A 71,916-nucleotide genomic window follows, 5' to 3' on the forward strand; every position below is an offset into this window, starting at 1 on the left:
CTAACTAAAGGTTGTAATTCTGCTTTAGGCAGTCCCTCAGGAGTGCAGTCAAGTAATTTGTGAATAATACTTTCCACTATTCACACAGAGAGACACTTCAGGGCAGGATGAAAATCTGCCGGAAAGGACCTTCTAGAGGGTGATCCCGGAGCTCATCGCCTCTTCCAGAAGTTGGACATATGAACACTTCCGGGAGAAGAGTCAAGGACCCTGTGAGCAAGCACACCTGAGGCTCTGAATCCAATCTGAGTTTAAATCTCGGTGGGACCTTCGCACGCAATTAATATGCTCTTTTATTCAGGCCGCACAAAATTTAAGTGTTTAAAAACACACTTGTGCCCCCCAAATAGTGAATTGGACCTAATTTCCAATACTGTGTCACCCTTTCCCCGCTGCCCCAACTCTGTCACGGTTTAGGGGACAAAAGGATTTTGGACCGGGAAGAAGTTTGGGCTGTAGCTCCAAGGTCCCAGGAGCGAATTTCCACTCTCTTCCTGCTCCCGGTGGTCTCCCCTCGCTCTGTTCTGGAGCCAGAGTCCTAGAAACCCGGTTCTCAGAATGACGTGGTCCAGAAGGAATTTTCGGAAATTTCAGGGTTTCAGGACTCTTGCTACCCAAGTCCGTTGAGTCCCCCGGACCCTGTGCAGGCTCTGTCTTTGAGCCTTGGGTTTCTCAGGGGTGAAATGTAGAGACTGCGTCCATTAAATCCTAGACCCTGAGATTACTTTCACAGTAAGTACATAGACTATTGACTAGCTCTCCAAAGAAAATTATAATGATGTATGTAGCAAAGAAGACAAAACAGTGCCCAGCTAGCTCAGTCAGTAGAGTGTGAGACTCTTCATCTCAGAGTCGTGGGTTCGGGCCCCATATTAACCTACCGTGGAGTGGATTCTGACTCATAGCAACCATCTAGGACAGAGTAGAACTGCCCCATAGAGTTTCTAAGGAAAGCCTGTGGATTCGAACTGCCGACCTTTTTTTTAAAAAAAAAAAAAAATTTATTGTACTTTAAGTGAAGGTGTACAAACCAAGTCAATCTCTCACATATAAACTTATATACACCTTACTGCATATTCCCACTTACTCTCCCCCTAATGAGTCAGCCTGCTCCCTCCTTCCAGTCTCTCCTTTGGTGACCGTTTTACCAGTTTCTAACCCCCTCTACCCACGCATCTCCCCTCCAGACAGGAGATGCCAACATAGTCTCAAGTGTCCACCTGATGCAAGTAGCTCACTCCTCATAAGCATCTCTCTCCAACCCATTGTCCAGTCCAATTCATGTCTGATGAGTTGTCTTTGGGAATGGTTCCTGTCCTGGGCCAACAGAAGGTTTGGGGACCATGACCATCGGGATTCTTCTAGTCTTAGTCAGACCATTAAGTCCAGTCTTTTTATGAGAATTTGGGGTCTGCATCCCACAGTTCTCCTGGTCCTCCAGGGGTTCTGTGTTGTGTTCCCTGTCAGGGCAGTCATCAGTTGTGCCCAGGCACCATCTAGTTCTTCTGGTCTCAGGATGAGGTAGTCTCTAGTTCATGTGGCCCTTTCTGTCTCTTGGGCTCATAATTACCTTGTGACCTTGGTGTTCTTCATTCTCCTTTGATCCAGATGGGCTGAGATTCATTGATGCATCTTGGATGGCTGCTTGCTAGCGTTTAAGACCCCAGTGAACTGCCGATTCCGACTCATAGTGACCCTACAGGACAGGGTAGAACTGTACCATATAGTTTCCAAGAAACCAGTGGTGGATTAAAATTGCCGACCTTTTGTCTACAAGATGAGGTCTTAAGCACAGCGCCACCAGGGTTCCACCAACAGGATGAAACCAAAAATCAACCCATTGTGGTCAAGTCGAATTTCACTCATAATGACTCCAGTAATTACAGCTTCTAAGTTGCCGTTGTTGTTTTTAACTTTGGCAAGTTATTCCAGGAATTGTTTCCAAATCTGTTTTGGAAGAAGTACAACCAGAATGCTCCTTAGAAGCGAGGATGGCTAGACTTGTCTCACTTACTTTGGACATGTTATAAGGAGGGACCAGTCCCTGGAGAAGGAGGGACGGACCAGTCCCTGGAGAAGGAGGGACCGACCAGTCCCTGGAGAAAAACATCATGCTTGGTAGAGTGTCAGCAAAACACAGGAAGACCTTCAACGAGATGGATTGACACAGTGGCTGCAACAATGAGCTCAAATATAGCCAGGATTCTAAGGATGGTGCAGGACAGGGCAGTGTTTCCTTCTGTTGTACACAGGGTCACCAGGAGTCAGAACTGCCTTCATGGCACCTAACAACAGCAACAACATATTTTCAACACGCCAGAAAAAAAAATATTTTTGTGTGTGCTGAAAATACACATAACAAAATATACACCAACTCAACAATTTCTTTATGTATAATTCAGTGACACTGATTTCGTTCTTCAAGTTGTGCAACCCTTCTTACTACCCCTTTAGAAACAATTCAGTTTGAAATGATTTATCCTCAAAATAAAAAGTGATTCCCCTAGAGCAAGAGAAGTTGGAAGCGTGTATAGACCTGCCTTGAGACCATCTCTCACTTGCCTCCCTACCTTCCCTGGGAGGCAGTCATGGGACAGTTTCTCATCCCCTTCCAGGTTCCCAGGAGATATGAGGAACCTGTCTGGTCTGTTCACCCTCAGGCTATAGCTGCTGACCATAAAACTGCTTAGCTGAGGTCTAAAATTGGCTCGTCAGCAACAGGTATCCCACAACTTTGTTGCAGTCAGCAGGTCCCTTTGTTTCTGTATCTTCCTTTTTGGTGTATGGGATGAGAACCCAGGCACTTCTGGCTACTATTCCTTTTGTTGTTTATGTAAGTAATAAACTGCCTGAATCTAAAAGTGACTGGTTATATCTTTACTAACTGTGTGTGCTTGACAAATTTATTTTTGATTTTTTTTCCATACAAATTCTTAAAATTTTATGTAGTGAAACATATAAATCTTTCCCCTAAGGCTTCTGAGTTTTATGTCAGGCTTAGAAAGTCTTTTCAAGTATTTTGCCAGTTTGTTTTCTTTTGACTTTTGTAGGGGGATGGCTCTGCCTACAAGACTCTGAAATTTTCACTGGAGGTAGTTTTGAAGGAAGAATGGTGTATTTATTCTTCTGCTAATGAGTTGACTGGAGAAACAATTAGCTCCCAGATACTCTGTGGCACATCCCCTGAGGTTCTCTGAAGGCTCTACCTGCTGAGGATTGAGGGAGTTTCCTGGGACCTCCAGCTCAAGATTACTGGACTCTAAGAGGGGAATGCAGTCACCAAACATAGTGCGACATTCCAGCACTAGCAACAGTGAAGATTCATTACCACCCCTATGCCTGATGGGGCAAGGGGAGAGAGCTATTTCTGGAACCTGGAAAAAGTTGTAGCTATGTCCATCCCCCAAAATAAAGACTCAGTTACAATCTCTCCTCTAGTTGCCACAGAAAATAAGAGTAAAATTCCATTATTTAAAGTCCTACTCTGATCAAAAATTAAACTTAAAAGTCTTCCCTTTCCAGTTTTTATTTGCCTCTGGAACAACCATGAAAGTCCCACTCTGGGAGAATGGGTGAGTTCTGGGTTCTTCAGCAGCTGCATCCTGGGCTTTCTGTCACGGGATCGTTGGGAACAGGGTTACCTTTGTCAACATCTGTACAGTCAGGTCAATGTAAACTCAGATCTCTCCTGGGAACCACTTTTCCAGAATCCCAGGAGTTAGGAGAAGACAGAAGAACATGAGAGCCAGCCCCTCATCCACAAAATTCAGAGTGATGTGTGAAACCAACAGCAATAACATTCGCCAAGCAAAAGGGATGGGTTTGCCCTGCTATCAAAATGCCAGCTACAGTGTCACCCAGAAAACAGCATTCTCTCAGAATGTGGGGATGTGACTAGGTACAGCTTCTTTGGAGGGAAAAATTAGGCAGGAATTAGTAAAATTAGAAACGCACAAATACTTTGATCAGGCAAGCCCACTTCCAAGAATCTATTTTAGAGAAATACTTGCACATGAGATTAAAAATATTTGCATAAACTGTCCTCTGAAGAATTATTTATGACAATAAACATTAGAACCAATGTCACGTCCACCAGTTGAGAAATGCGTAAATATACAATGCTCCATCTCTACTGTGAAAGGATTGTAGTTGTTTAAAAGGGCGGGTAGATAAAGGCAGTGGTGATGATGATGCCACTGAAAACAATCATAATAGCTGAGGTCAGGGAGCATTTATTCAGCGCTCAAATGCTTTACGTGCCTTTCTCATTCAAATTTAGTTTAACCCATGAGGGAAGTATTCCCACGTGCTCCTTTTTATACACGAAAAAATACAGACGCAAAAAATTCCATAACTTGTTCGAAGTCCCACCTTGGCAAAACCAAGATTTCCTCACAAAGCTTGCGGCTGCGCCACTGATCAGAGTGGGGTTTTCTTATTCTCCATTCTCGGGACTTTTCAGGTTTCCGTGTGTGCAGTTGTAAAACCCCAGCCTTGGGAAGTGAAAGAATCCGTGCAGTGGCTCTGGAATAAGTAAACTCCGAAGTCCCGGGCAGGGGTCTCGTTGAAAATACATACTTCGCAGAAAAATTCCTTCTTTTATCACTTTTATGGTACTTGAATCTTCTCGCAGCCTAATTTAGGATTTAATTCAAAGCGGACAGAGGTCCACAGGGCTCTGAAGAAAAAGCCCTTAACAGGCTAAAGCTGCTTTTAAGCAGCTGCAAAGAGCCTAAAGTAAACATATCGTCCCTGGGTGGGCTCGAACCACCAACCTTTCGGTTAACAGCCGAACGCGCTAACCGATTGCGCCACAGAGACACAGCGAATTCGCTTTTCAAATTTATTATCTGTTGTCAGAAATTGTCCTTTAACCTCAGCCTGGTGATACCTTCACATCTTTCTGGCTGTCCGACCCCGCGCTCTCCGAAGACTGGGAGTACAACAGACACTTAGGCCGAGAATCATGCGGTTGGACACGTTCGGACGTTGATACCGAGAACCTGAGCGAGCTGGCGGACTCCGACACTATTGACCTCGCGCAGTGGGAGAGGCACAGTCGCTGCTCACCACCCGCAGGGGAGGAAGCGCCACAAACTGCCGCCCAGCGGGGCTAGGCGTTCAGAGGCCGCCGACATCAGCCCAAGCCTCCCGGCCCGCGTCCACAGCGTCCCCTCCCCACCCCCGCCACGCCCCGCTGAATGTCCCGGGCCTTTCCGAGGAATGGTGACGAAAGTGATCAACCACGTGTGGTGCCAAGTCCATTATTGTCAGGGGCAACAGGTACTGATACGGAATTATGAAGAACGGAGCGTCAGAGTAAGCTTCATACCAGCCTAAAGCGAGCAAAGCTGATTGTTTACGAAGACGAGGATGGTACACAATTGTAGCTTTAATTTCAAATAGAGCTGCAAATCCGCTATAGCTTTGTTCCTCTTTGCGGGCTCCTTGCAAACTTGCATTCCAGTGGTCCCCCCACACTCCCTTTGGCTGGATTAAAAACTTAACTAAAGCTGTGTTTATTAATAGGCATGTTCCTTTGGCTTTCGGTTTCTATTTCCCACACAGCCTCCAGAGAGGAAATGAAGAGCTCGCGGGGCTGAGGCTCCGGACCACGCAGTCAGGAAGGAGAGGAAGGGAAACAGCAGGTTATCTTGGGGCCCCGGGAACTTTCACTTGTGCTTAAAGAACTGGGAGAAAAGCACCCATGATCGTCTCGGAACGCTTGCTAATTCCAGTAGCAGGACTAGGAGAGTGCATCCCTGGAAAGCCTCGGTGACACCTCATGGAATAGGTTGTAAGAGCCCCTTAGATCCTGGTGGTCCCATGAACATCGGGAGTTCCGCCTGGAGGAAAAGGACTCAGGTGGACGCCATTCTCAGAGGCCCAAGGGAGGGTGGAGTCGCTCCCACAGTCAGATGCCGCCTCTGCGCAGCAGTTTCCATCCACTTCCCGGCTCCCCTCTTGTGTTCAGAAGCAGGACGTTTCTGGGGCCTGGACCCTGACTTGGTGAGATCAGCCCTGGGACCGAGAAAATCCATTCAACTCTCTGCAAACTTCACTTTCCTCAGGAAGGCGCCCAGGTTGAGTTCGGCATTTGCCTGCGGAGGTATCTTACATTTGGACCACTGAACTCACGTAGGCCACAGCTTTTCGTTACCCTGCCAGTTGGTTCCGTACTGCGCACGACTTCTAATTTCAGTGTCTCGAGTCTCAGCCAGAGTTTAGTGCGTTTTATTTGGTTTTCTTTGGATCCGGCTATGGCTACTCCTGGAACCGTGGGAATCCCCGCGATGGCCACGAAGGGTCCTGTGGTCCTTTTTGTTAGAATTCTGCTGCTAGGAACTGCTGCTCTTTCTGTTTGGCCGGTGAAGATGAATGATGTCTGGTAGTTTCAATTTCCCTCAGACTGGACGGACTTAAGATTTCTTATTTTGGACCACCCCAATTCTAGAGCTATTTTGGGTCGATGGCCCTTCCTATGCTTTGGGGGTTGGTGCTATCTCATCTCTCCCATCAGACCATGGAAGCCTCTCAAAGATTGCTGGATTTGAGAGGAATTGGCCTCTTTTGTCATTCTCAATGTTCTATTTTATGTATTAATAGCCATTATTCCAAGAAGGGTGTACAAACTTCAACACATCCCCAGAGGGGGTCCCATAGAAGAAAAGTTAGCCTGTATGGGACAGAAGATTAAGTGGGACCAGGCCTCAGCCTCCCCTGTTCCTAAATGGGGATGGAGAAGATTATAGAGAGGGAGATTCAGAGGGAAGAGGGACTGGGAGGACAAACAGAAAAGTTGAGGAAGTTCCCAGGACATATCTATTCACTGGCCCCAGTTAAGGCAGCTTGTCTCTCTGGGCCTCTCCTTCCCACCTTTGCACCTCACAGCAGCCTCTCATCCCTCCACCTGTCTCCTGATTCTGGGAATGCAATCATTTTCTACTCTTCCTGCCCAGGCTAGGCCCTGTCCTCTCTAACAGGACCACTGTTGGGCCCTTACAGGTCTCCTTTTGCCAGTCCTCTCTTTTGTGGTCCCAGGAGAGTCAGAAGTATTGAATAATCCCCAGAGAACAAGATATTCAGCCTAGGTGTTGTGAGGCCATCATGCTGAAAGTGAATCAGCAGTCCCAGGTCATTTTTTGCTGTACTTGTTAAGAAAATATAAAGAAATTCCTTGGTCCAGGTTATTTGTAAATGTAGAAAATGATGTTCAAATTATTTTAAAATCAGTAACACATGTGATTAAATCCTCATTTGCCAGGGCACTGAGGGAATCAATAAACCATGTGGGAAAAGCCCCCGTTTTAAAGGTGGTCTGCTGAAGCCTGTGCACCCTTCTGCTCACCTGCAGCTATCACATGGTAGCTGCTCCTAGATTAGTCTTCTTACTTTAAACAACCATAAAAATGGACAAAATATGTGAAGCACCGGTTTACAGATATTGAACTGAAGCAGTGCAAGACTGTGATCCCTGAGAGAGACTTTGGGAGAATTCCTGATGGTGGTACAGCAAGCTGAAATCCCAGCAGAGTGTGGTGTTCACGTGAGGAGGTAGAGATCAGAGTTAGGAGAGATTAGAGCACTGGAGGGGAGACAACCCTTTAGGGGCCAGTTTTCAGAAGTCCATATGGGAGTTCTCTGCAGGTCATTTGCTGAGTGTGGGCTGCTCATAGCGACTGTATGTGTGGTTTGTTTTTTTTTTTTTTGGAGGGGCATGTGCTCATGTGCTGGAAGATACTACCCAAGGCTTGCCAGAGGACAGATGCTACAATATAGAGAACAGAACAGAGGTCCTAGAGGTCAGTACTAGGCAATGCTGAAATTCAAGCTTTGTTAACAACTCTTTACTACTCTGAGCATCCAGCTGAGCCTCTCTCCAGAAAGGCTGTGCTGTAACAGCAGGACCCATACCCTAATGTGAGGCCTGCTCTTGACAGTCCCTAATAAAGCTGCAAACCAAGTCCTCCTAAGAGCTGCAAGGGAGACAGTTTGGAGGTTGAGTTCCAGCAAGTCAAGGGTTTTGGTAAACACCTTGAACTTTTCATAGATTCACCTTAAAGCCAAAATCCAGTCCTACATAAATTCAAGGTAATCAGCCAGTAATCAAAATGCATGCTGATGTTGTGTGCTGTGAAATCAATTCCAAATTATCCTGAACCTATATCACAGAGTAGAACGGCTCCATAGAGTTTCCTGGAACAAAAATTGATATTCTAGAGAAAGATATCAGAATATACTACAATGTATCATTCAAAGCATCCAATAAACAAAAAGTACTAGACACGCAAAGAGACATGTGACCCATATTCAAGGGAAAAATAAATCAATAAAAACCAACTCCCAACTCCAAGATGTCCTACAAGTTAGATTTAGCAAAATTCAAAGCAGCTATTACACACACACACACACACACACACACACACACACACTCAGAAAACATGATGTCAATGAGTGATCTGACAGACAGTCTCAACAGAGCCGTGAAAACCATCAAAAGGAATCAAATGGAAATTCTGGGACTGCCCAACAGACTCATAAACAAAGTGGTGTAGGAACAGGAATGCAAATTATCCATGGGCTCAGTGACATGGGCTTCCACACCAAGGCTAACGCGGTCACAGCCACTACTGAGTGCCCAGACAGCCACGAGCAGAGAACAACTCTGAGCCCCTGATATGACACTAGTCCCCAGAGGAGGTATGGGCTGTCAGCTGCCATATGATGGCAGGTTGAGCACATAGGACCTGTGATGGTTAATGTTATTTGTTGACTTGATCAGGCTATAATTCTCAGTGGTTTGGCGGAGGTTGACTGGGCTGATTACTTTTCCATAAGGTAATATATGTAATCTCCTCCATGATGTGATCTCATGTGATCAGCCAAACAGTCCTAAGTGGAGTTTTCTCAGGGGTATGGCCTGCATCCAGTATATACGGACATTTTGGCAGAGCTTATCTCCCACTGCCAAACTAGCTGATATCAGGAGGTGGTCTTTCTAGCATGGCCAGCACCCACCTGAGTCACTTTATTAGTGTAAACCTTCAGGTGTGGTCTGGATGCCTATAAAAAACAAAGGCACCTCAATAAATCAGCGAATTCCAATGGTTTAGAGTTATCACAAGAGTCCTGGTGGCACTTGGGTTAAGCGCTGGGCTGCTAACCCAAAGGTTAGAGGTTGGAACCCACCACCCTCTCCTCGGAAGGAAGATGTGGCAATCTGCACCTGTAAAGATTTACAACCTTGGAAACCCTATTGGGCAGTTATACTATGTGCTAAAATGTCAGTTTGAGTTGGAATCAACTTGAGGGCAATGGGTTTGGTGGTTTTTGTTTTGTTTTTTTTGTTGTTGTTCTTGTTAGACTACTCTCTTAGAATCCAAGGACAAAGACCTAATTGTATAGATGAAGTTAAATTCTGTACCCCACAATAAACCCATTGCCATCGAGTCGATTCCAACTCATAGTGACCCTAGAGGACGGAGTAGAGCTGCCCCATGGAGTTTCCAAGGAGCACCTGGTGGATTTGAACTGCTGACTTCTTGGTTAGAAGCCATAGCACTTAACCCCTACACCACCAGGGTTTCCGTACCCCAGACTATATTAAAAAAAAAACTAAAAAATCATAAACTATATATGGAGTAATTGGAATGTAATGGACATGGACAAGCTCTCAGAAAACAGACTGTGACTGTATAAAGTGTCAGAGCCCTGTCTTGTAGGCTCAACACCATGTGGTCGATTTTGAGTCACAGAAGATGAGGTTAGTCTGGTTTGTCTGCGTGTGTAAATGTCAAACATGGTTAATTGCTTTTTATTGTAAATCTAAGAAATATATATTTATTGTAAGAAAAACTTACCAAATAAAGGAGTGTATAAAGGAGAAAATGACAGTTCTCCTGCCTCTGGAACTCACTCCCCAGATAAACCACTGCTGACACCCCTTTACATATTACACATAGGAAGCTGTGGTGGCTTTGGAGTATAATAGGTGCTTTTTGGCCTAGGGACCCAGGAAGTCCCAAGTCCTGTCCTGACAATCGTCTGCCCTCCCTGGGAAATAAGAAATGGGTGAAGGCAAAGAAGAGGAAAATAACTCTATTTGCAGAAATTTCAACTTGGGACAGGAAACTCTGGTAAATGAGGAGGAGTAAAGGATTTATGACAGAGGCTTCAAGAGTTGTGCCATTGCCCTAAACCCAAAGTGGATTTTACCTCATTTCCTGAGATGAGAATGAAATGATAGAAGTCAATAAAAGGAGAGGGACAGAGAGAAAGCAAGATCAGTCAGTCAACTCACACAGGTTAACGGTACTCAAGTCCAGCCTGATTGTAATTAGTCTGTGGAAACTATGGCTGCTAAAAGAGTATTTACACGCCTCTTGACGCTCTAGTGGTTAGGATTTGTGCTCTCACCTCCTCAACCTGGGTTCGATTACCGGTTAAGGAAAGACTTTCTTTTTGGAGGCCTGGTGGTGTAGTGGTTAAGAATTCAGCTGCTAACCAAAAGGTCAGCAATTTTAATCCACCAGTCGCTCCTTGGAAATGCTATGGGACGGTTCTACTCTGTCCTATATGGTCGCTATGAGTCAGAATCGACTCAACGGCAACGGGGCTTGAGTTTTTTTGTTTGTTTTTATTGAGATGCTCATATGAGTCGGAATCAGCTCGACGACACTGGGTTCGGATTTGGTTTTTTATCGAAATACCCACAGATATGAGTAGGAATCGACTGGATGGCAATGGGACTGGGGTTTGGGATTCAGCTGTAGCTACAAACTTCTGTGGTGGTTCCATGGTGTAATGGTGGGCACTCCCGACTCTGAGTCTAGTGATCCAAGTCTCAGTGGGAACTTAGTTGTAACTCAAATTAAGGATTTTTTTTTTTTTTTTAACTCTGTAAATAGTGAATTAAACTTGTTAACCCCTTTCCGCGCTTCGCGGAACCAAAGCTGTTCCAGATCCCCGGGCCCTTTTGCTCCCTGTGGCCTTTTGCTCCTCGCAGCCCTGTCCCCTCATGGTTTCCTCTCTTCCTCAGGAACTGAGATTCCAGACACCCTCAGAAAATACCTGAGGAAGCAGGAGAGAAACAGAGAGGAGACTAGGATAGGAAAGGGAGAAGGGAGGGAATGGAAGGCAGAGGAACTGGGCGTTCACAGCAGCGGTTCCAGTTGCTGGCTTTGGACCACCGCAGCTCCTCACTCAGGAGCGCTCCCATCCTTTCCTGGCCCACCCAGAGAACACGGTTCCACCGAGAAACCTCAAAACTGCTTGCCTGGCATTTATTCTTGAAACGTTTCCTTGCACTGTGTGGAGTGGTGAGGTAGATTAAGTTGGTGGTTAGTAAGTGGAAGCCAAGTAAAGCCCCGTGTTGGCTCCCTTGGTGTTGACTAGCAGGTGGTGCACCCACTCACCCAAAACGCACGCAATTTTTCCCCTTGCAGGTTGTCTGCAGGACCTGGAGTGGAAAATCAAGGCATAACAATGTTTCCTTAGAGTTAAAGAGAAATAGCCAGATAATTGGTTATATGGGTTGAAAGCGGTTATCTCTGGCGAACAGGAAATGTAGAAAGGGATCAGGGGACTACCGTTTTTCAGAACAAACTTTTGGGCAAATATTACTTTGATAAAAGTGTATACTAAGTAAAAATAATTTCCTTGGTATATAGAATGTTTTTAAAGTTCATCCTTTTTTTATTGAATTGCAATTTTGATGTAGCCGTATGCATCATTCTTTAAAGATTGTGGGGTTTTTCATGTAGAAATGTCTTCCCAAATACGATTATAAAAATTTTATTGGGGGCAATTTTGAAGCAAACATCGAATCATTATTTCACTTTTAATGAGCTGAAGGGATGGGCTAGTAAACTTCCAGATCCTCACAAGTATAACTATTCTGCAGCTTATGCCCTGAAGCGTCAACTGAGAGAAGTGAACATGATTGAGTGCTAAACAGTCCTGAGACCAAGGAAATCTGTTAAACTCTCTGCAAACTCACATTCCTCATCAGCAACATGCCAAAGGTTGCCTTCGGTGTTGGCTCAGATATAACTGGGCAATCTTCCATGCTAGGGAGAAGAGAAGCTCTCAGCTCTTACTCATCAAGTTAGCTCAGTCCATAGGCCATACAGCTCCTCATTTTAAGGTCCTACATATTGCCTAGTTTTCTTTGGATCTCACCTTGATCAAACTCTTTGGTATCCTCTTTGATATCCAGAGGTTCCTGGGGCTGTACAGATACATCCCTATGCACTTTCTCCACAGACGCCACAAGGAGGGGCCAGGGCCCTTCCCCTTGGAACTGTTGTTATCTTTCTGCCACTCCAGCTCCTCTGTTTCAGGCATTCCAATTACATAGAGATTATATCACCTGATATTTTGTCACAGGTCAATAATGCTCTGTTCTTTTCATTTTTAGTTCTTTTTTCTCTCTGGGTTTCATTTTAGGTAATTTATATTGATACGTCTCCTACACTGTGTCAACTGCTGTTGAAATCATTCATCGTATTTACCATCTCTAGGTATTCTACTGGAGTTTTTTTTGTCTTTCATTTCTCTTCTCATCAAACTCATGCTTTCCTTCATCCTCCTGAACATACAAACCAAACCCATTGCTATCGAGTCAATTCTGACTCATGGTGACTCTATAGGACAGAGTAGAACTGCCCCATAGGGTTTCCAAGGATCACCTAATGGATTCCAGCTGTCCACCTTTTGGTTAGCAGCCACACCTCTTAACCACTGCGCCATCAGAGCTCCCCTGAACATATAAAGTATGTTTATAAATGCTGTTTTAATATTTTGTCTACTGATTTTATCACCTATGTCATTTCTGGGTCTGTTTCTAATTGATTGCTTTTTCTCATGGTTGTTGATTATATTTTCCTGCTTCTTTGCATACCTAATAAAATTTTTAAAATAATTTTTATTGTGCTTTAAGTGAAAGTTTACAAATCAATTCAGTCTCTCACAGAAAAACTACATACACCCTGCTACATCTCCCAATTACTCTCCCCCTAATGAGATGGTCTGCTGTCTTCCTCCACTCTCTCTTTTCCTGTCCATTTTGCAAGCTTCTAATTTTTTTTTTTTTAACCCCCTCTACCCTCTCATCTCCCCTCCAGGCAGGAGATGCCAACATAGTCTCAAGTGTCCACCTGATCCAAGAAGCTCACTCCTCACCAGCATCCCTCTCCAACCCATTGTCCACTCCATTCCATGTCTGAAGAGTTGGCTTCGGGAATGGTTCTTGTCCTGGGTCAACAGAAGGTCTGGGGGCCATGAGCATCGGGGTCCTTCTAGTCTCAGTCACACCATTAAGTCTGGTCTTTTTATGAGAATTTAGGGTCTGCATCCTACTGCTGTCCTGCTCCCTCAGGGGTTCTCTGCTGTTGTTGTGGGACACAACAGTCATCAGTTATAGCCTGGCACCATCTAGTTCTTCTGGTCTCAGGATAATGTAGTCTCTGGTTCATGTGGCCCTTTTTGTCTCTTGGGCTCATAATTACCTTGTGTCCTTGGTGTTCTTCATTCTCCTTTGGTCCAGGTGGGTTGAGACCAATTGATGCATCTTAGATGGCTGCTTACTAGTGTTTAAGACCCCAGATGCTACTCTTCAAAGTAGGATGCAGAATGTTTTCTTAATAGATTTTATTATGCCAATTGACTTAGATATCCCCTGAAAACATGGTCCCCAGACCCCTGCCCTTACTACACTGGCCTTTGAAGCCTTCAGTTTGTTCAGGAAACTTCTTTGCTTTTGGTTTAGTCCAGTTGTGCTGACCTCCCCTGTATTGTGTGTTGTCTTTCCCTTCACCTAAAGTAGTTCTTATCTACTATCTAATTAGTGAATACCCCTCTCCTACCCTCCTCTCTTGACCACAAAAGAATGTTTTCTTCTCAGTTTAAACTATTTCTCAAGTTCTTATAATAGTGGTCTTATACAATATTTGTCCTTTTGCATCTGACTAATTTCACTCAGCATAATGCCTTCCAGGTTCCTCCATGTTATGAAATGTTTCACAGATTTGTCACTGTTCTTTATCGATGTGTAGTATTCCATTGTGTGAATATACCATAATTTATTTATCCATTCATCTGTTGATGGGCACCTTGGTTACTTCCATCTTTTTGCTATTGTAAAGAGTGCGGCAATAAATATGGGTGTGCAAATATCCTTTTGTGTAAAGGCTCTTATTTCTCTAGGGTATATTCCAAGGAGTGGGATTGCTGGATCGTATGGTAGTTCTATTTCTAGCTTTTTAAGGAAGCACCAAATTGATTTCCAAAGTGGTTGTACAATTTTACATTCCTACCAGCAGTGTATAAGTGTTCCAATCTCTCCACAGCCTCATTGTAGCTTTGATTTGCATTTCTCTAATGGCTAATGATTGAGAGCATTTCCTCTTGTATCTGTTAGCCGCCTGAATGTCTTCTTTAGTGAAGTGCCTGTTCATATCTTTTGCCCATTTTTTAATTGGGTTATTTGACTTTTTGTAGTTGCATTTTTGCACTATCATGTAGATTTTAGAGATCAGGTGCTGATCGGAAATGTCATAGCTAAAAACTTTTTCCCAGTCTGTAGGTAGTCTTTTTACTCTTTTGGTGAAGTCTTTGGATGAGCATAGGTGTTTGGTTTTTAGGAGCTCCCAGTTATCTAGTTTTTCCTCTAAATTCTTAATGATGTTTTGTGTACTGTTTATGCCATGTATTAGGGCTCCTTACGTTGTCCCTATTTTTTCTTCCATGATCTTTATCGTTTTAGATTTTATGTTTAGGTCTTTGATCCACTTGGAGTTAGTTTTTGTGCATGGAGTGAGGTATGGGTCTTGTTTCATTTTTTTGCAGCTGGATATCCAGTTATGCCAGCACCATTTGTTAAAAAGACTGTCTTTTCCCCATTTAACTGTTTTGGGGCCTTTGTCAAATATCAGCTGCTGATATGTGGATGGATTTATGTCTGGATTCTCAATTCTGTTCCATTGGTCAGTGTATCTGTTGTTATACCAGTACCAGGCTGTTTTGACGACTGTGGTGATATAAGAGGTTCTAAAATCAGGCAAAGTAAGGCCTCCCACTTTGTTCTTCTTTTTCAGTAATGTCTTATCTGGGGCCTCTTTCCCTCCCATATGAAGTTGGTGATTTTTTTCTCCATCTCATTAAAGAATGTCACTGGGATTTGGATTGGAATTGCATTAAATGTATAGATCGCTTTTGGTAGAATAGACGTTTGTATGATGTTAAGTCTTCCTATCCATGAGCAAGGTATGTTCTTCCACTTACATAAGTCTCTTTTGGTTTCCTGAAGAAGTGTACTGTAGTTTTCTTTGTACACATCTCTGGTAAGATTTATTCCTAAGTGTTTTAACTTCTAGGGGGCTACTGTAAATGGCATCGATTTGGTGATTTCATCTTCAATGTTCTTTTTTGTTGGTGTAGAGGCACCCAACTGATTTTTTTGTGTGTTTATCTTGTATCCCGATACTCTGCTGGACTCTTCTATTAGTTTCAGTAGTTTTCTTGAGGATTCCTCAGGGTTTTCTGTATATAAGATCATATCATCTGCAAATAGAGATACTTTTACTCCTTCCTTGCCAATCTGGATGCCCTTTATTTCTTCATCTAGCCTAATTGCTCTGGCTAGGACCTCCAACACAATGTCAATAAAAGCGGTGATAAAGGGCATTCTTGTCTGGCTCCCCGTCTCAATGGGAATGCTTTCAGGCTCTCTCCATCAGGGTGATGTTGGCTGTTGGCTTTGTATAAATGCCCTTTATTATGTTGAGGAATTTTCCTTCTATTCCTATTTTGCTGAGAGTTTTTTAATCATGAATGGGTGTTGAACTTTGTCAAATGTCTTTTCTGCATCCATTGATAAAATCATGTGATTCTTGTCTTTTGTTTTATTTATGTGGTGGATTACATTAATTGTTTTTCTAGTGTTGAACCACCCCTGCATACCTGGTATGAATCCCACTTGGTCATGGTGAATTGTTTTTTTGATATTTGTTGAATTCTATTGGCTAGAATTTTGTTGATTTTTGCATCTATGCTCATGAGGGATATAGGTCTATAATTTTCTTTTATTGTGGTATCTTTGCCTGGTTTTGGTATCAGGGATATGACGGCTTCCTGGAATGGGTTTGGTAGTATTCTGTCCTTTTCTATGCTTTGAAATACCTTTAGTAGTAGTGGTATTAACTCTTCTCTGAAAGTTTGGTAGAACTCTGCAGGGAAGCCGTCTGGACCAGGCCTTTTTTTTTGCTGGGGGTTTTTTGATTACCTTTCCAATCTCTTCTTTTGTTACAGGTCTATTTAGTTGTTCTACCTCTGTTTGTGTTCGTTTAGGTAGGTAGTGTGTTTCTAGAAATTCATCCATTTCTTCTAGGTTTTCAAATTTATTAGAATACAATTTCTCATAGCAATCTGATATGATTCTTTTAATTTCAGTTCGGTCTGTTGTAATATTGCCCATCTCATTTCTTATTTGGGTTATTTGCTTCCTCTCCTGTTTTTCTTTTGTCAGTTTGGCCAGTGTTTATCAATTTTGTTGATTTTTTTTTTTCAAAAAACCAGCTTTTGGTCTTTTTAATTCTTTCAATTGTTTTTCTGTTTTCTATTTCATTTAGTTTGGCTCTAATTTTTATTATTTGTTTTCTTCTGGTGCCTGTGGATTTCTTTTGTTGTTCTCTTTCTATTTGTTCAAGTTATAGGGATAATTCTTTGATTTGGGCCCTTTCTTCTTTTTGGATGTGTGCATTTATTGATATAAATTAGCCCCTGAGCACCGCTTTTGCTGTGTCCCAAAGGTTCTGACAGGAAGTGTTTTCATTCTCACTGGATTTTATGAATTTCTTTCTTCCATCCTTAACGTCTTCTATAATCCAGTCTTTTTTGAGCAGGATATTATTCAGTTTCCAAGTGTTTGATTTCTTTTCCCTGCTTTTTCTGTTATTGATTTCCACTTTTATAGCCTTATGGTCAGAGAAGATGCTTTGTAATATTTCAATGTTTTGGATTCTGCTAAGGCTTGCTTTATGACCTAATATGTGGTCTATTCTAGAGAATGTTCCATGTGCACTAAAAAAGAAAGTATACTTGGTTGCTGTTGGGTGGAGTGTTCTGTATATATCTACAAGGCCAAGATGGTTGATCGTGGCATTTAGATCTTCCATGTCTTTGTTGAGCATCTTTCTGGATGTCCAGTCCTTCACCCAAAGTGGTGTGTTGAAGTCTCCTGCTATTATTGTGGAGCTGTCTATCTCACTTTTCAATGTTGATAGAGTTTGTTTTATGTATCTTGCAGCCCTGTCATTGGGTGCATAAATATTTAATATGGTTATATCTTCTTGGTGTGTTGTCCCTTTAATCATTATATAGTGTCCTTCCTTATCCTCTCTGATGGATTTAACTTTAAAGTCTATCTTGTCAGAAATTAATATTGCCACTCCTGCTCTTTTTTGATTGTCGATTGCTTGATATATTTTTTCCATCCTTTGAGTTTTAGTTTGTTTGTGTCTCTAAGTCTAAGGTGTGTCTCTTGTGGGCAGCATATAGATGGATCTTGTTTTTTAATCCATTTTGCCACTCTCTGTCTCTTTATTGGTGCATTTAGACCATTTACATTCAGGGTAATTATGGATAGGTATGAATTTAGTGCTATCATTTTGATGTCTTTTTTTTGTGTGTGTGTTGACAGTTTCTTTTTCCCACTTAATTTTATGTGCTGAGTAAATTATCTTTATATATTGTCCTTTCCTCATATTTGTTGTTGGTGATTTTGTTTCTGCTGAGTTTCTATTTTTTTCTTGTATTTTATATTGTTGAGTAGGATAGTTTGTCTCCTTTGTGGTTACCTTATTATTTACCCCTATTTTTCTAAATTTAAGACTAACTTTTATTTCTTTGTATTGCCGTATCTTCCTCTCCATATTGAAGGTGTATGGTTACATTTCTTAGTCCCTCTCTATTATTTTAATGTTGTCTTCTTTTATATGATAACACCGCTGTTACCCTGTTTTGGGTTTTTTTTTTTTTTTTTTTTAATAATCTTGCTTTGTTTTTTGGATTTCCCTTTCTGGGTTGACTTCTGATTGCTCTGCCCAGTTTTTTAGTCTTGGGTTGATACCTGATATTATTGATTTTCTAACCAAAGAACTCCCTTTAGTATTTCATGTAGTTTTGGTTTGGTTTTTTACGAATTCCCTAAACTTCTGTTTATCTGGAAATGTCTTAATTTCACCTTCATATTTAAGAGAGTTTTGATGGATATATGATTCTTGGCAGGCAATTTTCTTCCTTCAATTTTTAAATATGTGATCCCATTGCCTTCTTGCCTGCATGGTTCCTGCCGAGTAGTCTGAGTTTATTCTTATTGGCTCTCCTTTGTAGGTGACTTTGAAACTCTATGGGGCAGTTCTACTCTGTCCTATAGGGTCGCTATGAGTCAGAATCGACTCGATGGCACCGGTTTTTTTTTTTTTTTCTTTTATCCCTCGCTGCTCTTATAATTCTCTCTTTATCTTTGGTTTTGGCAAGTTTGATTATAATATGTCTTGGTGACTTTCTTTTAAGATCTACCTTATGTGGAGTTTGATAAGCATCTTGGATAGATATCTTCTCATCTTTTACAATACCAGGTAAGTTTTCTGCCAACAAATCTTCAACAATTCTCTTTGTATTTTCTGTTATCCTTCCCTGTTCTGGTACTGTAATCACTAGTAGGTTATTTCTCTTGATAGAGTCCCACATGATTCTTAAGTTTTCTTCATTTTTTTAAATTCTTTTATCTGATTTTTCTTCAAATATATTAGTGCCAAGTGATTTATCTTCGAGTTCAGAAATTCTAGCTTCTACTTGCTCAATTCTGCTTCTCTGACTTTCTGTTGAGTTGTGTACTTCTGTAATTTTATTGTTAATCTTCTGAATTTCTGATTGCTGTCTGTCTATGAATTTTTCCAGCTTATTCAACTTTTCATTATGTTCCTGAATAATCTTTCTGATTTCTTCAGTTGCTTAGTCTGTGTGTTCCTTGGCTTGTTCTGCGTATTGCCTCATTTCCTTCCTGATGTCTTGAAGGGTTCTGTATATTAAACGTTTGTATTCTGGCTCTGGTAATTGCAGGAATGCACTTTCATCTAGAAGATCCCTGTATTCTTTGTTTTGAGAGCCTGTTGAGGTGATCGTGATCTGTTTCTTTATGTGATTTGATATTGAGTGTTGTCTCCGAGCCATCTATAAGTTATTTTATTAGTTTATGCTTGCTTACTGTGTTGTAGCTTCTTTTTTGTTTTGTTTTGGTATACCCCTATGGGTTGCTTGAGCGAGCTAACTTGATTATTTTTGCCTTTGGAGCTCTGACGTCCTGTCCCCAGATGGCTAGAGCTGTTGTCAGGTATATCAGTGTAGGAGTCCATTCAGTTTTCTTGTATGAATTCAGCTCGGTTTTCCAGGTAGCTGATATCAAGTGTGTGGTACAGGCTCTGTCCTACAGTCTTAGAGGGGCAGGGGTGATTGGCGTATATACCAGTATCTGATTGCAACAGGGGGTTATGCTCTGAATTTAAGGCAGGGGGCTGAGAACCGACCCCTGCATGTCTCTGAGGAAAGCATATTCCTGTTCTCTAGGGCATGCAGGTGGGTGGGTTCTGCACAAGAACCATGGGCACCCAAAGTTTTTGGTTGTAAGGACTGGGAGGTACCAGTTATCTTTGGACCCTTGTCGCAGGTGGCTGAATGACCTGAGTGGAGCTACCAGTCCTTAGGCCCCTGATGTGGGTAGGTGAGGACCTTGTTTAACAAGCAAAGCAATGTCAAAACATCAAACACCCACCTCTCCACTGCACAGCCAAAATGGTTGGAGTCTGCCAACTAGGGCCTATTCTCCCAAAACAGGCCCACACAGGTCCATGCAGAAGGGAAGAGTGCTCAAAGTCCATGGACGGTTTATGGCTGGACAGTAGCTGCTTCTGTCCTGAGCTCCTCTGGTTAGTGGAGCTAGCAAATTTTCTTTTCCCACAGTTGCGAGTTTTTTCCTTCCCCAAGGCCAGGATGGCTCTAGGTGCTCAACAGCGCCTATCTCGGGCCCAGGGAATTCAGCCACTGAAGCCAGCTTGGGGGTGGGGGGGCACGGTAAAATATATGCGAGTATTTAGCTTTTGCTGAAAGCACTGCTCTTCTCAGGTTCCGGAGGTGTGAGTAGGCTGTGTTCCTGGGTGCTTTTCCCTGAGGAAACTGTGGCTGAACACTAGTACCAGCCCATCACCACTTCCACTCCAGGGATGGTGCCTGAGGGCTCATCGCAATTCAGGTCCTTTAACTCCTCTCCGCTTCTGAAAGGTCTCTTCCTCCCCCTGCCTCTCAGTTCATTTTCTAAGCTTGCTCTTGATACTCAGGGCTCCCAGCTTGTCACAAATATACTCATTTCACTTGTTTTTTCAGGTCTCTGTTGTAAAGAGGGCTCGTCAGAAGAGTCTGTCTATTCTGCCATCTTAGCTCTGCTTCCCTACATACCCAATAATTTTTATTGGATGCCAAGTACTAGGATTTTTTTTTTTTTTTTTTAGTTCTTTAAATATTTTTTAATTTTGCTCTGGGATGCACTTAAGCTACTTCATAATAATCTTGGCATATCTGATGTGCCTGGAATCCAGTATCCAGGGAGTTTTTAGCCACTGTGTGGGTCAACTGCTTTTGGTCATAACTTCTCCCTCCTGGAGCCAGAGGATAACTTAGCCCTTAATCTTCAACAGAGGAAAGCACTTAAACTCTCTGTAAACCCATGGTTTCTCATTGCTAAGGCACTGAAAATGGACTTCTGTCTTAATTCATATTTTATATTTGGGCAAGGAAAACAGCTGCTGCTGGGGAGAAAACTTCACGGTTCTTCTTCATTGAGCTATATCAGTCTGTAGGATGTAGGGCTTCTAGTTTCAATGTCCTGAATACTCGCTCTGGACCTTGTGGGTTTGAGATGGTTTTCTTTGAAACTGTTTTTGTCTTCTCCCCTTCTTCCTTGCCCTCCCTAGCATGTTTTGGGGTCTTGCTGTCTCTGTGTGTTGTTCTTGCAATAGGCACGAGGTGGCGCCATCGTCCTTCACGCCTTTTCTTGGCTAATGAAGAAAGATTCCAGGTTATTTCCATTTACCAGGACACTGTGGCTCAGAAGAGAGAGTTGAGAACACACGCTGGGAGGGACTGGCAAAAGGCCCACGCCTGCCAACACAAGACATAGGAATGTCTTCTAAAATATAGTTAAATATTCAGCCTTTTAAGATAAGAAAAAACTAAAGGTATTTCTGACAGTGAAAAATAATGTTCTATTTACTTACAATTCCTGGAGTTCTTGGGTGGTGAAAACAGTTAAACACTCGGTGACTAGGCCAAAGGTTGGTGTTTCAAATCCACGGAGAGCTGCCTTGGAATACAGACCTGGAGATCTGAAAACCCTATACAGCAGTTCTCTTCACACATGGGTTCATGATGGGTAGGAATCGACTTGACAGCAACTAATAACATTTTCAATTCCTGCCATCGCTGAAAGAGGGGGCATCTTATGGGAGCATCCTGATTTTCCAAGCTCCTGATGCATGTCAGGTGCAAATCCTATGCAGAGGGAGAGCTAATGCTGTCTGCCCATGAAGGAGGTAAGAGAGGCCTTGAGGAAAGGGGTGGGGGAAGAGGAAACTGGAGTCAGAAAAATAAAGAGGCTGCTTAAGGGGGGAAGGGTGCTGTAAAATTGTGGAGAAAGTAGCATCAGCATCAGAACCTGTCAAAATTCAGGGGGGATGATGACCAGGATCAGCCCAAAGTTCATTCGTATGAGGTGGCAGTCAGACATACTTCCACCCACCAACCTTTTGAGCTGTCCCTCCCACAGCACACTCTCTTCTTTTCTGGGTTTGATGCTCCATTCCAGTGGGCACACAGAACTCACAGACCATACTTAACGTCAAGTGGTTTATTAAGGAAGTAACAGGATACAACTTAGGATCAGGATCAACAGGCTGCAACTCAGGATCAGGATCAGGAAGCATGGAGGCAAAGTCTTCCTTCTTCAGTGCAGTACAGCTCTCTCAGCCCCCTGAAGATATGCTCCTCTTGGCCCCCCTGAAGACAGCCTCCTCTGGACTCTGCTGCCTGTCATCATTGACTCTGCCGCTGGGCCCCTTCTGAGCCTGTCACCATCTTCAGCATTACAGCCCTTGACCCATGTTACAGCTCTTGTAGGAGGTTCTTTTCCTTTTCTCTCTCTCTTTCTGCTTCTTCTCTCCTCTCTTCCTTCTCCTTCCCATCTGAAAAACCTCTGTGAGGTTAACTGTATATATATACAAATTCCTCATCAATTTCAAAGCATGGCCCTCCCACCAGGGCCATGAACTAATTCCCTCTCTGTAGGCCACATACACTTCACTTGCATAGGCTATGGTCACTCCATTTGCATAGTATGTTAACCAATCCCTGCAAGGTGCATACTAATTACACAGCAGGCTTCAGCCTAGGGCAAGACAAAAAGTATCAAACCTCAAGTTGTTTACTGCCTATCCAGGAAATGTTGAAATGTCGACCAACCTGGACAAAAGTAACAAACCCTCTGGGGTAGAAAACTAGGGCAAAGGTAACTCCTCAGGGCTTTGGGGGGCAAATCTCTCAGCATGTTTTACCAAATAACCAAGACAAAAGGTCACTTAGAGGATCTCATGTCACCACATGTGTGTCGGGGTGGTAACTGGAGAGAGTTGTTTTGCAATAGATGTAAGACTTGGGAGCAAGGCATCAAGCAGGCAGCAAGGCATCAAGCAGGCAGCTGTCACTCAAGGGAAGAAGTCTGAGGAGAGTTTAGATATGTAAAGGGCATTTGATGAAGTGTTGCCACCGGGTTTGTGATACCAACACTCCTCATCTCTACAAAGAAGGCATCAAAGTGGGCTTGATGTGCTTCTTGTGCATGTTGGGTATAAATATGGAATTAGATCCCTACTTATTCATATTAAAATAGTCATCCTTGTACCACCTGAAATTCTCTAATACTGAAGCAGGCAGTCATGAAAGGGTTATTAACCATCCCATAATAGTTGTTTTTCGGAAGAGTCAACTCTTGATACATTTTTGTTACAACTTTTACAGCATTTCACCATGATTGGTTGAATCCCCAGGTTTCTTCTCTTCTTCTGGCAGGAGGCCAAGGCATGGGCCCACTGACTCTGAATCTACCCGCTATATGACCTTACTAGGCTGGCAGTAGCGAGCTGTTGCCATTTTTCTTGGGTTGTGCACAGTATTTTTAGAGCCATATGCAAAAACTCATTCACTAAAATAATGCGGACTGCGAGAATCACAAGATTGAAGATCTCCCCTCACTGTTCATTTACATGTATGTCATTTCCTATAAAGGGAGCAAATTTGCCCTGGTTCAGGGAACTGGCAGCCTTGGGTCACAAGACCCTGCCTGTGTCCGAGTTTGTAAACTGTGAATAAACCTTTCTGTTCTTCCAATCCTGTGTCCGGCTGACTTCAATTCACTAGTGTGCTTGACAAGAATCTATTAGTTGATGGCTTCAGTACTGCCAGTGGTACCCATGCCAAAAACAGGGAAACTGGCTATTGAAAAGTAAAATAAGCCCCACCTGGGGGTACAAAGTTATTTGCTGTGGTGGAATCTCCTAATGCAATCTCTCAGGCCAAGGGCACAAAAACCCACTAAGTGCCAAGGAAACACAGTCAATCATAATTCTTCAGAGAATTATTAGAGAGCCTGAGGGATCTCTAGAAACGATTCCAGGCACCCTCTCATTTACACACAGAGAAAATGGCTCTGAGTTGAGGTCCAAATCTTCCCCAAGACATGTGTCAAGCCTGATACAGATGGAGCAGATTCTTGGACCCCCAGAGTCTGGGAAGATGTAGCTAGGAGGCACATGAATTCACTCGGGACAAGGCCACAACATAAGAGCCTGCTGGTGGGACATAGGTGACTGACGCCATGATCTAAGGGCTATATATTTCCAGAATGATTCCACCAGAAAGGCCATTCTTACACTCCTAGGTCAATGAGGATTCCAAGTCTGTCCTTTTACTGAGTTTGGTGTTCCAATCTCCAAATCCTGAGCATTTTTCCTACCTTACACCTTTTTTGTTAGGTTTTGAAGATGATTTTTGGTACATGAAATTCTCAAGCGTAAAGGGATTACAGCTAATTAACTTCAACAGTGATTGAAGTCAACTGCCGTCTTCACAGGCTGGTTGGAATCCACATTCTTTTCTTTCCTTCCTTTCTCTTTTTGCCTGACTGTAGGCTGAAACCCTGGTGGCGTAGTGGTTAAGTGATATGGCAGCTAACCAAAAGGTTGGCAGTTTGAATCCACCAGGTGCTCCCTGGAAACTCTATGAGGCATTTCTACCCTGTCCTATAGTGTTACTATGAGTCAGAATCAACTCAACAGCAATGAGTTTTTTTGGGTAGGTTCCCACTTCACAGCAATATCACTATTGATTTATCTGTGGAAAAGAATAGCTAAGCAATCTAGAAATGGGCATAAATTGCAGGAATTTACTGCAATAAAACAGAAGTCTCACAAGGAACCAAAATGCTTTGACTGTCCAGCAACTGATCACCAATCTCTGGGCGTCTTCATGTGAGTTGGGGGTCTGGAATTTAAGTCAAGAGGAGCTGGAACTTCTTGAAGTTGGAAATCTTATGATGAAGGTATCTTTTCCTGCTACTGAGGACTGTGGGTTCTGGGTAAATTTAAAAAATAGAAGCCCCAAAGTCATTGACTAGTCTGGATTGAAATAAGGGATAAAGTCAGAGACCACACGTCTCAATTAGCAGCTAATGAAGAACTTTGAAAGAGAGGGAAAGCTGTAGGCAAAGGTACTCTCCACCTGTCATCTCCCAAAGGTTCTGGTTCTTCTCTGGATAGTTGTGTTGTGTGGTGGCTTCTCTACTCCCTGAGTGTGTTTGAACTCTTATTGACACCTGGCCTTGGACCCCATGCAGGGCCAGCTTCATGGGCACGTGACCTGTGCAGTCACAGATGGCCCCACTCTCAGAAGAATTCTCATGCTTGGTTTAATGTTCTGCTGTCATCATCTTGGAATTATTTATAAGTTTATCTTTGAACATATGTCTCATAAGTGAAATTCAATGGGACAAGGAAGCATGCACTAATGCAGAAAAAATGTGGACAATACATATGTCTGCTGCAGTTCCTTGCTGGTTCATTTACATACCACATTCTTGATAACCCTATGAGCACAGAATTAAAGTGAACTGAAAATGCATGGGGGTTCAGCAAGATTCAAAGTGAGTACAAGGTGTGAAGCACAAGACAAGGCAAAGTCAAGGCATAACAGATTCAGATGGTAAAAAAAAATGCTTTTTTGGACATAGATAGTTTATTACTTACATGAACAGTAAAACTTATCAAAGGTGTCAGCCCCTCATGGTCCTCTCATCAGACTACATTCAAAAAGGGGGCCAGATGACTGAAACATAAGTAATAGGACACTGTTGCAGAGGAGTCAATGCCTTGCTTCAGTTAAGGAGTTTTATATCCTGTGGCTGTGCCCTAAGGAGGGCTAGATGAAAAATCTCACACCTCACTGGAAGCAGAGGGGTGGATGGGAAAACTGTCTAATGGCACCTCCCACAAGAAAGAGAGGCAGATGAGAAAGTGTCAAGCTCCTCACAAGACCATCTATCTTATGTTCCTGGGCATAGGACAGGGTATTCCTCCAAGACTTGGGTACTTACCTGTATGGCCTATGTAGATATGTACAAGGTGGCGAAAACACCATGGTAGAGCGATTCCCCTGCACAAGGTGTGTCTAAAACTGATGGGAGGATGTGAGGCCAATATGGTGGAGTAGCCAGGTGCTTCCAGTGGTCCTTCTTACAACAAATACCTGAAAAAACAAGTGAGTCAATAATATATTTGACAACCTAGGAGCCCTGAACATAAAAGGCAAAGTTCAGAAATCGGACCAGGTGGCACAGGGCAGGAGAGATGGTTCAGAAGCAGTGAGGAGTTGCTGGGCCTGACTTGGTTGGAACTGGTGCCCCTCAGCCCTGATCCCCTGGCATGACCGCGGCGGGGCTGGTGGCAGCATCTGGGGCAAGTTTTCCATGGCGAGAGAGAAAGAGAGTGCGATTGGCACAAAGTCTACCTCCACCTCCAGAATCAATGAAGAACAGCACTCTCGGCAAAAGATGAGTGCTTGCATCTAATCTACATTGTGGATCAAAAAGCACTCCTTTTGAAAGAACTTTCTCCCATTTATCTGATCTCTCCTCCCTCTGCCCCAGCCCCTGAGCTGGCTTCAGTGGTGATTGATTTCCCCAGGCCTGAGATAGGTTCTGCTGTGTTTCCTGAGCCATCCTCCTGGCCTCGGAGAAGGAACAAATTAACAAATGGGGGAAAAATAATCTGCCAGCTCCCCTAAGCTGGGAACTCAGGGCAGAAGCAGCTCCTATCCAGACACAAGCAGTCTATGGACTTTGAATGCCTTTCACCTCTACATGGACCTGTGTGGGCCCATTTCAGACACTTAGACCCTTGTTGGCACAGTTCAACAGTGTACGTGCCTAAAGTCTGAATTCAACTGTCTCAGCTATGCAGTGGAGAGGTAGGTTTTTGACGTTTGACACCCTCTGCCTATTAAGTGGAAACCCTGGTGGCATAGTGGTTAAGTGCTACGGCTGCTAACCAAGAGGTCAGCAGTTCGAATCCACCAAGCACTCCCTGGAAACTCTATTGCGCAGTTCTACTCTGTCCTATAGCGCTGCTATGAGTTGGAATCAACTTGACGGCAGTGGGTTTGGTTTGGTTTTGGCCTATTAAGCAGAGTCCTCACCTATCTACATTAGGGGCCTGAGGACTGGTGGATCCACCCACAACATCTAGCCACCTGCCACAGGGGTCCAAGGATAAGTGGTGCCTCCCAGTCCTTACAGCCAAAAGCTTTGGGTGCCCATGGTCTGGCTGCAGAGCCCACCCATCTCTGCACTCTAGGGTACAGGGACATGCTTTCCTCACAGACACTCAGGGGATGGTTGTCAGGCCCCTGCCTTGCTCAGAGTGTGACCCCCTGCTGCAACCAGACAAAACACTTGCAACCAATCACCCCTGCTCCTTCAAGACTGTAGGTGACAGCCTGCACCACACACTTGTTGAAAGACTACCTGGGCACCTGAGCTGAATCCATACAAGAAAAGTGAATGGACTCCTAGGCTCATATACCTGGTAACAGCTCTAGCCATTTGGTGACAGGACATTAGAACTTTAAAGGCACCAATAATCAAGCTAGCTCACTCAAGCACCCTATTCGGGCATATTAAAACAAAAGAAAGCAAGAAGCTAGGACACAGTAAGCAAACATAAATTAATACTATAACTTATAGATGGCTGAGATACAATAGTCAATATCAAACCACATAAAGAAGCAGACCATGATCACTTGAACAAGCTCCCAGAACAAAGACTCAAGAAATCTTCTGGATGAAGATATATTCCTGGAGTTAACAGAGGTAGAATACAAAACACTAACATACAGAACTCTTCAAGAGATCAGGAAGGAGATCAGGCAAAACAGAACGCACCCAAGGAACACACAGATAAAGTAGTTGAGGAAATCAAGAAGGTTATTCAAGAGCATAATGACAAATTTAATAGGTGGCAAGAATCCACAGAGGGATAGCAATCAGAAATTCAGAAGATTAACAATAAAATTCACAATTAGACAACTCAATAGAAAGTCAAAGGAGCAGAATTGAGGAAATGGAAGTCAGAATTAGTGAGACTGAAGATAAAACATTTGGCACCAATATAGTCACAGAAAAATCAGATAAAACTGTTGGAGGCACTAACAGCCCAGGAAAAACTTCTTTCTTGTCAACTAGAACTTGTTTCAGGATCTTCAGGCTGTGAAAACAGACAGGGTTTTTTACCGACATTAAGAAGAGCATCAGCCATGGAATTCTTTCTCCCTCTTCTGTTAGGGATTGAACTGTGTCCCCCAAAGAGAAATGTCAAAGTCCTAATCCCTATATCTGTGAATGTGACCTTATTTGGAGTAATAGAGTCTTTCTTTGAAGATAAGTCCACTGCAGGTGGACTCAATTCTGACTCACAGCAACCCTATAGGACCGAGTAAAAGCTGACTGCCACATCTTTCTCCAGCTTTTTGAAGAGTATCAGTTAAGTAATACTAGAGAAGGGTGGGTCCTAGTCCTAATCCCTTCTGAGTGCTGTTTCATAAAAGAGAAGAGAGGTGCAGAGAGAGTCAGGCACAGGATGTATACAACATGTGAGGCTCCCTCACAGACGAATGAACACCAAGAGATAACTGGGGACTGCCTGCAAGGATGGCTCTTTCTGCCTGAGCTCACAGAGGCATTGCCCAGGCAAGGCCCTCAACTGGGAGTTCTACTCCACAGGACACTGAGGAAAATAAACATGCGGTCTTCAAAGTCACAAATTTATCATTTTTATGACAGGTATTCCCAGGAAAACTTTGAGCAATCACTGGAAATGACCCAGTACAGAACCTCAGCTGCTGCTTCAAAGAGTCTTTTGCTGGTCTAGATGGGAAAAATGGTTGGTTCTGTCCTTCAAGAGATTCGCCCTACCTGTAGGTTCACGCTCCCTGTGCAGAAAAAAAAAAAAAAAAAAAAACAGGATCAACGTTTGGAGCAACTTGACAAAAGCAAGGAAAGGGAAAAAGCAGGATCAGTAATTGTAACAACTCGACAAAAGCAGGAAAAAGAAACTACGATGCGCATGTGTGAGAGTTTAAGATTCTAGTGAGGACAGAATTCTGTGTTTTGAACAACAAAGACCAGGGGAAAGCGGGAATACAACCCAGCACTAACACAAATTACACAGTCAAGTTTCCCATATTTAGGAAAATCACCGAGGCCAGCACATCTGAACTGTAATGATAAGTCTCTCTCTGGGAAAACCATCTTTGTGATCTAGACATCTCCCCTGCTAAATAAGTATGAGTTGTTCGCCTGCTGCCTCGCTACAGCCTCACAGTCCTCACACTTTTTTTTTAACATACGGTCATTTGTCTATCACACTTCCTAGCCCTCAGCCCCGCTATGCTCCTACTGCGCCCAGTTTCAAGCCACAGCCCTAGACTTGTTCCCACAACACGGAAAATCACCAAGCAGTTTAGCAGCAGATGCAGACCCAGCAGCTACTGCGCTGCCATATCTACATAAGATGCTCCCCATTGGTGACGTCACAGAACCCGCTCTTTCGCTCCAACCCACACTGCACCTCCCCGGCCTCCTTTGTCTCCTCCCATTCCTCCCAGCCAGCCAACGAGCAGGCCGGCAGCCGGAGGTGGAAGTGACCTCTCCTTTTCCCCTCCCCAGCTACCGTTTAGGCGGCCAGGGGAGCCGGCGGCCTGGACCAGCTGCGGGTGTCCTCACTACACGGGATCTTCACCTCCCTCCTTCCTACACCCCTTTGGCGGCCAGCTGAAGCCTGTGCAGCTTTCTCGGAATAATGGCTGTTAATGTGTAGAATAGAACAAATGTTCTACCTGATTCTAAATGTTTACAAAGGAAACCGATCCCTTTCAAATCCAGTCTTCTTTGTGATGTATCGCTTCAACTGAAATTCCAGGCCACCCTCAGAAAGGAAGAAATAGTACTTCTGAAGTTAGAGGGACTGCCCAGTGGACTGCAAGCCCCTAGTCTGTACTGGTTTTACCACTATTGGTTTTTATATAGTTTCCAATCTAATTTCACGAACCCGGTAGGAATTTTTAGCAGAGACGATTGGCCATCTCAAACTCTCGGGTATGGTGTCGGACTTTGGCGTTGCTCTGATGGCCATCCCCAGACCTTCAGTGCCTATCTTATGGTAGCACTTTATGTTCCACAAAGGAAGAAACAATCGTCCAACTTTGACAAAATATCCAGAGAAAGTTTTACCTGAGGCGCTTAGCAGATGACCTGACCTGCTGCCTTCATGTATAAATATAACCCAGGAAAAACTGAAGGTAGAGCTTGGAATGCCCAACTCAAAGACTATTTGAATATTTACAAATAGATTCTATTCTGTTTGTCAAATCGCAAAATATTAATTGGAGGGTTCTGTTCTGTACCGGGTGTGTGACATGGTGACCAGTTGCACATTGGAGGACAAGGCCCTACTGAAAATAAGGGATTTAGATGACAGTGTAGCAACCAAATGCTGAACCCTCTATCCCAGCCCCATGCCCTGAATACTGGCAGCCAGACTCAGTCTCCAGGCAGGAACAGAGAAACACTATTGTTATGTATGCTCCTGTGTGATGTTCTCCAATCAGCTCACTAAGATGTGTGCATCTCTAATCCTTTTTACCCTGTTAAGATGTTTTCATAATGCATCACCTATGTATAAATCACTTATAATGTGAAGTTAGAAATAGAGAATCTCCAAACTTAGAAATACACATATGTATTTTTATGTGCTCTAACCATTAACTGTAAATTGTTAGAAAGTTGTTCTAACCTTGAAAACAGATCGTAGAAGTATGCAGAAGCCAAACCCAAACCAAACACATTGCCATCAAGTTGATTCTGACTCTGCCCCATAGGGTTTCCAAGGAGCGACTGGTGGATTCAAACTGCCATCATTTTTGGTTAGCAGCTGAGCTCTTACCTACTGCCCCACCGGGGCCGTAGAGTAGGTTGTAAATTATTTTCTGAAATTGGGCTGTGCATCTGCAGTCTGCAATAACAGAAGGTAACATTAATCAGATCTCTATAAATGGTGAGGATGGTGCAGGACCAGGCAGTGTTTCATTCTGTTGTACATAGGGTCGCTATGAGTCTGAATAGACTCGACAGCACCTAACGACAACGACGACATAAAGTAGGGAAGTATAAATATGTCATACAGCAATGCCCTTAATTGGCAATAAAGTATACCAATTATAGTTGAACATGACAGCACACATGGTATATAAACCCCTGAGTTTCTGCTCATTTTCAGTGAAGAAGACAGAACCAAACAGTCTCTCTAACTCTCTGTCTAAAGACTAAGAAGCCTGCTGAGATACTGCTCACTACAACCGGCTTTGGACCCTAGCTATGGGGGACCTCCTCTGAGTTCAAGAGGTGGTCAGGTCTTCTCCCCAAGACCACTTGTTAAAGGTAAAAGCCCAAGGTCTATAAAGATTTGCACTGTAACATTTAAACTAACCTTGTAATTGTTAATTCTGATTTTCCAGTGGTAAATGAATGCCTTGAGGTCTCACTTGAGTACCTTACCATACTTACCTTACAATAAACTGAACGACTTTATTTGTGACAAACCTGAGCATCGCTTTAAAATATTTTATTGTGTTTTTGGTGAAAGTTTATCCAGCAAATTAGATTCTCATTTAACAATTTCTATACATATTATTTTGGAAACCCTGGTGGCATAGTGGATAAGAGCTATAGCTGCTAACCAAAAGGTCAGCAGTTCAAATCTACCAGGTGCTCCTTGGAAACTATATGGGCAGCTCTACTCTGTTCTATAGGGTCACTATGAGTCAGAATCAACTCGATGGAAAAGAGGTTTGGTTTTTTGGTTTTTATACGTATTATTCAGCGACAATGGTTACACTTTTCATAATGTCTCAGAATTTCCTTTCTGGTAGTTCTGTTTTTATTAATCCAGCTTCCTTGTCCCCCCTTACCTTCTCATCTTTGATCTAGGGTAAATGTTGACTTTAGGTCCCATTTAGATAAATATTTAGTGGAGCACAGCACTCATGGGTGATATTATTTATCTTATAAGCCACTCTGTCTTTTGGCTGATAGGTGACCACTGGGGGTAGTTTGAGTTCCAAGTTTAAAGGGTATTCCAGGGCGGTAGTCTTGGGGATCATCTAGTCTTTACCGGTCCACTAAGTCTGGCTTGTTTAGGAATTTGAGTTTTGTTCTACATTTGTCTCCCATTCTGTCTGGGTCGATCTATTGTGTCAGTAGTGGTAGCTGGGCATCGTCTAGTTCTTCTGGTCTCAACGTAGGTGAGGCTGTGCTTCATGTAGACTCTTAGTCCTGTAGCATAGTTTCTTCTTCGAGTTTTGGTTTCTTCTTTGTCTTTTGTTCCTCTTTATTTATTCTTAAGACAAAAATCCTCCGGGACAACTTTCTTGGCATTCTGACCAAACTGTGTGAAAAAAACCTGGCATCACCCTACAGTGAAGCTCAGAACTTTCAATCAGCTTTTTAGGTCTCTTTTCTTTATTAAAAGGAGCCCTGGTGGTACAGTGGTTAAAGCGACCGACTGCTAGCTGGCGATTCCATTCGAAATCACCAGCTGCTGTGCGGGAGAAAGATGTGGCAGTCTGCTTCCGCAGAGATTTACAGCCTTGGAAAACCTACGGGTTGCTATGAGTGGTGGGTCTGTTATCTAAACATGACCAGATTTACCTGAGAAAATCATCTCTTAACAGGGATCTGACAGGAAACAGAAGGTCCATTCAACCTGAGTGATTTAAAGAGAGTTTTACAAAGGGGCTATTTAATCGTGTGAGATGTGTGGGCAGGATTAAAAGAATTCAACATAGGACAGAGAAGCACCTGGGATCTGGAAAGAGCAGGGCGGCCATTACCACCTCCAGGCCTGTATGGAGGTGGAAGGGAGGGTCTGTACTAGAACCTAGGAGGCCTGGAGCCTTGGGGAGGGTCACAAGACAGGACCGTGGTCTCTAGAAAAGGAATCAGCGAGTGACCTCCAAACCTAGCCCTCGTAGGGAGGGACTGAGGGGATTTAAAAATACTCAGAACTCTTTCTCCTTCTACCCTTTGATCTCCTTCCTCTACCTCCCATTGGCTGCACGCAACAGGAATCACGAGGGCAAGGAAGCCCAAGAGATGCTGGCTGTGGAGATCAGATTCAGGCACACAGATCAGGCAGGAAGCCGAAGGGGGGAATCTGGAGTGACAGAGAATAGCCAGCACAAATATGCGAGAGAGCTTCCCAAAATAAACAACTTGAAAGAAGCAGAAAATACGCAGGAAGAAGTGTTCAAAAATAACTTTCAGAAAAAGGTAAAATCCTGACTCATATATAGCTATACCTATAAATACGTGTCAAAGAATTAATTTTACCCATATGATAGAGGAAACCAGACAGATGTTAAAAGTGGTTCAAAAGGAAAAGTCAAAACAGCACAGATTTATGCGTAAAGAAGTATACAGATGAATTACAAATGGGGACAGAACTCATTTTCTAGAGAGGGGACCGAGTCAATATCACTACCAGAAAGGACAAAATCTACTTATCTATCAGTAAACTACAACTTCTGAAGAGTTGCAAAATACCTCAACTTTAATAATCTGGGAGGGAATGCTGTATATGATGCACAATTTTCCACTGACAATTTTTTTTTTTTCTACAGAAGAAAATAAAACAAAAGAAAACCACTCTTACAGTTAATACTGTCCTAGATAGGTAACCACCACGCATCTGTCAGTTTGTTGCACTGTGACAGCTTGATCATAAGGAACTCCCCATTAGGCCATAGGTCTAGAATGGGAGAGAACAAGTAAAGTGACAGGAATAGACACCACGGACATTTGGGCCATTTCCTCATGCAACTTACTTGTGCTTTCAGGTCCTGCTCGAGCCTGATCTTATATATACAACTTCCGTTTAATGATGGAGTCCTGCTGTGCATGTCCGACTTTATGACTGGGTGGGTCAGACAACATCCAGTTCACGATGGGCAGCTCAAGACTGCATGGTGACTTGGTGGCCCATGTTGTTCAGTCTCTACTAAGGCCCAGTAACAAGCCAAAAGCTGTTTCTCAGGAGGGAAGTACTTATCTGCAGAGGATAACAGGGCTTTGCTCCAAAATCCTAAAGGTCTATGCTGTGACTCACCAATAGGGATCTGCCAAAGACTCCAGACAACATCTGTATGAGCCACTGACACATCAGGCACCATTGGATCAGCCAGATCATATAGCCCAGGAGGCAGAGAGCTTGCACAGCAGCATGAACCTGTTACAGAGCCATCTCTTCTGGTCCTCACTCAAAACTAGAAGCATTTTGAATCACTTGTTGAACTGGTTGGAGTAGAAAACCCAAATGGGGAATACGTTTCCTCCAAAATCCAAAGAGGACTGACAGACATTGTGCCTCCTTTATAGTTGTAGGAGGGCCAGAATTAGCAATTTATCCTTCACTGTACAAGGAATATCTCAACATGCCCCACACCGCTGGACTCCTAGAAACTTCACTGAGGTGGAAGGTGCCTGAATTTTTGTGGGATTAATTTCTCACCGTCTAGCACACAAATGTTTTGTCAATAAATACAGAGTCATTGACATTACTTCCTTACTTGGTCCAGTCAGTGTAAGATCATCAATGTAATGGACCAGCATGACGGCTTGGGGAATGGAAAGGCAATCAAGGTTCCTGAGGGGTAAATTAAGACATAGGGCTGGAGACTTGATATTTCTCTGAGGTAGGACATTGGAGGTGTACTGCTGGCCTTTCCAGCTGAAGAAAAACTGCTTCTGGTGTTTCTTAAAAACGGAAAATGAGAAAACGGCATTGGTCAGACCAATAGCTGCATACCAGGTACCAGGAGATATGTTAATTTGTTCACGCAATGAAACCACATCTGAAACAGCAGCTGCAATTCGAGTCACCACCTGGTTAAGTTTACAGTAATCTACGGTCATTCTACAAGATCCATCTGTTTTTTGCACAGGCCCCACAGGCGAGTTGAATGGGGATGTGGTGGGAATCGCCACCCCTGCATTCTTTAAGTCCTTGATGGTGGAAGTAATCTCTGCAATCCCTCCAAGTACATGGTATTCCTTTTGGTTTGCTATTTTCCCAGAGATGAGCAGTTTTAATGGTTTCCACTTGGCTTTTCTTGCCATAATAGTCCTCATTCCACTTGTCAGGGATCCAAAGTGGGGGTTCTGTGAGTTGCTGAGTAAATCTATTCTGATTATGCCTTTCAGAACTGGGGAAATTACTACAGGATAGGTTTGGGGACCCACTGGACCCACTGTGAGACAAATCTGAGCTAAGAACCTGTTATGGATTGAGTTAAGTCCCCCCCAAAAATGTGTGTATCAACTTGGTTAGGCATGATTCCCAGTATTGTATGGTTGAGCTCCATTTTGTGATTGTAATTTTACGTTGAGAGGATTAGGGTGGGATTGTAACACCACTCTAACTCAGGTCACTTCCCTGATCCAAGGGAGATTCCATGGGGTGTGCCTGCATCACCTTTTATCTCTCATGAGATAAAAGGAAAGGGAAGCAAGCAGACAGTGCTGGACCTCATACCACCAAAAAAGAAGCACCAGGAGCAGAGCGCATCTTTTAGACCCAAGGTCCCTATTTGAAGAATCTCCTTGTCTGGGAGAACATTGATGAGAAGGTCCACAGAGAGAGAAAGCCTTCCCCTGGCACCGACACCCTGAGTTTGGACTTATAACCTACTAGACTGTGAGAAAATAAATTTCTCTTTGTTAAAGCCATCCACTTGTGGTATTTCTGTTATGACAGCATTAGATGACTAAGACAGAATTCAATAAGAATCTTACATTCATATGCCCCTGCTCTGACTGGTGGGCCACAGTGATGTTTTGGGTATCCTGGAGTTAGTGTCAGTTTAGAGCCAGTATCCAGTAATGCCCGAAAATTCTGATTATTTCCTTTTCCCCGATGAATAGTCACTCTCATAAAAAGGCTGTAGATCACTTTTGGGAAGGCTAGGAGAATTTAACAGCATACATTTTTGGCAGTGTAGGGGGCCTTTTCTCAAGGGGACCTGGCTTCACATTCATTCAAGGGGTTGTGGGTCTCTGAACTGGCTCTAGGCTGGGAATTAATTGAGGGGTTGCAACTCTCTGTTTTGGTGATTCGAGTTAGACTGCCGTCCACTTGACCTAGAATTCTTTCACTTGTACAGATCAGTAGATCTCCTGTCTGTTTCACTCCTGGGACACTATGACTTAGTACCCAACGCCATAAGTCCATATAAGTCAGACTATTCTGATTACTGCTTTGACAACACTGTCTGTTATGGTTACCACGCCCGCCTTGTCTTTGTTGATTGAATGCTGCTACTTCGCCCCCACAACCATGAGGCCCAATCAGCCCCATTGTAGTTAGGTGTTTTAATTCAGTTAGGGCAGTTTTCACTGTCAAACCTTACTTACATAAAAGAGCAATCATAGCAGTCTTCAAGGATGCTGGGGCTCCCTTCACAAATTTGTTCCTCACTGTTGTAAATGGTGTGTCCTCTGGCACTCCATGTGTGGGCCTGTCGCTCTAGCCTGATAAATCCACTCTAACATGCCAGTTTCCCTAAACCTTTGAATACCTTCTTCTACAGTATACCAGGGGTAGTTCTGGTACTTCGACTTGGTTTAGTGTAGGCCACCACGTAATCCGTACTTCATCGACCCAAAGAAATTAATTATTAAAGCTTTTACTAACCTCTCGAGCTGAAACACTGAATGAAGAATCTGTGCTTAGAGGGCCCATATCAATAAACTCAGACTGATCCATATTTGTGTTTCTTGCACCATTATTCCACACCCTTAATAGCCATTCTCACACATATTCCCCTGGTTTCTGTTTGTACATATTAGAAAAGTCAAGCAGTTCCTTTGGAGTGTGGCATGCCTCCTCCTGGGTAACATTTTATACTTCAGTTTTTGGGGCTCTCTGGGACTTAAGTCTAGTTATGGACCTAGAGCCAAAAATGGATAGTGGGGGTGAATTCTGGGACTATTCATCAATGCCTTGAAAGGCATATACCTCAGGTGCTGCCTCAGGTGATATCTCAGACAAAGACTCTTCAGACACAGTTGGGTTAATCTCATGAGAAGGGGGTGGAAGGTACAATGGTTTTACTGGGGGACGGTGGCTTAGTGGAAACCCTGGTGCCGTAGTTGTTAAGAGTTCAGCTGCTAACCAAAAGGTTGGTAGTTCAAATCCACCAGGTGCTCCATGGAAACCCTATGGGGCATTTCTACTCTGTCCTATAGGGTCGCTATGAGTTGGAATCGACTTCACAGGAATGGGAGGGTTTTTTTTTTTGGTTTGGTGGCTTAGACAAAGATGGAGTGATCTCTTCAGATGGGAGTAAGAGTCCTGATTCTGGTGGCAGGAATGTTTCAATGGAATTTAGAGCCTCAGTGTCCCCAGCTCTGGGATTATCTGCCCATAAGTTCCCATTCCAAGTTACAAGATCCCATTTCTTCTCAATCAATGGCCTCACTTTCACTTCAGACATCATTCAATGTTGGGAATTCAACTGGCATTGTAATTCAGCCACTCTTACAAAAAGGCTCTGCGTTAGATTTTTGGTAATATCAGCTCTGTTACTACAAGGAATAAGGCTTTCTGTCAGGACACAAGTTGCAAGTTTGAGGTTTTTTATGTGGCGCTTGAACTTTGTCTAATGAAAGCAGGAGCCACCAACCAGCTTCCTTATACTTCTCATTCTGACAAAATTGTAGAAAAGTTTCAAACATGTGATCACCCAGAGACTCACTTCTCACCAATACTTGATCTATTTGTGGTGATATTTGGCATATTAAAATTGCCACCTCATGCCATAGATAAGCAGCACCCAGTTTACTAATGGAGGAAGAGTCATCAGCGCCTTTAAGACTAGTCAGATTGAGAACCAGTTTAGAAAACTCATCCTTACTATTCTGTTTCTCTGGAACCACTCTCAGTACCAAATGTCTTAGGCTGGGTTCTCAAGAGAAGCAAAACCAGTGAAGTGTGTGTATGGATGTGTGTGTGTGTGTGTGTGTGTGTGTGTATAACTATATATATATACAGAGAAAGAGAGACCTTTATGGTAAGGAAATTGCTCACATGGTTGTAGAGGGTAGCAGGTCCCAAGTCCACGGGTCAGACATCAGGCTGGAGGTTTCTCCCATCTCATATACCTGCATGGGCTGATGAAGCCAAGATTGGCAGGTAAGGTGACAGGCTACTGGCTAAAATCCCAAGAACTGGAGATCAGATTGTGACCAGCCAGATGCAAGATCCAGAGCAAGCAAGTGAGCTTTGCCAAAACATCCATACATATATTGGATACAGGCCACACCCCTGAGGAAATCCCCTTACAACTGGTTGGCTGATCAAGTCAGATCACATTATGCAGGATGACTACACCACTATTTAACTGCCAAATTACATCATTACATAACTGCCAAACAACTGAGAATCATGGTCCAGCCAAGTTGACACACAACCTTAGCCACCACACATTAAAAGGCCATTGATTACCTTAATACTTTTCCCAACTGGTAACTAAAATAACCTACGAATAATTTTATCTACTCTAAAATTGTTAAACCCTGCTTAAATATACATTTATCTACTCTACTTTTGCTTCCTAGGAAAGGTAAATCTCCTGATAGTCAAAGTCAAATAGATGGTCACATTCTAAACTTGCCTCATTCTAGTTTCACTGATGATCAACCCTGATGCCAATCCTTCTAAAACGTTTTTTGGTTATGAAAATGGACTAATAATTAAGGTAAGGTAATATTTATCCTACTATAGTGTAAATTCATAATATTCTGGGATAAAATAATATTTACTAAGGGGTCATTCTACTCAGATAACTTTGGTGGGAATATGCCATTTGGCTAAAGGCCTAAGAGAATTGATTTTTGACTGTATAAACAAACAGATTCTTCCTTGAAGGGATCTACCTCTCTTTCATTCAAAGAGTTCAGTGCTTGTGAATTTATTCAGGGTCTGTGAATATTGCCGTGATTCAAGTCAGACTATGTTCACCAGACCCACAGTGTTTCTGCTTATGCAAATCAAGTAAGACTTTAATAGGTCGCCCATCAACTGCATTTCTAGAGACACCGATCAATGAGTTAATGCCAAAGAACTTTGAAGGACAGACCGTTCTGATTACTGCTTAAGTTCTGTACTCAATGTAGTAACTGAGATCACCTTGTCTTTGAAGGGTTAAATGTTGTGACTTGGTCCTTCCAATCCCATCTTCCTATCATTCCCATTCATTTCAAGGATCCCAGTTCAATGGCAGCAGTTTCCACTGTTGTTCATAAATTACCCACCACAGAGTTCTTTGAGGAGGTGAAAACAGTTCTGTAGGATGTATTTCTCACAGCCTTGTTGAAGGTAGTATCTTCTTGACCCCTCCAGGGGATAAAAGTAGGGGCAAATGAGCATGTCTGTGGACTTTACAATTAATTTTACTCAAAGGATTTGGACTTTTCCCCTAGTTCCTGAGGGGTAATCTCTAAACACCTGAGGTTTTCCCAGTGATTGGAGTCTTAGTAATTCCTGGAGGGGCTCCAGATCACACCTGAGAGTTTATGCTGAAAGGACAAGAGGGGCCTCTTTGAGAGGACAAAGAGGAAAAGTCCCCAAGAGGCTGGGTTAGAGGGATATTGCCAAAGGAAAGGAGTAAACAAGGGATCCTGACATATCTGCAAGTTACTGTGAAATGGGGTAGCAAATACATATATGTGGAGAGACGGACAAAGCAAATGTGGAAATTGTTCATTGGTAAATGTACATGAAGAATATATGAAGTTACTACTCTTTCAACTTTTTTATGTTTGAAATTGTTTTGAAATGGAAGATTTGGAGCTTTTGTCCCAGGTTCTACTTTGTTCTCTTGAGATGAACATTCTGAAAGTGAAAGGTTAGGTTTCTAAGATGAGGACAACAGGAGCGGAGGTGCGGTTCCCGGTGGCCTAGAGCAAGATGCAGTTCCCGGGGCACCAAACCGCTGGGACTCTTCCGCATCAAACAAGGCTAAAGAAGACCCCTGCGGAGGAGAGCCTTCGCAAAACAGCTTTCCCTGATCGGGAGCCTAACCCTGGTCTCAGACATGAAAGCACTGAATCCTAGCCACTAGACCACCAGGGACCTGCCAGCAGGTCTGTTATCTCCAGCCTGGAGACAGTACATCTCTTTGCACCAAACTCGGGGAAGCCAGAAGACTACCTTCTCGGATGCCGCCCTCTTCTCCAGCGATTGTCCCCCAAGGCCTTTCCTCCTTGCCTTCTCCAAAGGCGAACCAGCCTGCCATACACTGTCAGGTCTCCGCAAGTATCTGAGCAAGGGGGCTCTTCACTGCAGCACCTGAGGCCTGACCTAGAGATGCGCCTTTGCGGGGCCGCACCGTGTGGAGAGATGGTGGCCGGGTCCAGGGCAGGGGACGAGCCTTCAGGGAGGAGGCGCCCAGGGTGGGAAGGGGGCCGAGCACAAGCCCCCGAGAACTCTAACAACAAAAAGGGCTCAGACGGTTGCAGAAGTGAAGACAGCCTGGATGAATAATTCTTTCCAACAGGGCCCCAGGGCCCCCGAATTGAACTCCGGATTTTCCCCCTGAAGTCCGCTGCGCCTGCCGTTTTCCCATCTTTGTTGATGGCAACTCCATCCTTCCTTATACTCAGGCAAAAAACTGCGAGTTCTCCTTGGCGCCCGTCTTTTCCTCAGACCCCACATCTAATTACTTAGGGATTTACCTGTTCTCTTTGGCGGTCCAGTGGTTAAGAACTTAGGCTGCTATACAAAGAGTCGGTACTTCGTTCCACTCCACCAACCGCTCCGTGGAAACCGTATGGGGCTGTTCTACTCTGCTTGCTACGAGTCGGAATAGACTCAACCACAACGGGTCTTTTGGTATTGTGTCTGTCAAATGTGGATGTTGGTCTACACAGTCCCTCCCTTTCCTGAGCTCTGAATTTGGACCAATGACTCTCCCGGAACAGGCTGGAGATCAATTTAAGGCGTGACCCTCGGCTTGCTCAGACCTTACGGTTCGGCACCCTTAATTTCAGGGCATGGGGTTTGGCTACCTTTGCCCCTTTTCTTTGGCTCTGTCCCTCGAAGTCAGCCTGTTCCCAGCCTGTCTTGGAGTAGAGGACATGCTTGAGACCCCTCCGCTCAACTCCTCTCTCCAGGTTAAGAAACCAACTCCTTTGGGGTTCCGCCTGCAGAGAAGCTTCAGAAGGCGCGTTTTCTCGTGTCCTGAACTCCGCGCGGCCTGGGGTGCGATACGCGGGGCTCACGCGGTGAGTTTGTGGTTCCGCAGTTGCCCGCTGTTCTCCCCGCCTCTGTAAGGGAAGGACAATCTTCCCCTTCGTCCTATTCAGGAGGGATCGCAAAGGGTCCTGACTCGACAGAAAGGCGGTGAACCCTCTCCTCTGGGTGGGCGGGGAGGCGGAAGATAGATGAAGAAAACAAAAAAATGAAGGGAAGGGGAAATGCACGTTATGAAATTTCTTGCTCTAAAGCTACCGGGAAGTCTGCCTTGTCTGCAACGGGGGGTCCTAGGTCGCTGGTGAGCGTAATGTAGTCCATCTCCACTCTAAGCCAAAAAAACAAAAACAAAGTCGAGCACCGGGTCCAGGTTTCCAGTGAGCAAGCAATCCGCGCCTTCCCCAGCGTGGGGGAGCACTTGAACTTCGCGTGTGAAGGCAGTGCGGTAACCCCCTGCACCAAGAGCAGCAACTGCGGGAGAAAACGGCACGTTCTTCCCCCGCCCCCCACCACCCGACCCATTTTTTTTAAAGTTGATTTCTAAAGGAAATCCTATGCAGAATAACATTAAAGTCTTTGAGCTACAGAAACTCTTTGCCTATTGGCGGCTGCCGCAAAGCAAAGGTGAAAAACCTGCGCAAACCGCCTGCGTTACTATTCGCACTGCATGATCTGTTGAGCAGAAAAATAAAAAAGGCAAACGAAGATGAGTTTCGAGCACTGAAATAAAACTGCCCTTCAAAAAACATCTCCAGGAGTGCGGAGGGAGAAATCAAGCGATCCTGACATCTGCACGAGCTTCCCCTGGGGCCTGCGGTTTATACTTGGCTTCGTGGTCTGGTGTCCAACAGAATCCAATGCAGGCCTTCATGGCTGGCTTGGCCTGTGTTGGTTGTTCGATATTTTCAAAGAGCCAAATGCCCGAAGACACATATTTCAGCCTTTGCTAAGGTACGGCTAAAACATGAAGGCCTGATTAAAGTAGTGGACTGAAATCCAGTCGCACAGAACAAGAGACGCCACAAGCGTCAGAGGGGGGACAGCAGAGAGGTGCTGAGGCAGAAGGGCTTCTGAGGAAAGAGCCCAGGTCAGGCCCCAGGGAGAGCGCAGGGTAGGGCCTGGAGGGAGGCTTCTACTGTTCCCGGGTGGACCGGAAGTGTGGGTCATTTTGAGTGTGTGTGTGTGTGTGTGTGATACAACAGGTAACAAAACACTTGCCATTTCAACCACTTTATGTGCACAATTCAGTGACAGTAATTAGGCTCATCATGTTGTGGAACCATCACCACTGTCCCTTTCCAAAGGTTTTCATCATCCTTAACAGAAATGCAGTGCCCTTTAAGCTATCTTTCCTGCCTTTTCCCTCCCACCCGCCCCTGGTGACCACTAATAAACTTTGGCCTCTATGAATTTGCTCTTCTAGAGATTCCAAGTAAGTGGGATCATATAATCTTTGTCCTTTTGCGTCTGGCTTATTTCATTCAGCATAATTTTTTAGGTTCATCCATGTCTTAACATTTATCAGAATTTCCTTTCTCTGTGCAGCTGAATAATATTCCATTGTATGGATATACCGCATTTTGCTTATCCATTCATCTGTTGATGGACCGTCGGGTTGTTTACACTTTTTGCTATTGTGAATAATGCTGCAATGAGCATTCGTATACAAGGATCTGTTCGCATTCCTGTTTTCAATTCTTTGGGGGTATATACCTAGTAGTGGAGGTGTTGGGTCATTTGGGAATTCTGTGGTTAACTTTTTGAGGAACCACCAAACGGATTTCCACAGAGGCTGTACCATTTTACAATCCCACCAGCAATGGGTGAGGGTTCCAATTTTCCACATCCTCAGCAATGCTTGTTTTCCGGTTTTCTGCCAAACGGTTGAGCCCTCGACTAGTAACCGAAAGGTTTGTGTTTGGAACCCATGCAGAGGCGCCTCGGAAGGCAAGTCTGGCGATCTGCTTCTGAAAGATCCAAAACTCGAAGCCGTTGCCGTCCAGTCAATTCTGACTCATAGCGGCCCTATAGGACAGAGTAGAACTGCCCCACAGGGTTTCAAGGCTGTGATCTTTACAGAAGCAGGCTGCCACATCTTTCTCCCCCAGAGCGGCTAATGGATTCCAACTGCTGACCTTTCAGTTAGCAGCCGAGCGCTTTAACCACTGCACCACCAAGTCACAGCCTTCAAAACCCTATGGAGCAGTTCTGCACTGCACTCATGGGGTCGCCATGAGTCCTAATCGACTCCATGGCAGCTAACAGCAAGTGGGGGGATGAATAACGAGTAGTGACATGGGACATCTTTTCACGGAGGCAGGGTTCATTTGTCAAGAGCACCAGCACCCTTAATTCACAGCTCCTGGGCTGTGGGGAGCTGGAGAGCCCCAGAGGAGCTTAGTTCTGAAAATGGAAACTCTAGTGAGCTGCGGGATTCCCAAGCCCGGGGGTGGGCCCCTGAAGTCCCAGCTTCCGGGATAGGTGCAGAAAACTACGTTAGGGCCTAACTGAAGCCGCAGACTCCTTTGCCTGAAGGGATTGTTGATGTCCGCCCACCCTCCCCTCCAACCCCCCCACCCTCCCCCCCACCCCCCCACCCCCCCCACCCGCCCACCCCCCCACCCCCCCCCCAGGGCTTTCTCTAGCACTTTGCTGTAAGCAGTCGAATTTCAAATGTAATTGAATTCCCTGTGTTAGAAGCCAAAGTACTTGGGGACTGCAGGTCTTACAATGTTTATGCATAAAATCTTAGGCTGACTCACCTGCAGGGTTTCCGTAGTGTAGTGGTGATCACGTTCGCCTCACACGCGAAAGGTCCCCGGTTCGAAACCGGGCGGGAACAAGCTTCTTTTCCTAAAAGGTGATTGTTCACCAATAGTCTTCTAAGGAGAAGGGAAAAACAAACAAACAAACAAACAAAAAAACATGGCAGGAGGACTTCCATTACTCAGCACCTCAAGCCAGACCTCATTTCTCTTCCCTAAGTTAGATGGGAGATCAGGACACAATTCTCCTCTGGGTCTTGGGAGGGGGGGCCCCAAACGAGGCCCGCTTTATGTTAGTTTTAGTTCTGGAGAGTTCTAAAGGTTCTCTTTGTTCTCTTTTATCAGGCCTTCATGTTTTAGCCGTACCTTAGCAAAGGCTGAAATATGTGTCTTCGGGCATTTGGCTCTTTGAAAATATCGAACAACCAACACAGGCCAAGCCAGCCATGAAGGCCTGCATTGGATTCTGTTGGACACCAGACCACGAAGCCAAGTATAAACCGCAGGCCCCAGGGGAAGCTCGTGCAGATGTCAGGATCGCTTGATTTCTCCCTCCGCACTCCTGGAGATGTTTTTTGAAGGGCAGTTTTATTTCAGTGCTCGAAACTCATCTTCGTTTGCCTTTTTTATTTTTCTGCTCAACAGATCATGCAGTGCGAATAGTAACGCAGGCGGTTTGCGCAGGTTTTTCACCTTTGCTTTGCGGCAGCCGCCAATAGGCAAAGAGTTTCTGTAGCTCAAAGACTTTAATGTTATTCTGCATAGGATTTCCTTTAGAAATCAACTTTAAAAAAAATGGGTCGGGTGGTGGGGGGCGGGGGAAGAACGTGCCGTTTTCTCCCGCAGTTGCTGCTCTTGGTGCAGGGGGTTACCGCACTGCCTTCACACGCGAAGTTCAAGTGCTCCCCCACGCTGGGGAAGGCGCGGATTGCTTGCTCACTGGAAACCTGGACCCGGTGCTCGACTTTGTTTTTGTTTTTTTGGCTTAGAGTGGAGATGGACTACATTACGCTCACCAGCGACCTAGGACCCCCCGTTGCAGACAAGGCAGACTTCCCGGTAGCTTTAGAGCAAGAAATTTCATAACGTGCATTTCCCCTTCCCTTCATTTTTTTGTTTTCTTCATCTATCTTCCGCCTCCCCGCCCACCCAGAGGAGAGGGTTCACCGCCTTTCTGTCGAGTCAGGACCCTTTGCGATCCCTCCTGAATAGGACGAAGGGGAAGATTGTCCTTCCCTTACAGAGGCGGGGAGAACAGCGGGCAACTGCGGAACCACAAACTCACCGCGTGAGCCCCGCGTATCGCACCCCAGGCCGCGCGGAGTTCAGGACACGAGAAAACGCGCCTTCTGAAGCTTCTCTGCAGGCGGAACCCCAAAGGAGTTGGTTTCTTAACCTGGAGAGAGGAGTTGAGCGGAGGGGTCTCAAGCATGTCCTCTACTCCAAGACAGGCTGGGAACAGGCTGACTTCGAGGGACAGAGCCAAAGAAAAGGGGCAAAGGTAGCCAAACCCCATGCCCTGAAATTAAGGGTGCCGAACCGTAAGGTCTGAGCAAGCCGAGGGTCACGCCTTAAATTGATCTCCAGCCTGTTCCGGGAGAGTCATTGGTCCAAATTCAGAGCTCAGAAAAGGGAGGGACTGTGTAGACCAACATCCACATTTGACAGACACAATACCAAAAGACCCGTTGTGGTTGAGTCTATTCCGACTCGTAGCAAGCAGAGTAGAACAGCCCCATACGGTTTCCACGGAGCGGTTGGCGGAGTGGAAGTACCGACTCTTTGTATAGCAGCCTAAGTTCTTAACCACTGGACCGCCAAAGAGAACAGGTAAATCCCTAGGTAATTAGATGTGGGGTCTGAGGAAAAGACGGGCGCCAAGGAGAACTCGCAGTTTTTTGCCTGAGTATAAGGAAGGATGGAGTTGCCATCAACAAAGATGGGAAAACGGCAGGCGCAGCGGACTTCAGGGGGAAAATCCGGAGTTCAATTCGGGGGCCCTGGGGCCCTGTTGGAAAGAATTATTCATCCAGGCTGTCTTCACTTCTGCAACCGTCTGAGCCCTTTTTGTTGTTAGAGTTCTCGGGGGCTTGTGCTGGGCCCCCTTCCCACCCTGGGCGCCTCCTCCCTGAAGGCTTATCCCCTGCCCTGGACCCGGCCACCATCTCTCCACACGGTGCGGCCCCGCAAAGGCGCATCTCTAGGTCAGGCTTCAGGTGCTGCAGTGAAGAGCCCCCTTGCTCAGAAACTTGAGGAGACCTCACAGCGCTAGGCATGTGGCAGGCTGGCTTGGGTTTTGGAGAAGGCAAGGGGGAAAGGGCCTTGGGGGACAATCGCTGGAGAAGAGGGCGGCATCCGAGAAGGTAGTCTTCTGGCTTCCCCGAGTTTGGTGCAAAGAGATGTACTGTCTCTCCAGGCTGGAGATAACAGACCTGCTGGCAGGTCCCTGGTGGTCTAGTGGCTAGGATTCAGCGCTTTCATCACCATGGTGCGGGTTTGGTTCCGGTCAGGGGAAGTTGTTTGGCGATGCCTCTCTTCCGCAGGGGTCTTCTTTAGCCTTGTTTGATGCGGAAGAGTCCCAGCATGGCCCAAGCTTGGGATGTGAGAGGGGATGAGCAGCTGTTCAGTAGCTTGGTGCCCCGGGAACTGCATCCTGCTCTAGGCCACCGGGAACCGCGCCTCCGCTCCTGTTGTCCTAATCTTAGAAACCTATCCTTTCACTTTCAGAATGTTCATCTCAAGAAAACAAAGTAGAACCTGGGACAAAAGCTCCAAATCTTCCATTTCAAAACAATTTCAAACATAAAAAAGTTGAAAGAGTAGTAACTTTATATATTCTTCATGTACATTTACCAATGAGCATTTTCCACATTTGCTTTGTCCGTCTCTCCACATATATGTATTTGCTACCCCATTTCACAGTAACTTGCAGATATGTCAGGATCCCTTGTTTACTCCTTTCCTTTGGCAATATCCCTCTAACCCAGCCTCTTGGGGACTTTTCCTCTTTGTCCTCTCAAAGAGGCCCCTCTTGTCCTTTCAGCATAAACTCTCAGGTGTGATCTGGAGCCCCTCCAGGAATTACTAAGACTCCAATCACTGGGAAAACCTCAGGTGTTTAGAGATTACCCCTCAGGAACCAGGGGAAAAGTCCAAATCCTTTGAGTAAAATTAATTGTAAAGTCCACAGACATGCTCATTTGTCCCTACTTTTATCCCCTGGAAGGGTCAAGAAGATACTACCTTCAATAAGGCTGTGACAAATACATCCTACAGAGCTGTTTTCACCTCCTCAAAGAACTCTGGTGGGTAATTTATGAACAACAGTGGAAACTGCTGCCATTGAACTGGGATCCTTGAAATGAATGGGGATGATAGGAAGATGGGATTAGAAGGACCAAGTCACAACATTTAACCCTTCAAAGACAAGGTGATCTCAGTTACTACATTGAGTACAGAACTTAAGCAGTAATCAGAATGGTCTGTCCCTCAAAGCTCTTTGGCATTAACTCATTGATCAGTGTCTCTAAAAATGCAGTTGATGGGCGACCTATTAAAGTCTTACTTGATTTGCATAAGCAGAAACACTGTGGGTCTGGTGAACATAGTCTGACTTGAATCACAGCAATATTCACAGACCCTGAATAAATTCACAAGCACTGAACTCTTTGAATGAAAGAGAGGTAGATCCCTTCAAGGAAGAATCTGTTTGTTTATACAGTCAAAAATCAATTCTCTTAGGCCTTTAGCCAAATGGCATATTCCCACCAAAGTTATCTGAGTAGAATGACCCCTTAGTAAATATTATTTTATCCCAGAATATTATGAATTTACACTATAGTAGGATAAATATTACCTTACCTTAATTATTAGTCCATTTTCATAACCAAAAAACGTTTTAGAAGGATTGGCATCAGGGTTGATCATCAGTGAAACTAGAATGAGGCAAGTTTAGAATGTGACCATCTATTTGACTTTGACTATCAGGAGATTTACCTTTCCTAGGAAGCAAAAGTAGAGTAGATAAATGTATATTTAAGCAGGGTTTAACAATTTTAGAGTAGATAAAATTATTCGTAGGTTATTTTAGTTACCAGTTGGGAAAAGTATTAAGGTAATCAATGGCCTTTTAATGTGTGGTGGCTAAGGTTGTGTGTCAACTTGGCTGGGCCATGATTCTAGTTGTTTGGCAGTTATGTAATGATGTAATTTGGCAGTTAAATAGTGGTGTAGTCATCCTGCATGATGTGATCTGACATGACTAGCCAATCAATTGTAAGGCGTTTTCCTTGGGGGCGTGGCCTGCATCCAATACATGTATGGGTGTTTTGTAAAGCTCGCTTACTTGCTCTGGATCCTGCTTCTGGCTGGTCATTATCTGACTTCCAGTTCTGGGGACTTTAGTCGGCTGCCTGCCACCTTACCTGCTGACCTTGTGTTTGTCAGCCCGTGCAGGTATGTGAGATGGGAGAAGCCTCCAGCCTGATGTCTGACCCATAGACTTGGGACTTGCTATCCTCTACAACCGTGTGAGCTATTTCCTCGTAATAAAGCTATCTGTCTCTATATATACCTATCTCTCTCTCTATATATATATACAGTTATACACACATGCACACACGCGCGCACACACACACACACACACATCCATACACACGTTTCACTGGTTTTGCTTCTCTTGAGAACCCAGCCTTAGACATTTGGTACTGAGTGTGGTTCCAGAGAAACAGAATCATAAGGATGAATCTGACTCATAATGACCCTATAGGACAGATTAGAACCGTCCCATAGAGTTTCCAAGAGTGCCTGGTGTATTTGAACTGCCGACCTTTTGGTTAACAGCTGTAGCTCTTAACCACTATGCCACCAGGGTTTCCAAAATAATATGTATAGAAATCGTTAAATGAGAACCTAATTTGCTGGATAAACTTTCACCAAAAATGCAATACAATATCTAAAAAAAAGAAAGAAAGAAAAGAATAAAGAAATGCTCAGGTTTGTCACAAATAAAGTCGTTTAGTTTATTGTAAGGTAAGTATGGTAAGGTATACAAGTGAGAACTCAAGGCATTCATTTAGCACTGGAAAATTAGAATTAACAATTACAAGGTTAGTTTAAACGTTACAGAGCAAATCTTTATAGACCTTGGGCTTTTACCTTTAACAAGTGGTCTTGGGGAGGAGACCTGACCATCTCTTGAACTCAGAGGAGGTCCCCCGTAGCTAGGGTCTAAAGCCGGTTGTGGTGAGCAGTATCTCAGCAGGCTTCTTAGTCTTTAGACAGAGAGCTAGAGAGACTGTTTGCTTCTGTCTTCTTCTCTGAAAATGAGCAGAAACCCAGGGGTTTATATACCATGTGTGCTGTCATGTTCAACTATAATTGGTATACTTTATTGCCAATTAAGGGCATTGTTGTATGACATATTTATGTTTCTCTAATTTATGTTCTTGTTGTCGTTAGGTGCCGTGGAGTCGATTCGGACTCATAGGCCCTATGTACAACAGAATGAAACACTGCCTGGTCCTGCACCATTCTCACAATTTATAGAGATTTGATTAATGTTACCTTCTGTTATCACAGACTGCAGGTGCACAGCCTAATTTCAGAAAACTATTTACAACCTACTCTACAGCCCCGGTGGTGCAGTAGGTAAGAGCTCAGCTGCTAACCAAAAATCATGGCAGTTTGAATCCACCAGTCGCTCCTTGGAAACCCTATGGGGCAGATTCAGAATCCACTGGAGGACAATGGGTTTGGTTTCCACGTACTTCTAGGATCTCTTTTCAAGGTTAGAACAACTTTCTAAAGATTTACAGTTAATGGTTAGAGAGCATTATAGAAATATATGTGTCTATTTCTAAATTTGGAGATTCCCTATTTCTAACTTCACATTATAAGTGACTTATACATAGGTGAAGGGTTATGAAAACATCTCAACAGTGTAAAAAGCACTAGTGTAAAATGCATACATCCTAGTGAGCTGATTGGAGAATATCACAAGAAGCGTACATAACAATAGTGTTTCTCTGTTCCTGCCTGGTGACTGAGTCTGGCTGCTAGTATTCAGGGCATGGGGCTGGGATAGAGGGTTCAGCATTTGGTTGTTACACTGTCACCTAATCCCTTATTTTCAGTAGGGCCTTGTCCTCCAGTGTGCGACTGGTCACCATGCCACACACTCTTTGCACACCCTGAACAGAACAGAACCCTCCAATTAATATTTTGTGATTTGACAAACAGAATAGAATCTATTTGTAAATATTCAAATAGTCTTTGAGTTGGGCATTCCAAGCTCTACCTTCAGTTTTTCCTGGGTTATATTTATACATGAAGGCAAGCAGATCGGGTCATCTGTAAAACTTTCCCCGGGTATTTTGTCAAAGTTGGAAGATTATTTCTGCCTTTGTGGAACATAAAGTGCTAAGATAAGGTAGGCACTGAAGGTCTGGGGATGGCCATCAGAGCAACAACAAAGTCCTACACCTTGCACAAGACTTTGAGATCGCCAACAGTTTTTGCTAAAAATTCCTACTGGATTCATGAAATTAGATTGGAAACTATCTTTATAAAAACCAATAGTGGTAAAACCAGTAAGGACTGGGGGCTTTCACTCCACTGGGCAGTCCCTCTAGCTTCAGAAGGACTGTTTCTTCTTTTCTGAGGATGGCTTGAAATTTCAGTTGAAATGGTATATCACAAAGAAGACTCGATTTGCGAGGGACCAGCTTCCTTTGTAAACATTTAGAATCAAGTAGGACATTTGTTCTATTCTACACATTAAGAGCCATTATTCCGAAAAGGCTTCACAGGCTTCAGCTGACCGCCAAAGGGGTGTAGGAAGGAGAGAGGTGAAGAACCCACACAGTCAGGTGACCTGCAGCTGGGCCAGGCCTCCTGGGCTCTGCTGCCTGCCTACAAGTTAGCTGGGGAGGGGAAAACTAGATGTCACCTCTGCCTCCAGCTGCCGGCCTGCTTGTTGGCTGACTGGGAGGAATGAAAGGAGGCAAACGAAGTGTGGGTCAGAGGGAAGAAGTGGGTTCCTTGACGGCACCAACAGGGGTGTGTGTTATGTATATATGGCAGCGTAGTGGTTGTTGGGTCCGCATGTGCTGTTTAACCACGTTGTGATTTTCCAGTCTAGATCTGTAGGTTGAAATTGGGCACAGTAGGACCGTAGAGGGCTGAGGGCTCGGGAGTATGGATAGCGAAATGACTGTATGTATAAAGCGTAAGCAGTGTGAGGCTGTGGCGAGGCATCACTCGAGCAACTTGTACTTACCTCGCAGAGATGATACTGTGCTCACGAAGGTGGCTTTCCTAGGGCGAGGCTTATTCATTGCATTCTGGATTCCGGATGTGCTGACCCCTGTGATTTCCCCAGATATGGGAGACTTGACTGCACAATTTGCTTGCAGAGTGGACTGCATTCGTGCTTTTTCCTGATTTTTGCTGTTCAAAAGACAGAATTGTGGTAGAGCAGTACTAACCTGCTGTCTGCACTAGCATTCTAAAGTTTCACGGGCTCATTGAAATGTGCATGCTAGTTTCCTACTTTTCTGGAGTTGATCAGAGGAATGCTGGTCCTGCTTTTTTATTTTGCAGGGAGCGTGAATGTGTGGGGAGCTAGGCAGAACCACTTTTCCCAAACTGACCAGTAAAAGACTCTTTCAAGCAGCAGCTGAGGTTCTGTACTGGGTCATTTCCAGAGATAGCTCAAAGTTTTCCCAGGAATACCTCTTATAAAAAAGATAAATTCGTGACTTTGAAGACCACGTGTTTATTTTCCTCAGCGTTCTGGGGAGTAGAAGTCCCAATTTAGGGCCTTGGCAGGGCAATGCTCCCTGTGGGCTCAGGCGGGAAGAACCGTCCTTGTCAGTAGTCCTACATCTCTTGGCGTTCATTTGTCTGTGAGGGATCCTCACATGGTGTCTTCCTCCTGTGCCTGACCCTCTCTGCACTTCTCTTCTCTTTTATGAAACAGCACTCAGAAAGGATTAGGACTAGGTCCCGCACTTCTCTGGTATTAACTGATACTCTCTTCAAAGAGCTGGAGAAAGATGTGCCAGCCAGTGTCTACTCTATCCTATAGGATCGCTGTGAGTCGGAATTGAGTCCACTCACAGTGGATTTAGCTTTAAAGGAAGACCCTATTACCCCAAAGAAGGTCACATTCACAGGTACCGGGGTTAGGACTTTGGCATTTTTCTTCCGGTGGCGCAATTCAATCTCTAACACAAGAGGGAGAGAGAATTCCATGGCTGATGCTCTTCTTAATGTCGGTAAAAAATCCTGTCTGTTTTCAAAGCCTGAAGATCCTGAAACAAGTTCTAGTTGACAAGAAAGCAGCTCTTCCCAAGCTGTTAGTGCCCCCATCAGTTTTATCTTATTTTTTCTTTGACTATATTGATGCCAAGTGTTTTATCTTCAGTTTTACTAATTCTGACTTCCATTTCCTCAATTCTGCTCCTCTGACTTTCTATTGAGTTGTCTAATTCTGAATTTTATTGTTAATCTTCTGAATTTCTGATTGCTGTCTCTCTATGGATTCTTGCCACCTATTAAATTTGTCATTATGCTCTTGAAAAACCTTAATTTCCTAGACTGCTTTATGTGTCTGTTCCTTGGCTTGTTCTGCATTTTGTCTGATCTCTTGAAGAGCTCTGTGTATTAATCTTTTCTATTCTACCTCCGGTAATTCCAGGAAAATATCTTCATCCAGAAGATTCTTTGATTCCATGTTTTGGGATATTGTTGATGAGATCACGGTCTGCTTCTTTATATGATTTCATATGGACTATTGTCTCTGAGCCATCTATAAGTTATTGCATTACTTTATGTTTGCTTACTGTGTCCTAGATTCTTGCTTTGTTTTGTTTTGATATGCCCAAATGGGCTGCTTGAGAGAGCTAGCTTGATTGTTGGCACCTTTGAAGCTCTAACCTCCTCTCACCAGATGGCTAGAGCTGTTACCAGGTATATGAGCCTAGGAGACCATTCACTTTTTTTGTATGGATTCAGCTCAGGTGTCCAGGTAGCCAGGCATCAAGTGTGTGGTGCAGGCACTCGCCTACAGTCTTTAAGGAGCAAGGGTGATTGGTGTAGGCACAGGTATCTGGTTGCAGCAGAGGGTCACGCTCTGAGCAAGACAGGGGGCTGACAACCATCTCTTGAGTGTTTGGGAGGAAAGTGTTCCCCTGTGCCCTGGAGTGCACAGGTGGGTGCACTCTGCAGGCGGGCCATGGGCACCCAATACTTTTGGCTGTAAGGACAGGGAGGCATGACTTATCCTTGGACCCCTGTCACGTGTGGCTAGTTGGCATGGGTGGAGCCACCAGTTGTCAGGCCTCAGATGTGGGTAGGTGAGAACCCTGCTTAATAGGCAGAGCAGTGTCAAATGTAAAAAACCTGCCTCTCCACAGCACAGCTGAAACAGTTGAAGTCAGGCCTCAGGGACACACACCTTTGTACTGCGCCAACAAGAGTCTAAGCATCTGAAATGGGCCCACACAAGTCCATGCAGGGTTGAAAGGCATTCAAAGTCCATGGACTGCTTGTGCCTGGATAGGAGCTGCTTCTGCCCTGAGTTCCCAGCTTAGGGGAGCCAGCAGATTATTTTCCCCCCATTTGTTAATTTGTTCCTTCTCCAAGACTAGGAGAATGTCTCAGGACCTATCTCAGGCCCAGGGAAATTGGCCACCACTGAAGCCAGCTTGGGGGGTGGGGCAGAGGGAGGACGGATCAGATAAATGGGAGAGAGTTCTTTCCAAAGGGGTGCTTTTTGATCCACGAGGTAAATTAGATGAAAGCATTTATCTTTTGCTGAGAGCGCTGTTCTTCACTGATTCTGGAGGCATGAGTAGACTCTGTGTCCTGGATGCTACCACCAGCCCCACTGTGGTCAAGCAAAGGGATCAGGGTTGAGGGGCACCAGTTCCCACAGAGTCAGGTCCGGAAACTCCTCATTGCTTTTCAACCATTTCTCCCTCACCCTGCCGCTCAGTCCAATTTCTTAACTTTGCCTTTGATATTCAGGGCTCCTACCATGTCAGATATATAATTGACTCACTTGTTTTTTCAGGTCTTTGTTGTAAGAGGGACCACTGGAAACATCTGACTACTCTGCCATCTTGGCCTCATCTCTCCCATCAGTTTTAGACACACCTTGTGCAGGGTAATGGCTCTGCCATGGTGTTCTGGCCACATTGTACATATCTACATAGACCATGCAGGTCAGAACCCAAGTCTTAATGGAATATCCTGTCCTATACCCAGGAATATAAAATAGAGAGTCTTGTGAGGAGCTTGACACTTTCTCATCTGCCTCTCTTTCTTGTAGAAGGCTGCCACTAGACAGTTTTCCTATCCACCTTCCTGCTTCCAGTGAGGTGCAGGACTTTTCACCTAGCCCTCTTTAGGGCACACCACAGGAGATAAAACTGCTCAGTTGCAGCAAAGCATTGACTCCTCAGCAACAGTGTCCAGTTACTTACGTTGCAGTCATATGGCCACCTTTTTTGAATGTCTCCTTGTGAGAGGGCCTTGAAGAGCTGGCACCTTTGACAATTTTCCTTTCATTGTTCATGTAAGTAATGAACTATCTAAATCCAAAAAAGGATTTTTTTTTTAATCATCTGAATCTGTTATGCCTTGACTCTGTCTTGTCTTGTGCTTGACACTTTGTACTCGCTTCGAGTCTTGCTGAATCCCCATGCATTGTCGGTTCACTTTAATTCTGTGCTCAAGGAGTTATCAAGAATGCAGGATGTAAGTGAGCCAATAAGGAACTGCAGTGGACATACATATTGTTCACATTTCCTCTGCTCATGTGCATGCTTCCTTGTGCCATGGGATTTCACTTACAAAACACAAAGTTCAAAGATAAATAATTCCAAGACGATGACAGCAGAACATTAAATCAAGTATGAGAATTCTGAGCGTAGGGCCATTTGTGACTGCACAAGTCACATGCCCGTGAAGCTGGTCCTGCATGGGGTCCAAGGCCAGGTGTCAATAAGAGTTCAAACACCCTCAGGGAGTAGAGAAGCCGCCACACAGCACAACTATCCAGAGAAGAACCAGAACTATGGGAGATGACAGGTGGAGAGTACCTTCGCATACAGCTTTCCCTCTCTTTCAAAGTTCTTCATTAGCTGCTAACTGAGATGTGTGGTCTCTGACTTTATCTTTTATTTCAATCTAGACTCAGTCAATGACTTTGGGGCTTCTATTTCTTAAATTTACCCGAACCCACAGTCTTCAGTAGCAGGAACAAGTTCCTTCTTCACAAGATTTCCAGCTTCAAGAAGTTCCAGTTCCTCTTGACTTAAATTCCAGACCCCAAGTCACATGAAGACACCCAGAAATTGGTGGACAGTTGCTGGACAGTCAAAGCTTTTTGTTTCATTGTGAGACTTCTATTTCATTGCAGTATATTCCTGCACTTTATGTCCATTTCTGGATTGCTTAGCTATTCTTTTCCACAGAGAAATTGATATTGATATTGCTGTGGAGTTGCAGCCTAGAGTCAGGAAAAAAAAGGAAGAAAGAAAGAAAAGAAAAGAACGTGGATTCCAACCAGCTTGTGAAAACATCAGTTGAACTCAATCAATGTTGAAGTAAATTAGCTGCAATCCCTTTATGCTTGAGAATTTCATGCACCAAAAATCATCTTCAAAACCTAACAAAAAAGATGTAAGGTAGGAAAAATGCTCGGGATTTAGAGATTGGAACATCAAAATCAGTAAAAGGACAAAGCCTTGGAATTCCTCACTGACCTAGGAGTGTAAGAATGGACTTTCTGGTGGAGTCACTATAGAAATATATAGTGCTTAGATCCTGGGCCTCAGTTTCAAATGTCCCACCTATAGGCTATCGTGTTGTGGCCTTGTCCTGAGTGAATTCATTCACCTCCTAGCTACATCTTCCCAGACTCTGGGGGTCCAAGAATCTGCTTCGTCTGTATCAGCCTTGACACGTGTCTTGAGGAAGATTTGGACCTCAACTCAGAGCCATTTTCTCTGTGTGTAAATGAGAGGTTGCCTGGAATAGTTTATAGAGATCCTTCAGGGTCTCTAACAATTCTCTGAGGAATTATGATTGACTGTGTTTCCTTGGCACTTAGTGGGTTTCTGTGCCCTTGGCCTGAGAGATTGCATTAGGAGATTCCACCACAGCAAATAACTTTGTACCCCCAGGTGGAGCTCATTTTACTCTTAGATAGCCAGTTTCCCTGTTTGTGGTATGGGTACCACTGGCAGTGCTTGTGATAATTTTAGGTGGTACAAGGATGAGCATTTTATTATGAATAAGTGTGTATTTATTTCCATATTCATACCCCACATGCACAAGAAGCACATCAAGCCCACTTTGGTGGCTTCTTTGTAGAGATGAGAAAGAGCGTTGGTATCACAAACCAGGTGGAAAGAGCGTTGATATCACAAACCAGATGGCAACGCTTCATCAAATGCCTTTTAGATATCTAAACTTTCCACAGACTTCTTTCCCTGGGTGACAGCTGCCCTGCTTGATACCTTGCTCCCAAGTCCTACATTTATTGCCAGACAAGTCTCTCCAGATACCAGCCCGACACACCTGTGGTGAGGTGAGATCCTTTTAGTGACCTTTTGTCTTGGTTATTTGGTAAAACACTTGAGAGATTTACCTCCTAAGCCCTGAGGAGTTACCTTTGGCCTAGTTTTCTACCCCAGAGGGTTTGTTACTTTTGTCCAGCTTGATTGACATTTCCTGGGTTTGCTCTAAAAGACTTGAGGTTTGATACTTTTTGTCTGAACCTGGGCTGAGGCCTGCTATGTAATTAGTATGCACCTTGCAGGGATTGGTCAATATACTGTGCAAATACAGTGACTATGGCTTATGCAAATGAAGTATCTGTGGCCTCCTGAGAGAGGATTGGTCAGTTCATGGCCCTAGTGGGAGGGCCATGCCTTGAAATTGATGAGGAATTTGTGTATACATACAGTTAAGTCCACAGAGGTTTTTCAGATGGGAAGGAGAAGGAAGAGAGGAGAGAAGAAGCAGAGAGAGAGAAGAGGAAAAGAACCTCCTACAAGAGCTGTAACATGAGTCAAGGGCTGTAATGCTGAAGATAGTGACAGGCCCAGAAGGGGCCCAGCAGCAGAGTTGGTGGTTACAGACAGCAGAGACAAGAGGAGCCTGTCCTGAGGGGACCAAAAGGAGCTTGTCATTATGAGGATGAGAGGAGCTGAGAAAGCTGTCCTGCACTAAGAAAAGAGACTTTGCCTCCATGCTTCCTGATCCTGATCCTGAGTTGTAACTTGTTAATTCCTTCATAAACCATTTAACTGTAAGTATGGTCTGTGAGTTCTGCATGGCCTTTAGAATGGAACATCAAACCAGAAGAGAAGTAGAGAGTGCCATGGGAGGGACAGCTCATGTCAGAAGTGGTAAAAAGGTTGCAGGGTGGAAGTATGTCTGACTGCCACCTCATAGCAATGAGCTTTGGGCTGATCCTGGTCATCATCCCCCCTGAATTTTGACAGGTTCTGACACTGATGCTACTTTCCCTACAATTTTACCGCACCCCTCCCCACAAAAGCAGCCTCTTTATTTTTCGGACTCCAGTTTCCTCTTCCTCAACCCCTTTCCTCAAGCCCTCTCTTACCTCCTCCATTGGCAGAGAGCATTAGCTCTCTCTCTCTGCCTAGTATTTGCACCTGACATGCATCAGGAGCTTGGAAAATTAGGAAGATCCCTTAAGCTGCCCTCTCTTTCAGTGATAGTGGGAATCATAAATGTTGTTAGTTGTTGTCAAGTCATTCCTACTCATCACCGACCCCATGTATGCTGAGTAGAACTGCTTTGCAGGGTTTTCAAAACTGCCATCTTTCAGAAGCAGTTCGCCAGGTCTGTCTTCTGAGGCACCTCGGGGTGGATTTGAAACACCAACCTTTGGCCTAGTCCCCGAGTGTTTAACTGTTTTCTTCACCCAGGAACTCCAGGAATTGTAAGTAAATAGAACGTTATTTTTCACTGTCAGAAATAACTTTAGTTTTTCCTTATCTAAAAAGGCTGATATTAAACTATAAATTAGAAGAGATCCCTATGTCTTGTGTTGGCAGGAGTGGGCCTTTTGCCAGTCCCTCCCAGCGTATGTTCTCAACTCTCACTTCTGAGCCACAGTGTCCTGGTAAATGGAAATAACCTGGAATCTTTCTTCACTAGCCAAGCTAAGAAAAGGCGCGAAGGACGATGGCGCCACCTCGTGGCTATTGCAAGAACAACACACAGGGATAGCAAGACCCCAAAACATGCTAGGGAGGGCAAGAAGAGGGGGAGAAGACAAGGGCAATTTCAAAGAAAACCAACTCAAACGCACAAGATCCCGAGCGAGCATTCAGGACATTGAAACTAGAAGCCCTACATCCTACAGACTGATATGGCTCAATGAAGAAGAGCCGTGAAGTTTTCTCCCTAGCAGCAGCAGTTTTCCTTGGCCAAATATTAAATATCTGAATTAAGACAGAATTCCATTTTCAGTGCCTTACCAATGAGAAAACATGGGTTTACAGAGAGTTTAAAGGCTTTCATTAGTTGGAATTTAAGGGCAAAGTTATGCTCTGGGTCCATTAGAGAGGAGTAATGACCAAAAGCAGTCGACCCATACAGTGGCTAGAAACTCTGTGGATACTGGATTCCAGGCATATCAGATATCCCAGGGTTATTACAAAGACCGTTGGTCTAGTCTGTGGCTAGGAGCACTACCTCTGGGAAGGCCTCCCTTCAAGTCCTGGCACCACTACTTGCCTTCTGTTCGACCTTGGGCCAGCTCCTTCAATGTTTCAAGTCTCACGTGAAAATAATAAAATTAAATGTCTCATAGACTTATTGTACAGATTAATTAAGATGATATAATAATACACAGCATAGTGTATGGCACATGTTAGGTACAGGAGATAGGAAAGAATATTCAAGATGATTTTTTTTCCCTTAATTGTGAAATATAACAAAAGGAAAGTGCATATACTTCTGCTTTGGGCCATGATGGAGTAAGAGAGATGGCATTTTCTTTTCCACCGTAAACAACTAGAAGACAAGACAAAATATATGTGAAATAGCTCTTTTCAGACATTGGGCCACAGGAAGTGTAGGACAGAGCTCAGACTGAGCCAGTAACAGTGTGTTCTCACCAGCCTGAACGGAAAGAGCATCTAACACACGTAGCATCAAGGAGAGTCTTCAGAAGGGTAATATCTCAATATTGTGTCCAAATTAGCCTTAGACTAAAGGATATTCTGAACCTGCCTAAGAAAGCTGAAAAGCCAGCCTGGAAAGAACAAACTGTTTTCAAGTAGATTAACTGCATCCCAGAGCAAAATCTGAAAATATTTAAAAAACTATTAAAAAAAAAATCTAGAACTTAACATGAAATTCATACTGTTCAGCATCCAATAAAAATTATTAGGTATGCAAAGAAGCAGGAAAATATGACCAACAACCATGAGAATACTCAATCAATAGAAACAGACCCAGAAATGACATAGACGATACAATCAGTAGACAAAATATTAAAATAGCTTTTATAAACATACTTTATATGTTCAGGGGAATCCTGATGGAACAGTGGTTAAGAGCTATGGCTGCTAACCAAAAGGTTGACAGTAGGAATCCATTAGTTGATCCTTGGAAACCCTATGGGGCAGTTCTACTCTGTCCTATAGGGTTGCCATGATTCAGAATTGACTCGATGGCAACAGGTTTGGTTATATGTTGAAAACGATGAAGAAAAGCATGAGCTTGATGAAGAGAGAAATGAAAGACAAAAATAAGACTCCAATAGAACTTCCAGAGGTGATAAATACAATGAATGATTTTAATAGCAAATGAGACACTGTAGGAGATGTATCAATATAAATTACCTAAAATGAAACCCAGAGAGAAAAAAGAACTAAAAATGAAAAGAACAGAGCATGACTGACCTGTGACAAAACATCAGGTGACCTAATATCCATGTAATTGAAGTGCCTGAAACAGGGCAGCTAGAGTGGCAGAAGAAAAACATTTGAGTAGATACCAACACTTCCAAGGGGAAGGACCCTGGCCACTTCCTGTGGCCTCTGTGGGGAAAGTGTGTAAGGATCTATCTGTACAACTCCAGGAGCTGCTGGATATCAAAGAGGACACCAAAAATGTTGGTCAAAGGAAGATCCAAAGAAAACTAGGCAATAAGTAGAACCTTAAAAGGAGAAGCTTTATGGCCTATAGACTGAGCTAGCTTGATAAGAGCTAAGAGCTTCTCTTCTCCCTAGCACGGAAGATTGCCCAAATACATCTGAGCCAACACTGAAGGCAGCCTTTGGCATGTTGCTGATGAGGAAGCTGAGGTTTGCAGAGAGTATAACGGATTTCCTTGTTATCAGGAATATTTAGCACTAAATCATGTCCAGTCCTCTCAGTTGTTGATTCTTCAGGGAATGAACTGTACAATTAGTCATATTTGGGAGGATCTGGAAGTTTATTAGCCCATCTGTTCAGCTCATTAAAAGGGGAATGATGATTCGATGTTTGCTTCAAAATTGCCCCCAATAAAATTTTTATAATCTTGCTTGGAAGACATTTCTACATGTTACACAAACCCCAGAATATTTAAAGAGTGATGCATACGACTGCATCAAAATTTCAATGCAAATAGAAACGGTAAACTTTAAAAACATTCTATACAAGAAATTATTTCTATTTAGTATACATTTTTATCAAAGTAATATGTGCCCAAAAGTTTGTTACGAAAAACAGAAGTCCCCTGATCCTTTTCTGCATTGCTTGTTCTCCAGAGATAACCACTTTCAACCCGTATAACCAATTACCTGGCTATTTCTCTCTTTAATAAATACTGTTATGCCCTGATTTTCCAGTTTTCCACTCCAGGCCCTGCAGACTGGCCTGCAACGGGAAAAATGGTGTGCCTTTGGGTGAACGGGTGCACCACCTGCTAGTCGACATGGCGAGCCAACATGGCGCTTCACTTAGATTCCACCCACTTGCCAACCAACTTAATCCACCTCACCCCTCCACACAGTGAAGGGATACTTTGCAAGAACAAATGCCAGGCAAGCAGCTCTGAGATTTCTCCGTGGGCCCGGGTTCTCAGGTGGGTCAGGAAGGGATGGGAGAGCTCCTGAGTGAGGAACTGCGGTGGTACAAAGCCGGCAACTGAAACCGCTGCTGTAGACATGCAGTTCCCCTGCCTTTCCCTCCCTACCTTCTCCCTTTCCTATCCTCGTCTCCTCTCTGTTTCTGTCGTCCTTCCTTAAGTGTTTTCTGAGGATGTCTGGAATCTCAATTCCTGAGGAGGAGAGGAGAGGACGAAGGGACCGGGCTGCGAGACGCAAAAGGCCATGGGAAGCAGGAGGGGCAAGGGGATCAGGAACAGCTTGGGTTCCCCGGAGCGCCGAGAGGGGTTAACAAGATTTATTCACTATTTAAGTAGTTAAAAAAAAAAAAAATCATTATTGTGAGTTACACACTAAGGTCTCATTGAGGTCTGAATTTGGATCACCAGATTCAGAGTCCAGAGCGTTTGCCATTACACCATGGAACCACCACACAAGTTTGGAGCTACAATTGAGTCCCAAACCCCAATCTCACTGCCGTTCAGTCAATGCTGACTCATATCTATGAGTATTTCAATAAAAAGCCAAACCCAAACCCACTGTTGTCGAGTGGATTCTGACTTAGAAATATGAGGATCTCAGTAAAAAGAAACAGAAAAACCCAAACCCGTTGCCGTCCAGTCGATTCCGACTCATAGCGACCATATAGGACAGAGTAGAATTGCCCCATAGGGTTTCCAAGGAGCGACTGGTGGATTAGAACTGTCCACTTTTTGATCAGCAGCTGAATTTTTGAGACTACACCACCAGGGATCCAAGAACAAAGTCTTCCCTGACCAGGAATTGAACCTGCAGGGGCGAGGTGAGAGCACCAAATCCTAGCCACTAGACCACCAAGGAGGGTTAAGAACCAAAAAAAACAAAAACAAAACAAATCCAGTGCCCTACAGTGGATTCCAACTCACAGCGACCCTATAGGACAGAGTAGAACTGCCCCCATAGAGTTTCCAAGGAGAGCCTGGCGAATTTGAACTCCTGACTCTTTGGTTAGCAGCCACAGCACTTAACCACTACACCACCAGGGTTTCCACAAGGGTTTAGGGGTGTGTAAATATTTATTTAGCAGCCCTAGTTTCCATGAACTAATCTCAGACTGGACTTGATTACGGTTAACCTGTGTGAGTGGACCCACGGGTCTTGCTTTCTCTCTGCCCCTCACCTTTTATTGACTTCTATCATTTTATTCCCATCTCAGGAAATGAGGTAAAATCCACTTTGGGTTTAGGGCAATGGCACAGCTCTTTAAGCCTCCCCAGAAACCACATATTCTGCTTAATTTGCCAGAGTTTCCTGTCCCAAGGGGAAATTTCTGCCAACAATAATGTTATTTTCCTTTTCCCTACCTTTATGCACTTCTCATTGCCCAGGGAGGGCAGACGATTGTCAGGACAGGACCTGGGACTTCGTGGGTCCCTTGACCAAACAGCACCTATTATACTCCAAAGCCCCCACAGCTTCCTATGTGTAATATGTAAAGGGGTGTCAGCAGTGGTTTATCTAGGGAGTGAGTTCCAGAGGCAGGAGAACTTTCATTTTCTTCTTTAAACACTCCTTTATTTGGTAAGTTTTTCTTACAATAAATATATATTTGTTAGATTTACAATAAAAAGCAATTAACCATGTTTGACATTTACACACTCAGACAGACCAGACTAAATTCATCTGCTGTGACTCAAAATTGACCACGTGGTGTTGAGGCTACAAGACAGGGCTCTGACACTTATACAGTCACAGTCTGTTTTCTGAGAGCTTGTCCATGTCCATTACATTCCAGTTTCTCAGTATATCATTTACTCTTTTTTATTTGTTTTCTAAAATGTACTGTGAGGTACAGAATTTAACATCATCTAAAGAATTAGGTCTTTGTCCTTGGATTCTAAGAGAATACTCTAAACTAAACAAACAAAAAACAAAAACAAAAACCACCTAACCCATTGCCCTCAAGTTGACTCTAACTCATACTGACTTTTTAGGACATAGTATAACCGCCCAATAGGGTTTCCAAGGTTGTAAATCTTCACAGGTGCAGATTGCCACATCTTCCTTCCGAGGAGAGGGTGGTGGGCTCCAACCTCTGACCTTTGGGTTAGCAGCTCAGCACTTAAACACTGTGCCACCAGGGCTCTTTGTGATAACTCTAAACCCTTGGAATTTGCTGATTTACTGAGGTGCCTTTGTTTTTTATAGGCATCCAGACCACATCTGAAGGTTTACACTAATAAAGTGACTCAGGTGGGGGCTGGCCATGCTAGAAAGACCACCCCCTGATATCAGCCAGTTTGGCGGTGGGGGATAAGCTCTGCCAAAATGTCCATATATACTGGATGCAGGCCATACCCCTGAGAAAACTCCACTTAGGGCTGTTTGGCTGATCACATGAGATCACATCATGGAGGAGATTACATATATTACCTTATGGAAAAGTAATCACTCCAATCAGCCTCTGCCAAACCACTGAGAATTATAGTCTGATCAAGTCAACAAATAACATTAACCATCACAGGTCCTATGTGCTCAATCTGCCATCATATGGCCGCTGATAGCTCCTGCCTCCTCTGGTGACTGGTGTCCTATCAGGGGCTCAGAGTTGTTCTCTGCTCGTGGCTGTCTGGGCACTCAGTAGTGGCTGTCACTACGTTAGCCTTGGTGAGTAGATGCCCATTATCACTGAGCCCACAGATAATTTGCATTCCTGTTCCTACACCACTTTGTTTATGAGTCTATTGGGCAGTCCTAGAATGTCCATTTGATTCCTTTTGATGGTTTTCACAGCTCTTTTGAGACTGTCTATCAGATCACTCATTGACATCATGTTTTCTGAGTATATGTGTGTGTGTGTGTGTGTGTGTGTGTAATAGCTGCTTTGAATTCTGCTAAATCTAACTTGTAGGACATCTTGGAATTGGGAGTTTTTTTTTTTTGGCCCTTGAATATGGGTCACATGTCTCTTTGCATGTCTAGTACCTTTTGTTTATTGGATGCTTTGAATGATACATTGTAGTATATTCTGATATCTTTCTCTAGAATGTCAATTTTTGTCCTAGGAAACTCTATGGAGCCGTTCTACTCTGTGATATAGGTTCAGGATAATTTGGAATTGATTTCACAGCACACAACATCAGCATGCATTTTGTTTACTGGCTGATTACCTTGAATTTGTGTAGGACTGGATTTTGGCTTTAAGGTGAATCTATGGAAAGTTGAAGGTATTTACCAAAACCCTCGAATTGCTGGAACTCACCCTCCAAACTCTGTCTCTCCTCCCGCTCTTATCAGGGCTTGGTTTGCAGCTTTATTAGGAACTGTCAAGAGTAGGCCTCACATTAGGGTATGGGTTGTGCTCTTAAAGCACAGCCTTTCTGGAGAGAGGCTCAGCTGGATGCTCAGAGTAGTAAAGAGTTGTTAACAAAGCTTGAATTTCAGCATTGCCTAGTACTGACCTCTAGGACCTCTGTTCTGTTCTCTATATTGTAGCATCTGTCCTCTGGCAAGCCTTGGGTAGTATCTTCCAGCACATGAGCACATGCCCCTCCCAAAAAAAAACAAAACAAAACACAACAAAAACCATGCCATCCAGTTGGTATGAGCAGCCCACATTCAGCAAATGACCTGCAGAGGACCCCCATATGGACTTCTGAAAACTGACCCCTAAAGGGTTTTCTCCCCTCCAGTGCTCTAATCTCTCCTAACTCTGATCTCTACCTCCTCATGTGAACACCACACTCTGCTGGGATTTCAGCTTGCTGTACCACCATCAGGAATTCTCCCAAAGTCTCTCTCAGGGATCACAGTCTTGAACTGCTTCAGTTCAATATCTGTAAACTGGTGCTTCACATATTTTGTCCATTTTCATGGTTGTTTAAAGTAAGAAGACTAATCTAGGAGCAGCTACCATGTGATAGCTGCAGGTGAGCAGAAGGGTGCACAGGCTTCAGCAGACCACCTTTAAAACGGGGGCTTTTTCCACATGGTTTATTGATTCCCTCAGTGCCCTGGCAAATGAGGATTTAATCACATGTGTTACTGATTTCAAAATAATTTGAACATCATTTTCCACATTTACAAATGATCTGGATGAAGGAATTTCTTTATATTTTCTTAACAAGTACAGTAAAAAACGACCTGGGACTGCTGATTCACTTTCAGCATGATGGCCTCACAATACCTAGGCTGAATATCCTGTTCTCTGGGGATAATTCAATACTTCTGACTCTCCTGGGACCACAAAAGAGAGGACTGGCAAAAGGAGACCTGTAAGGGCCCAACAGTGGTCCTGTTAGAGAGGACAGGGCCTAGCCTGGGCAGGTAGAGTAGAAAATGATAGCATTCCCAGAATCAGGAGACAGGTGGAGGGATGAGAGGCTGCTGTGAGGTGCAAAGGTGGGAAGGAGAGGCCCAGAGAGACAAGCTGCCTTAACTGGGGCCAGTGAATAGATGTGTCCTGGGAACTTCCTCAGCTTTTCTGTTTGTCCTCCCAGTCCCTCTTCCCTCTGAATATCTTCTCCCTCCCCATTTAGAAACAGTGGAGGCTGGGGCCTGGTCTCACTGCATTTTCTCTCCCATACAAGCTAACCTTCCTTCTGTGGGGACCCCCGTTGGGGACGTGTTGAAGCCTGTACACCCTTCTTGGAACAATGGCTTTTAGTGTTTAGAATAGAACATTGAGAATGACAAAAGAGGCCGATTCCTTTCAAATCCAGCTATCTTTGTGAGGCTTCCAGGGTCTGATAGGAGGGACAATGAGATAACACCAACGCCCCCAAGCATAGGAAGGGCCATCGACCCAAAATAGCTCCAGAATTGGCGTAGTCCAAAATAAGAAATCTTAAGTCCATCTGGTCTCAGGGAAATTGAAACTACCAGACATCATTCTTCTTTACGGGCCAAACAGAAATAGCAGTAGCTCCTAGGAGCAGAGTTCTAATAGAAAGGCCCACAAGACCCTTCGAGGCCATCGCCGGGATCTGCATGGCTCCAGGAGCAGCCATACCCGAATCCAAAGAAAACCAAGTAAAACGCACTAAACGCGGGGCAACACTGAAGCGTCGAAATTAGAAGTCGTGCTCAGTACGGAACGAACTGGCGGGATAACGAAAAGCCGTGAGCTACTCTTCTCCCTGGAAGCATAAGATCGGTTGTCCAAAGATAAGATATCTCCGCAAAAACAGAAGTCAACCTGGGCGCCTTGCTGATGAGGAAAGTGAGGTTTGCAGAGAGTTGAATGGATTTCCTCGGTCCCAGGGCTGATCTCACCAAGTCAGGGTCCAGGCCCTGGCAGCGTCCTGCTTCTGAACACAAGAGGGGAGCCGGGAAGTGGATGGAAACTGCTGCGCAGAGGCGGCATCTGACTGTGGGAGCGACTCCACCCTCCCTTGGGCCTCTGAGAATGGCGTCCACCTGAGCTCTTTTCCTCCAGGCGGAACTCCCGATGTTCATGGGACCACCAGGATCTAAGGGGCTCTTACAACCTATTCCATGAGGTCTCACCGAGGCTTTCCAGGGATGCACCTTCCTAGTCCTGCTACTGGAATTAGCAAGCGTTCCACGACGATCATGGGTGCTTTTCTCCCAGTTCTTTAAGCACAAGTGAAAGTTCCCGGGGCCCCAAGATAACCTGCTGTTTCCCTTCCTCTCCTTCCTGACTGCGTGGTCCGGAGCCTCAGCCCCGCGAGCTCTTCATTCCTCTCTGGAGGCTGTGTGGGAAATAGAAACCGAAAGCCAAAGGAACATGCCTATTAATAAACACAGCTTTAGTTAAGTTTTTTATCCAGCCAAAGGGAGTGTGGGGGGACCACTGGAATGCAAGTTTGCAAGGAGCCCGCAAAGGGGAACAAAGCTATAGCGGATTTGCAGCTCTATCTAAAATTAAAGCTACAATTGGGTACCATCCTAGTTAGTCTTCGTAAACAATCAGCTTTGCTCGCTTTAGGCTGGTATGAAGCTTACTCTGACGCTCCGTTCTTCATAATTCCGTATCAGTACCTGTTGCCCCTGACAATAACGGACTTGACACCGCACGTGGTTGATCACTTTCGTCACCATTCCTCGGAAAGGCCCGGGACATTCAGCGGGGCGTGGCGGGGGTGGGGAGGCCACGCCGTGGACGCGGGCCGGGAGGCTTGGGCGGATGTCGGCGGCCTCTGAACGCCTAGCCCCGCTGGGCGGCAGTTTGTGGCGCTTCCTCCCCTGCGGGTGGTGAGCAGCGACTGTGCCTCTCCCACTGCGCGAGGCCAAATAGTGTCAGCTCGCTCAGGTTCTCAGTATCACCGTCCGAATGTGTCCAACCGCATGATTCTCGGCCTAAGTGTCTGTTGTACTCCCAGCCTCCGGAGAGAGCGCGGGGTCGGACAGCCAGATGGATGTGAAGGTATCACCAGGCTGAGGTTAAAGGACAATTTCTGCCAACAGATAATAAATTTGAAAAGTGAATTCGCTGTGTCTCTGTGGCGCAATTGGTTAGCGCGTTCGGCTGTTAACCGAAAGGTTGGTGGTTCGAGCCCACCCAGGGACGGTATGTGTACTTTAGGCTCTTTGCAGCTGCTTAAAAGCAGCTTTAGTCTGTTGAGGGCTTTTTCCTCAGAGCCGCCAGGACCTCTATCCTCTTCGAATCAAATCCTAAAATAGACCGCGCCAACATTCAAGTACCATAGAAGTGACAAAAGATGGAATTTTTCTGCGGAATATATATTTTCGATGAGTCCCGCGTCCGGGACTTCGGAGTTTACTTATCCCAGAGCCACTGCACGGATTCTTTCACTTCCCGAGGCTGGGGTTTTACAACTGCACACACGGAAACCTGAAAAGTCCCGAGAATGGAGAATAAGAAAACCCCACTCTGATCAGTGGCGCAGCCGCAAGCTTTGTGAGGAAATCTTGGTTTTGCCAAGGTGGGACTTCGAACAAGTTATGGAATTTTTTGAGTCTGTATTTTTTCATGTATAAAAAGGAGCACGTGGGAATACTTCCCTCATGGGTTAAACTAAGTTTGAACGAGAAAGGCACGTAAAGCATTTGAGCGCTGAATAAATGCTCCCTGACCTCAGCTATTATGATTGTTTTCAGTGGCATCATCATCACCACTGCCTTTATCTACCCGCCCTTTTAAACAACTGCAACCCTTTCACAGTAGAGATAGAGCATTGTATATTTACGCATTTCTCAACTGGTGGACGTGACATTGGTTCTAATGTTTATTGTCATAAATAATTCTTCAGAGGACAGTTTATGCAAATATTTTTAATCTCATGTGCAAGTATTTCTCTAAAATAGATTCCTGGAAGTGGGCTTGCCTGATCAAAGTATTTGTGCGTTTCTAATTTTACTAATTCCTGCCTAATTTTTCCCTCCAAAGAAGCTGTACCTAGTCACATCCCCACATTCTGAGAGAATGCTGTTTTCTGGGTGACACTGTAGCTGGCGTTTTAATAGCAGGGCAAACCCATCCCTTTTGCTTGGTGAATGTTATTGCTGTTGGTTTCACACATCACTCTGAATTTTGTGGATGAGGGGCTGGCTCTGATGTTCTTCTGTCTTCTCCTAACTCCTGGGATTCTGGAAAAGTGGTTCCCAGGAGAGATCTGAGTTTACATTGACCTGACTGTACAGATGTTGACAGAGGTAACCCTGTTCCCATCGATCCCGTGACAGAAAGCCCAGGACGCAGCTGCTGAAGAACCCAGAACTCACCCATCCTCCCAGAGTGGGACTTTGATGGTTGTTCCAGAGCCAAATAAAAACTGGAAAGGGAAGACTTTTAAGTTTAATTTTTGATCAGAGTAGGACTTTAAATAATGGAGTTTTACTCTTATTTTCTGTGGCAACTAGAGGAGAGATTGTGATTGAGTCTTTATTTGGGAGAATAGAAATAACTACAAATTTGTCCAGGTTGTAGAAATAGCTCTCTCCCTTTGCTCCATCAGGCATAGGGGTGGTAATGAAACTTCACTGTTGCTAGTGCTGGAATGTCGCACTATGTTTGGGGCCTGCATTCCCCTCTTAGACAGAGTCCAGTGATCTTGAGCTGGAGGTCCCAGGAAACTCCCTCAATCCTCAGCAGGTAGAGCCTTCAGAGAACCTTAGGCAATGTGCCGCAGAATCCGGGAGCTAATTGTTTCTCTAGTCAGCTCATTAGCAGAAGAATAAATACACCATTCTTCCTTCAAAACTACCTCCAGTGAAAATTTCAGAGTCTTGTAAATGTAGGCAGAGCCATCCCCCTACAAAAGTCAAAACACAACAAACTGGTAAAATTCTTAAAAGCCTTTCTAAGCCTGCCATAAAACTCAGAAGCCTTAGGGGAAAGATTTATATATTTCACTACATAAAATTTTAAGAATTTGTATGGCAAGAAACAAAAAACAAATAAATTTGTCAAGCATGCACGGCTGGTATATAACCAGACACTTTTAGATTCAGGCAGTTTATTACTTACATAGACAACAAAAGGATGAGTAGCCAAAGGTGGCTGGGTTCACATCCCACACACCAAAAAGGAAGATACAGAAACAAAGTGGCCTGCTGACTGCAACAAAGTTGCTGAGGAGCCTGTTCTAGATCTCAGCTAAGCAGTGTTAGAGCCGGCAGCTATAGTCTGAGGGTGAACAGACCACAAAACCTGGAAGGGGTTGAGAAACTGTCCCATGACTGCCTCCCTGGGAAGTTAGGGAGGCAAGTGAGAGATGGTCTCCTGGCAATTCTTCACAAGCCTCAAGGCAGTTCTATACACACTTGCAACTTCTCTTGCTCTGGGGGAATCACTTTTTATGTTTGAGGATAAATCATTTCAAACTGAAATGATTGAAAAAGAGTAGTGAGAATGGTTGCACAACTTGAAGAATGAAATCAGTGTCACTGAATTGTACATGTAGAAATTGTTGTGTTGGCATATATTTTGCTATATATATTTTCACCACACACACAAAAATACATATTTCTTAAAATTTTTTTTTTCTGGGGTGTTGAAAATATGTTGTTTCTATTGTTAGGTGCCATCAAGTGGGTTCTGACTCATGGTGACCCTATATACAACAGAAGGAAACACTGCCCTGTACTGTGTCATCCTCAGAACCCAGGCTATATTTGTGCTCATTGTTGCAGCCACTGTGTCAATCCATCTCCCTGAAGATCTTCCTCTCTTCCCCAGACACTCTGCTTTACCAAGCATGACATGTTTCTCCAGGGACTGTGCCCTCTTTCTTCAGGGACTGTGCCCCCTTTCTCCAGGGACTGTTTCCTCCTTCTCCAGGGACTGGTCCCTCCTTATAACATGTCCAAAGTAAGTGAGACAAGTCTAGCCATCCTCACTTCTAAGGAGAACTCTGGTTGTACTTCTTCCAAAACAGATTTGGAAGTGATTTCTGGAATAACTCACCAAAGTTTAAAACAACAGTGGGAGCAATAGCAATTTAGAAGCTGTAATTCGTAGAGTCATTATGAGTCACATTCCACTCGACCTCAACAGGTTTGATTTTTGGTTTCAGTCTGTGGGCGGAACCCTGGGGGCACCGTGGTTTTAAGACTTCACCTGCTGGAGAAAAGGTCGGCAATTTTAATCCACCACCGGTTTCTTGGGATCCCTATGGGGCAGTTTTGCTCTGTCCTACAGGGTCGCTATGAGTCGGAATGGACTCGAAGGCAACGGTTTTTTTTGTTTTTTGTTTTTTTAATTCTTTAGGTAGCTGGGAAACCTTGGTGGCAAGGTAGTTAGGGGCTATGGCTGCTAACCAAAGGGTCAGCAGTTCGAATCCATACGCTGTCCTTGGAAAAACCCTACGGGCAGTTCTGCTCTGCCCTACAGGGTCACTGTGAGTCGGAATCCATGCGACTGCAACGGGTTTTAACTGGTAGATAGCTGACCAGGGACGATTCCATAAAAATGGAAGTGAGGATAAAAACAAACATCCAACGTGGGGCCTGAATACATGACCCTGAGATTAAGAGTCTCATTCTCTACCAGGGGAGCTAGCCAGGCACCACTAGCGTAGTTCTCTCTCCAGAGCTAGAGTCAGTAGTTTATACTCTTACGGTGAAAGTAATCTTTGGGTCTAGGATTTAATGGACGCTGTCTCTACTTTACCACTGAGAAACCCGAGGCTCAAAGAGATCCTGCGCAGGGTCCGGAAGACATGAAAATCAAGAGTCCTTAAACCCCAATATTTCAGCAAATTCCTTCTGGACCGGGTCACTGTGAGAACCCAGGTTCTGAGGGCTCCGGCCCAGGAAGAGCTTGAAGGGAGGGAGATGTGGGCCGCAAACAACCGCGGGGAGCAGAGAAGAGCGGAAACTTGCTCCCAGGACCTTAGAGCTGCAGGCCAAGCTTCCTTCTTCCCAGTCCAAAATCTTTTTCTCCCCTAAGCCGTGACCCAGTTCGGGGAGGGGAGGCAGACGGGGGACAATACGTTATTGGAAATTAGGTCCTATTCATTATTTATTTAGGGGCACAAGTGTGTTTTTAAATACTAAAATTTTGTGTGGCCGGAATAAAAGAGCTTATTCATTGCGTGTGAAGGTCCCACTGAGATTTAAACTCAGATTGGGTTCAGAGCCTCAGGCGCACAACCTGGTGGGATCCTTGGCTTTTCTTCCCAAAGTGTTCAGATCTCCAGCCTCTGAAAGAGATGGAGCCCCGGGATCACCCTCTAGAAGTGTCCTCTCAGCTGCTCACGTGAAGGTCGAAGGAGACTGTCCTTGCAGCCTTGATTACGGCCCTCGTGGATTTTCGTCCTGCCCTGAAGCATCTCTCCTTGTGTGGATGGTGGAAACTATTATTCACCAATTCTTCGACTGCACTCCTGATAGGCTGCCTCCAGCAAAAACAGAATTACAACCTTTAAAAGTTAGGGCTGCCAAAGCAAGTTACAACTACATGCCATCACTGGGATTTGAACAAGGTTGCTGTGCCACAAGGTGGAGTACTAACCAGGGTATGATCATTGCCACTCATACAAGCCAGTTGTACTGAAGTCCTCAAGGGAAATGGATGTACAC

General features: G+C 44.4%; 5 non-coding genes across 5 annotated transcripts; 3 read left to right on the forward strand and 2 right to left on the reverse strand.

The window, feature by feature from the left end:
- Window positions 1-4,747: 4,747 nt before the first annotated feature.
- Window positions 4,748-4,821, reverse strand: TRNAN-GUU (transfer RNA asparagine (anticodon GUU)). Its single transcript has one exon. It is a non-coding gene; the product is annotated as a tRNA-Asn (tRNA).
- Window positions 4,822-28,837: 24,016 nt separating this feature from the next.
- On the reverse strand, window positions 28,838-29,000 carry LOC111752905 (U1 spliceosomal RNA). The gene has a single exon (XR_002787799.2). It is a non-coding gene; the product is annotated as a U1 spliceosomal RNA (small nuclear RNA).
- Window positions 29,001-43,787: 14,787 nt separating this feature from the next.
- Window positions 43,788-43,860, forward strand: TRNAV-CAC (transfer RNA valine (anticodon CAC)). Its single transcript has one exon. It is a non-coding gene; the product is annotated as a tRNA-Val (tRNA).
- A 7,194-nt stretch (window positions 43,861-51,054) lies between these two features.
- LOC111752903 (U1 spliceosomal RNA) lies at window positions 51,055-51,225 on the forward strand. The gene has a single exon (XR_002787798.1). It is a non-coding gene; the product is annotated as a U1 spliceosomal RNA (small nuclear RNA).
- A 16,142-nt stretch (window positions 51,226-67,367) lies between these two features.
- TRNAN-GUU (transfer RNA asparagine (anticodon GUU)) lies at window positions 67,368-67,441 on the forward strand. Its single transcript has one exon. It is a non-coding gene; the product is annotated as a tRNA-Asn (tRNA).
- Window positions 67,442-71,916: the final 4,475 nt, after the last annotated feature.

This window comes from Loxodonta africana, chromosome 3, assembly GCF_030014295.1.
Source record: "Loxodonta africana isolate mLoxAfr1 chromosome 3, mLoxAfr1.hap2, whole genome shotgun sequence".
Lineage (NCBI taxonomy): Eukaryota > Metazoa > Chordata > Mammalia > Proboscidea > Elephantidae > Loxodonta > Loxodonta africana.